This window comes from Cyrtonyx montezumae, unplaced genomic scaffold, assembly GCF_038088225.1.
Source record: "Cyrtonyx montezumae isolate F1298 unplaced genomic scaffold, pur_monq_1.0 scaffold_8, whole genome shotgun sequence".
Classification (NCBI taxonomy): Eukaryota; Metazoa; Chordata; class Aves; order Galliformes; family Odontophoridae; genus Cyrtonyx; species Cyrtonyx montezumae.
The window spans coordinates 70,202,866-70,274,954 of record NW_027072089.1 but is presented as its reverse complement, the minus strand read 5'-3'; the positions used below and the strand labels follow the sequence as shown (position 1 = coordinate 70,274,954).

General features: G+C 40.9%; 1 protein-coding gene across 1 annotated transcript; it reads right to left on the bottom strand.

Annotated features, from left to right (window-relative positions):
• Positions 1 to 22,893: 22,893 nt before the first annotated feature.
• BASP1 (brain abundant membrane attached signal protein 1) lies at positions 22,894 to 71,110 on the bottom strand. The gene is made up of 2 exons (XM_065753611.1): positions 71,088 to 71,110; positions 22,894 to 24,514 (listed from the first exon to the last, which is right to left on the bottom strand). Exon 2 carries the CDS (start codon positions 24,503 to 24,505, stop codon positions 23,771 to 23,773), a length of 735 nt encoding a protein of 244 aa, XP_065609683.1. The 5' UTR covers positions 24,506 to 24,514; positions 71,088 to 71,110; the 3' UTR covers positions 22,894 to 23,770.
• Between the last annotated feature and the right edge of the window lie 979 nt (positions 71,111 to 72,089).

Below are 72,089 nucleotides of genomic sequence, written 5' to 3'. Positions count from 1 at the left end.
ACTGAATCAAGAATATTATTGCTTTTGTCTTTATTTCCATAGCCCCACTGAAATACCTTGAATAATTCAGTAGGCTGCTCTGTCAATTCTTATTTTGATGTTCAGTGTCCCTTTAAAATATTTGTTTTCTTTCCCTCCCTCTGCTGTAAACACAAGTAGAAAAACAAGTGCCTCTGGACTATCAGAAACAACTACTTTGACCTTTGGTGTGCCACTAAGACTTCTCAGTTGCAGGAGCTTGGCAGTGAGCTCTCTCTTCTGAGTCTTATGGTGGAAGGGCAGCAAGACTGCTGCTGTCCTACACATCCCAATGGAGGTTGCTGTGGGCTCATTGGCAGCAGGAGGAACACCTGCCAGAAGTTCTGACACTTGGAAGTGCTTTGGCCAGCAATAATATGGAAGTGGGGGAGACAGGAGGCGTATTTAATTTAAACCAAATTTATCACAGAACAGTATGTTTACCATGGCAGAGCATTGTACATAACAATAAGTGAACTTTTCTGGCTCAGGCTGAGATCACATCAGCCCCTTGAATGCACTGAGAAGTTTGTGAAGTGAGTATCAACCCAAAGAGAGTTCTCACAAAGCTTGGGTAACTTCAAAAGTGAGGCCTACTTTGAATTCACCAGCAACTATTTAATCAGAGAAAGTCTAGAAATGAAATTGCAAGAGAAGAGCACCAAAAAAAAAGACAACTAAACTTGTCCTGTTTGTTAATATGCTGTAGGAAAACAGCAAAATGAAACTCGTAAGAACTGGTAAAGAAAAAGAATAATAATCTGGATACTTCAAGTGTTTCTTTTCTTTGTCCAAAGCAACAATGTAAGCACTTCTGGGGCTGAGAAGGTATTGTAGTTTTCTTAGCTTTATTTTCCTGTCAGAGTGAAAATATTGATGAGAACATTTAAAACATGGACTATCCTAATGCTCTGATGTCCAATTAGAGCTAAAACATTAGCTAACTTCAAAGAGTCTACAACGGATGCCAGTGCTTTGGAAATTGCTTCATGTTAGAATGCTTAACTGCTAGCAGAGAATGACACTCTTGCGTATTGTATTTGACTTTAATCTGTTCTGAGAGATACATTTACTTCATTTAAAAAGATTCCTCTGTCTGTAGACACAGTTAATACAAATGAGTTTCTTTTCCAGAAGATTATTTAATGCAGGACACTATATAAATTATACCTTGCTACAGCAATTACTTCAAGTACCTTTGTACATTTATATGTGTACATCTGCACAGATCTCCTTATTTTTTACACTAAATATGTGTTTGCATACATTACATATCTGATGTGGAGGTTCTCACCTTCTGATTTCTCAGTGTACAATAAATACTAAAAGAAAACAAAACAAAAAAAAAGCAACAAGCAGAAATGGTGGAAACCTGAAACATCCCAGCATTGGATTTTGTCCTGACAAATGCCCACTCAGCTCAAATCAGATTACAAGTTTCGTACTAATTCAGTCTGTATCTGTCCCACAGTTTGATAGCAAAGCACTTAGAAAATTCCATCTGCCCTGCTCAAGTTTCCCCAGAGCCTTGAGGATGAACAGGACTTTCCCTGGAACTGCATCTGCTGTGAGATGGTACCCATTGCACAGTGGCTCAGCAGCTTCTCCAATTAGATCCTGGCAACAGAGAGATGGAGAAAGAAGTGCTTGGGAGCAAGTAACAGGAGCAGAAACTGAGAGGCAAAATCAGTACAGATTCTGGAGGTGTGGGGCACTGTGTTTAGAAAAAACATCATAGAGTTGTGGAGCTAAGAGATAAAACCTACAGGTTTTACAGGAATTTAGGTGACTAACAACCAGAACATTTTGCTCAAACTGAGTGTCTAAATATCCTTTCTTCATGGCTTTCTTTTTTTTTTTTTTTTCCTGAAAAATCTGAAGTTTCATTTCCATCTGGAAAATGCAGTAACAATTTCCCATAAATTAATTAAGTTGTCATGAACATCCCAAAGAATAGTTCCAAATTATCAATTCCTTTACCACAGGCAGTCTATCACAAGGGAACAGCACCAAAGTATGGGGATACACACTGTACAGTGGGGACAAAATTAAAACAGCTCCTTCACGGCAGTGAACCTCCTTATGCTCTGATTGAGGAATGAACCTGAAGAAAAAAGGCTGGACTAAGAGTCATGTTACAAAGCAAGTTAACACATGCAAGCTAAAGTCTGGATTTTCCTAATTACTTGCCACATTTCACCTAAACGTTTCACTATTTGCAAGTATTCTTTTAGGCATGCTGCAATAAGCTGCAGTGAGCTCAGTATGGACCAGACTTTACTTTAGACTGTTCTCCAGGACTGCCTTATGTCTTTGCTTCATCTTTTCTACAGATCTTGCTACTATAATTTGCAACAAGCTCTTAGAAAATGAGAAACAACAACCGGAAAGGAGTGAGGAAGATTTTGATCATGCAAGACTTTCTGAATTGACTGCAGGATCCTTTGAACACATTGTATAAGCTGCCACCCTGAAAGTCCTTAGCTTTATCTTGCTGTTGGAATGTGTTGTTTTGCTATTTCACAGCATGGGGGAATCTCTTTATGAAATACATCAGCTATTTTTCTTTGAGAAATGTATGCTCTGATCATGTTAACATTTTACTCATTTTTATAACAATTTTCTATTTCATATCTTTTGCAATCTGATGTGGTGGAATATGTTAGAAGAAAAATATTCCTTCTCAACTTGTCAGCTTTGTTATAATACTTCAGGAGAGAAAAAAAAGAGGGGAACATTGCTCTGACTTGGCACTTCTGAAGATCTCTCTATGTGTATTAAAAAAAATCACCTAAGGCTTTATCTTGCACCAACAAATTCACAGGAAACTTTCCTTTTAACTTTATCAGATAGCAAAATAGGCCATGGAAGAAAGGAAATGTGAAGATCTAGTTATGTACATAATAATCACTTTATCAGTTAAGACTGTAATCCTGGAGATGGGAAGAGGGAAAGAATAAGTCCCTGGATATCCATGAACAGTTGGTAGCTATAGGCTACAGAAATTAAACAGGCAGCTCTTACTTCCACCATAGTACCCTTGCCCAGAAGCTAAACCATCAATGTGAGCCGTCTTTGTCCCACATCAGTCTTATTCTCCGAGTCCTAGGAGCCAGTTACTTGGCTGCAAACACCAGTTTAGAGAAACAGATCTGCAGGCAAGTAGCCAACAAACAAATTAAGAACCAAGAACTGATTAGCAAGAAAATTTTGTTAGCTGCATTTGTTGGGTTTTTTTTCTTCCAATGTATATAATAAAGATGGTCTAATTACGTCACTGCAGTCAGAAAAAGTAAATCTAATCTCAGGAAGCGCTATAGCAAAAACTCTTAGGGCTTTCTCAACCTTTTTCTGAAAAAGCACCATTCAATCTATCAAGGTATTATTATCACCACATAAGGTAAAAGCCCTCCAAATTTTTCTGTTGGTAAGAAAAATATATTGGAGCTTCATTATCAGGAGACTAACAAGCAGCATGTGAGTCAAAGAAGGAAGTTGCTAGCTGAGACCAGTACAATGATTACAGGGGGCTTTACTGAATATCACCCTTTGAGTGACAGTGTGAGATAACTGGAGATTCTGAGCCTGATTTTACCACATAACGTCTTTACACTTCACTACAGCTATTTCTAATTTAAATCTGGATAGACTCATACTCCTTAACTTTTATGTTATCCTAACACATCTGCTTCTAGCAACATGTTTATCATCACTGTAATGGAAATATCCATATTCCTGCTTCTTAGGAAGGCCAAGATATTCCTATTCCCAGATGTCTATTCTCAGACATAGAAAGATTCTTCTGATATACGTTAATCATTCAGGAAAAAGAAGCCAGAGACTCAAAGCTGTCAAATATTACATATTTGCCACATTATGATGTGTCTCTTTTTCATATGACCATCCTCAGAGTTAAAGAAATTTGTTTAAAATACGTTATGTTACACAGAAATTCCTCGGTATTCCCAAATAGTGTATGTTTGAAAAACAGTAGCTTCAGATTCACTTTCATTTTTTTTCCATGATTATTATTATAATGAAGTTGATACATTCCCCTATGCTTTCCAGCCTGAGAGGTTAGTGTGCATTATTAGAAGACTTAATTGATTTTCAGATACATAGCTAATTTTTCTTCAGGCTCACAGTAGCACAGCAGAATTGCATTTAACCAGAAAATACACAGGCATTTAAAGGGGCAGCAAAGAGCTTACTGGTGAAATTCAGCTTTCAGTTGATATAAATGGAGAGTAACTGAATTGATTTCTGTTAATGTATTCTAGAGTTGCACGCATACATTTGTGAGCCACATTTGGGCCAAGGACAGTAAGGACTGCAGTCACAAAACACTTAACAGAGAAGAAGCATTTCAATTCAGAGGATTAGGGGTGGGAAATAAATAGGCCATAGCAACAGTGGGCTGGATAACTTACCTGACAAAAAAAAATCAACTACAGCAAATCCACAGTTGGGTTACAGACAACTTGCTCCCAGCTGTCACTTGTTGAGCATTAACTTCGCAAAAATCACTGCTTAAGCAGCCACCTACTGCTGTTAACATTCGCTCAAGCTAATTCCAAATACTCCTTTACTAAAGCTCCACTTCTAGAAGATAGCTTAGCACTTCCCCATAGTGTCATTTACAAGGCAGCATGAAAACAACAGCCTCCAGGTGCTATGAATTTCAAGCTGTTCCTTGTGAGATAAGTACCATCAAGCCATCTTAATTTAGTTTCAGCAATCCCATATTTAACAGTGTTGTTAAGTATGCTAAAAGGAAAGTCTAAAATGGTTTTCTCAGTTTTCATGAAAGTGTTGCTATAAAGATTGCAAGATAATTTATAATTTTCTTGAAATTATGTCCATTCTTTGGTCTCTCTTCTTGAATGCTGGTGTTTCCTAGTATGTGTTATGATCTCAGCTGGGAGTAGGGAAGTGGCTTTTAACTTTAAAAGGCATGCACCCAATCTTTAAAAGTTCTGTGACTGAGATATCCTAAAGGCAACACGAGGATTTTGAAAGCACTTCGAGTACTGTGTTCAGTTTTGGGCCCCTCACTACAAGAAGGACATTGAGGCCCTGGAGCGTGTTCAGAGAAGGGCAACAAAACTGGTGAGGGGTCTGGAGCACAAGTCTTCTGAGGAGCGGCTGAGGGAGCTGGGATTGTTTAGTCTGGAGAAGAGGAGGCTCAGAGGAGACCTTATTGCACTCTACCACTTCCTGAAGGGGGGTTGTGGTGAGGAGGGGGTGGGCCTCTTCTCCCTGATAAATAATGACAGGACGAGAGGGAATGGCCACAAGTTGCACCGGGGAAGATTTAGATTAGACCTGAGGAAGCATTTCTTTTCTGAAAGAGTGGTCAGGCACTGGAATGGCCTGCCTAGGGAGGTGGTTGAGGCACCATCCCTAGTGCTGTTCAAGAAGCGTTTAGATGAGGTGCTAAGGGATTTGATTTAGTAGTTGGGTAAGGATAGTGATAGGAAGATGGTTGGACTAGATGATCTTGTAGGTCCTTTCCAACCTTATGAACAGCAAATGGATAACATCTGTAGTGAGGAAAGATAATTGTGTGCTTTGAAAATATTTTTAAATGTCATTGTATAGAAACAGATTTACTGTGAAAAAGCACCTTCTAAACTTACCTTCAGCTCTTAAGATTGCATCTTGCTCTGGTTTCTTGCTGGACTGAAACAATGCAACAAAAGTGAGCCATGCAGAATTGCCATAAGCAGTGCCAAGAAGGCCCTAACACTAAAAAACAATCTAACGCCTAGTCACTTCAGCCTTCCCTAGTGGTGGTCAGCCCTTAAATGGTGTCTGGGAGAGGTGGAGCCAGACTCCACCCCTTCTGGTCACACAGTGCATTGCCTTCACCTGTGCTCCTGTGGCTGACTCAGTGCTCACCTCAGGTGATCAATCAGTGGTTCAGGCCATGATTCAACAGTTCCCATACAGCATGATAAATGAAAACGTCTTGATTGCAAAAAGTTTGCTTCTAATAGACAGGAAGCTTTCCCGTAGGTCATGAAACTGGTAAATCCCATTAAAATCCTTCTTCAGAAGATTGTCAGTGAGTCAGTGAGAGCTTCCTTATTCTTTCTTTCAACGCTGTGCCCAGTTGAAACATCATTTCCAAAAAGTGCACCAATTAGGAGGTTTGGTAAAGTTTCCAAGTCACATTTCTGTGGGATGAGGAGGCTCAACGTAATGATTGTCGGACAGACAACACATCAATTGAGCTATGAATGCTCTTTCCTCTTGTACTTTTCTTTGACTGTTATTCATTATAGAAAGTACCAGTAACTGCTGTGCTTTCAAAATTTGCTAATCCACAGTCCCAGAGATTAAAATCCCCTCTCTACTTTCACACAAGGTAAGCCTGCATCACTTTCTTGAAAGCCCAGCTACAGCTGAGAGGTGTCCTCAGCCCCTGTGCCATGAGATGGCAGCTGCCCAGCTCTCCCTTTTGCAAAGCACAGAGAAGCTACTGCTCTAATTAATCTGTAAGCACTCTGTGTCACCAACAGATTTCTGCAAATTGATTTCTTCTTGATACAAAAGTCCACTTACCGCTTGCCCTTAATCTGGTGCTGTGTCTACTGACTGTATGTGGATTTCTGTGTGTGACCTAAGGAAAGGAAAAGATCCTGGTTATTTTTTATTACTCTTAAGTTTTCTCCCAGAGGAACTATTGATATCCTTAATTTTATTCAGCTTCTCTAAATAAATATGACAAAAGGCTTCTGAGAGTCAAGCTGTGACAATTCATCTGGAACATTGTGGCTTCCCAGAAAAGAAGCAGGAGGGGGGATTGTACATCCCAAGCTTCCCCAGCCTAGTACTGTATACACAACTTCCTCAGCAGTTCAAACAAAAGCTGTGGTTGAAAGTGGTAAAGTCACCATCTAACACACCATCAGTTATGATACCCTTCCTACCACAAGCAGATGACAAAACAGAGAGCAGAGAGAAAGCATGGATAGACTAAGTTATTATAGTTAAATTCAGGAGTTCGAAGTAGAATCCAGCATCCTTCCTAAATGAAAATTGAGATAATCAATTTGATTAACGTTCCTTTTTTTGGAATCCTTGATGTGAATATGTTGGCTCATGCTTTAGAGCTAAACCTTTCAACATGAACATTCAAATTTAGGAAACGGTTTGAGATAAGAGCAAACAAGGCAGAAACTGAGCTTAGGAGAATATTTCCATCCCCACAGCACTCTGGCATGTTGTTTCCTGAGGATTAAAGAGCTGCATGTCAGCTTTGTGAACTGCAAGGAGAGAATTTAGCAACTTTCATAGAAGGTTTTAGTCTTAAAGTAGGGTTGCTTTAAATGAGTGGTATCCCGCAGAGCAGAGAGCCTATATGCTCATTTCTATTCCTAAGACTTCTCTGCTGCCTGTCACTGTGAGATCTGTATGAACATGATCACTAAAGGCTGCAATTTAAAACTCAGAACAATGTGTTCATAAATCTGATGACTAACACAATGAGCGCAAACCATACTTGAGAGCAGCAGCAAATGCTGGAAAGCTGCTGTGGCTACAAAAATGTTGTCTCATGCCTGATGCAGATTGTTTTTCCATTAGTCACCTGACCTCGGAGTGAGTCTGGGTTTTTGGTTACGCTGTCAGGGGCTTATTGTTTCTCGGGTTTCACACTGCAGGACTGCCATTCCAGAAAATGACTGTTCTCTGATGGGAGCATCCCCTGGGTGAGACCAGTGCCTCATACTGATTGCTGTGGCAGAACTGTAGCTTACTCAGTAAACAGGCAGGATACTCATGTGGTGACTACACCTCATGTTGAGCACGTCTGCATCAGAACAGTAAGTCAGGTCCACATGACTGAATTGTTGATCAATGGCTAACATCAAAAAGAAATGCATTATACCAACTGCGGGGGCCAAATTTATTCAGAGACCCGGAAGGATCACCATTGCTACAAGCTAATGAAAAACATCCTGTTAGAATATCTCTTTTAGCGCTAAGTGTAATTCCAAACTTACCCAAACGCTGTGTCCTCAGACCTCAGATTTCAGACTGTACAAGGTTTGATTTCTGAAGCCAGGTGTGGGATTTTAACCTATCTGGATTTTCCACTTTTAATTTTCTTTACTCTGTCTCCATCAAGAATATCTTTACTGTAATGTAGCAAGGGAAGCTTTCTTTGAAAAAAAGGTTTGTATTATTCCTCTAGCTTGTAGCTGCTAGAATCTGCAAGGCTGAATTTTACACTGCATTTCCATTTCCATATGTACCTAAGCTGTTCTTCTATTTGAAAAATTAAAAAACAGAAGCTATTTCTCACTTACAAAGAAGTCTACTGTAGGTGAAACGAGGGCTTGGGGGAGTGACTTGATCCAGAAATCAACCTTTTATTAAGTGCTTTTTCACATTTCTTTTCCCTTCCAGGGCAGGGGCACTCTGAACCAAACCTTTAATCTGAGTAATTGGTATGTTAATTTATACCACCTTTGGCTTTGATCTTTCAGTCCTACCACAGTGCAAATTTTGCCTCATATTTAAAATTTGGAAAATCCCCTGGTTATAACATCTGTTCTTTCTCACTTCCCATTCTGCTAGAACAATTTTTTTTCTGAAATAGTAATCTTTTTTGTGGTTCCTTTGAGAAGTGTAGCCCAGCATTTCCTATTGAATCATTTTGCTGTGTATTGAGACAACTAAACACCACTTGCTCAAGATTTTTCCTCTTATTATACTGCAACGAGTCATGATGTAGCTCTTAATAAGTTCAAAAAATTCAAGTGTGTATTCAAAAAAAAGCATGTGTGCATGACTTTTAAGTACCTGCTGAAGTCTCATTAAGCTCGTGCCTGAAGTAAAATCCACCTAAGTATTTCGCTGAGCAGAGTCCCTCTGGGTCTGTTCCAATGCACACTAAAGCCAGACAAAAATTCCCTTGACTTCAGTGGGCTCTTGGACAATTCCTGTGAGGTTTCTTGCTCTGACATGTGTTCTTTAGTTCTTTACACTGTCTCCTCCCTGAAGAGGAATATAAAACCTCTAAGTCATCCCTAAGAAGCCAGAAGAGCTTTTCACCACTGTATTCAATGCACTCTTGTCAAACTATTTCGAAACCATTTATTTTCTTCTATGAGAAACATCAAAGCGAATAATTTGAGGTCTAATATCTAACTGTAAGGATTATTATATGTATGTCATTGCATCTTTATCTTTTGGGGGGTCGTGTTTCTGTATTTATACAAATACTCAAAGCACTCATTACAAGTCCTGCATATACATGTGGAAACACAACTGCAAACATGCACTGTTTTATATATTTATAAACTAAGTCTAACGGTTTCAATAGCTAACAAAACATATTTTCCTTTTCAACATTACAGCTTTCTGAAGCATGGCTAAAGTGGTAAATTTTACATTAGAAAAATTTTCAATTCAGAGTAAAACCAAGCTTCTAAATGTTCAATTTTCACAAAATAAAGTTTTCTGTCAGCATCTTCTAGAACATTTCATATGACGTAGCTTTTTACTCTGTAAATACAAAGACACAAAGCACTTTCACCCTAGCTTGCTTATTTAGCAACTTAGAATCCCAACTAAATTCCTCTTCCAATAACCTTGCAGTAAAAAAATGATATTTCCAGGACTTAGTATACAATGTGGCAAGCTAAGCTAAATTCTGCAGAAGAAGGCTTTGGTTTCTGGGTATTGTGTTTATTTAGTGGCAGCTTCATTACATTCAGAAATTGAGAGTCAGATCTTCAGAAGGTTTACTGGCAAAGCTCTGAAGTCTAATGAACAATAGTGGTTCAATGCAGCTGGAGATGTATTCAGTTGAATAAAAATTGGATAATAGGAACTGAACAAGAAGTAGCCTCTGTTTTATTAATATGAATTATTCAGTTCACTTTGTGCAATCCCTGAATTTTCAGGAAGCTTATTTATTTTCCTCATGTTTTCTCATTGAAGCTGTTACAAAGATGGGTGGGATTTATATGGTGGAGCTGGGGAGCCAGCAACCAAGTAGATGTCAGAGGAAGTTTGAGCTTGTCCAGCACCTATACCTGCTACATTGATCAGGACAAGATTTAAACACAGTTTAAATTAATCACTTAGAGACTTTACAAGTACTAGGCCATCAGAGTACACAGGGCATGTCATGTCTTTCACATCCAGGCACAGATATACCAAAGGGTCTACTGGATCTGTTGACCACATCTGCAGAAGTCATCAAGGAAAAATGAAGTAAGGAAGCACTGAAGCAGCTTCCTGTTAGCTGCCATAGCTCCGCTGTTCCTGAGGCTGTACCAGAAAGCTATGTGGCTGAGTGCAAGGGCATTGATCCTGCTGGATCCATGCCTATAGCAGCCAGTATCAGCAACTAAAATAGTTCTGGTGTGGTATGAAGCTTGGCATCCAAATACCACTTCCTCTGAAATACCTTGGCTCTCCACTGCACCCTATTCTTACCCTATCAAGAGAGAGACTCAGATATTTCTTACTGGTTATTTGTACAAAATAACCTCTCCTCTTGTGTTTACAAGTGCAGATGAGAAGGGGTGCTTATTTCAAGTGGCCACTGAGCTATGAAATATTTGCTACACTGGAAATATTACATAAAGCCAGGGGAGGGGAGGGGAGGGGAGGGGAGGGGAGGGGAGGGGAGGGGAGGGGAGGGGAGGGGAGGAGAGGAGAGGAGAGGAGAGGAGAGGAGAGGAGAGGAGAGGAGAGGAACAAAAATCATTGCTAAAGATTTTGAAGATGATTATCTTCAAAACACTTTTCATTCTCCATCTTCTCTGCCTGCCTTTTTGTTCACAACATTGGCTCTTTCTGAATCAAAAAGGAAATGGTTATTTGAAAAATCCTCTGTTGGTACTGCTTTGGACTTGTTCTCTTCCAGATTAAAGTCAATGGTGATGTAATTAATTCCTCCAGTCCGATGCACAATCTGATCCCTGTTTTTCAAGGACCTGATTCTGAGTGTATCTGATAGATATTCTGAAAGCATTGCCAGTCAGGATAACTACAGAGGAAAGTGACGGGATGTTAGACTTATGTCAGCAGTGTTCACTAGCAGAGGGCTGTAGAAAAATTACAGAGGGAGAAACACCAACAACTTCTGAATCTAAAAGGGGGAAACACAACAGGAGAAGGCCAAGAAAGCCTCCATATTTTGTGATTCCCTGATCTCTTGAGTTTGGCTGGTGCTTTTAAATCTTCCCACTGACTGTTTCCCTGATACTTCTTTGTCAGCCAGCCCCCCTCCCCACAGTAAACTAATTAAACCAATAGGTAGTACTGTAATTCGTCTGATCCCTCTTTATCATTCCAGGATAATCCCAAACATTTTCTCTCTTTGTGGAGCGTTAGCTTACATTGTACAGATATCTACATAAGGGCAGCTTATCAAAACACCCAGTTGGAAGAGCATTGTACATGCAGGTGCAATAAATCCCCATATTTTCAGATAACAGTGTTAGTACTATTACAAATACATGAAAGCATAAGCTTTTAAGCTTTGCCTCTCAACAGCATTATTTCTCTCCCTGTTCTCTCCAGAGCTCTTCTAATGGTTAGAGTGACTTTGTCATGTTTTTCTTCCTCAGATGACACTACCTGGCAAGGCTGTGATGCTTGGCTGCATACCAAGAATCTTAAAGGGAGGGAAGGTGGGGGAAGAGTATGCTGTGTGGGTAAGGAGCACGTGCCTGATTGCAGAACAGTTGTTAATAATGAACAGTGAAATCTTGTCTAGGACAAGGCTGTGTTGTTTTCATTCTGGCTCTCCAACGTCAAACTGGATTAGTCTGTCACTCTGTAATAGACACTGCTTCTTTACCTGCTATGTTTCTGTTCATGTACTTAAAGATCAGAGTGGGTGCAAGTGCTACAGATTAATGTGAAGCTTCATTTTAGATTGACAGCATTTTTAAAACTTCTATGTCACTTTACATTAAGAGCAGGCCATTCATTTCAGACCATCAACAGAAGTTGACTAAAAAAAATTTAAAAATAAAGTTAATCTCCTGAAAATAAAATGTTAGCAAAAAACTGCCAGGTATTGCATACTATGAAATTAATATGAAATAAAAGTGTTTTCTTCCATCAGAACAGTTCTGAATTTCCACTTAGGCAACTGCTTTAATTCTAAGTACATCACAGAATCACAGAATGTCTTGGGTTGGACTAGTTCTTAATCATCTAGTTCCAACCCCCTGCTGTGCATAGGGTTGCCACCCCCTAGATCAGGTACTAGGTCAGGTTACCAGGGTAGTCATTTATTTAAAAAGTACTTTGCCTTTCTCACAAGGAGTTGGAAAATATCTCATTAAATGTATTCACGAACAGAGTTGTGATATCTGTCATTGTCTGTGTTATCGGCTATAGCAGGAGTGGTTCACTTATCTTATGGCACAACTGAGTTCCAGTTGCCACAAACTTTACAAAATGACAGGGCTCATTGTAGCAGCTATATGTAGTGGGAGTATATATACTGTTATTTATCCTCCACTGAAGTGAACTAATCAAATACAGTAATATTCATTCCATGGATGAAGTTGCCAAAGTACACATTAAATAGTTCCATTTAATGATTTAATCCACTTAATGATTCAAAATGATATCAGTTATGCAAAATGAAAAATTGTGAGTATTATGGACAGTTGAAATAGTTATGCCAAGTACTTCATATACAGAAGAAATTTAGAATATTTCCTTAAAAGCAAATTATGAGAACTGAAAAAATTGTAAATTTTCAAATGGAAAAATAAGTTTAAACCATACTGCCGTTTCAATTCTCTAAAATTTTTATTACCTGAATCAAAGAAGAGAGAATGAGCTATTTTTTATTACTGTATTTAAGTTTAATACAATGGCTCAAGGAGCTCCTTAGTTATTCAGTAACTTCTCCTGACTGGCCCAATTGCACACTCTGTTAGAAATTAATGTTTCTTATTTGAAAAAGATAAAGCTGTTCAATAAAGATTAGGGATATTGTGGGACTATTGTAAGTACTGACAGGCAGGCACTAAAATACTTGCCTGTATCTGCACTGTGATAAAACAGTGGAGAAATTCTACCCATTAACAGGGTGAGATGCCAGCTGGTTTCAGATACCAGATACTTTGGGCACTATTCATGCACAAACTGTCCAGATTTTGTGGAAGGACACAGCAAATTCCTCAGTTCTAGTTTTAATGACAGAAAAGAACCTCAAGCATCTTGCCTGGATGCAGTTGCTCCAGATGAACAAATATATTATTTTATTTATTTATTTATTTTAATAGTGATAATGATTATTTGAACATTTGATACTCTGGCTAAAATCATGGCAAGCCATACAGGCAGTCTGGTCCTTCAGTTCACTGAGTTTTGGATTAACATAGCCAAACTAAAACTGGAGGGGTATAAGGAGGTAGAAACAATGTTGATTTCCAAGACTATAGACATAAAGCCCAGCAGTTTTGCAGACAGTTTACGCTGAGTTTTAGGTATTAACAGATGCCAGGAGCCAAGAAAAAGTAAGGTGAACACAGAGTTTTCAACTGGAAAGGCTTTGAAAGTATCCTCAGAATTGTCAGTTCCTGAGTTTCAAATGGATCTAATTACTCTTGTGCATATGTCTGAGTCACTTCTAAGCAGTTTCTGGTGTTTACTGTAGCTGTGTGGAAATGTACATGGACTCAAGTAAGTCTGATTGAGCTTCAAGTCTCTAACCTCGTCATTCTTTCCCTGTGCCAAAAGTGTTAGAAAATAATTCTCTTTTAGGGAGGAAAAAGGAGCTTAAAACTTTGTGGTTTCTCCGACGCCTACTCCGACTTTAAATTAACCCAGTACTGGCATAGTTATGCACAGCCAACACAAAGGAAAAAGCACAGAACAGCAATGATTGCTCAGCAGTCAGCACTGTACGTGGGGCAGGGATTTTCCAGGTCATTTTTATCCAGTTGATCACTACAATTTGCTGGTCCAATTCTGCCACATCAGCAGATGTACTTCTTAAAAGAAAGCCTCATCCAGTTTTGCACAGGCAGCACTCTGAGAGTTTGCAGGGTTACTAGCACTTTTCATCAGAGATCTGTTGTGAATTGCACTTTTAACTAAAGCCCACAAAGATTAGAAAATTCTCACCACTGCTGGATATCTACATATCCCCAAGACCATTTATAACAGCTGATGATGTTGCCTAGTTGAAATAACATTATATTACCTGCCTATCGCAGGCTGAGACATGAACTGAAGCTCTACAAATATATATATATCCAGGAGAGGACTGTGACCCAAACACTTGATATTGTTTCTCATTTGTACTTTGATTGATGCATTCAGGAAAAATTAAACAGCTTTGCCTACTAATGGTCTGAAAGACAAAAGAATGGCTAAATCAAATCATATCAGGGGGAGAAACATTTCATTCTGGGCACTGAGACAACACTTCAAAAAATATTTTAAAAGGGAATACTCAGTATCACAGAGTAACAGTATGCAGCTGTTGAAATACAGCACCAGGGGATTTATTTGAGACTGAACTGTACCTTGTACTGTCCTTAGACCTGCTGGAGGCAATCTAGAGTGAATTACTATTCCATGAAAGCAAACAGTCTAACTCTTACTCACCTGAAGGAAGACAGTTCTCAGTGGGACAATCTGAAGTCATCATGGAACCATAGAAAACTAAGTACTTGTCAAGGCATCCCATTCACCTACAGGGAGCTACACCTACATCCACATAGCTCCTGACTGATGCTTCTTCTCAGATCCTTAGACTCCCTGTAGCAGTTCCGTGGCCTACCCAGGTGAGAGGCAGCCCTGAAGCCCACTGCAGTAGGGCTGACAAGGCCAAGGCATGTGGCTGCCCTCACCCACACAGTCTGCCCAGGCCTGGCAGCACATGTGGCAGCCAGAAGTTGCTTATAATTGATCTCTTTGGGTAAACAGGGCCGTTGCTCTTCCATGCCCTCAGTTACTACAGGATACTTCAATGGAGAAGGTTGAATGTGGTGCCTATCCGGAAGTACAGGAACTCTCTGGAAAGCATTTGGTATGTGTCACATGTTCCTCTTCAAATGAATATTTTGGCCACTTCAGGAAAATGTTACCTCAAATGCCTAAAGCATAACTCGGGGAAGAAAAGAAGGTAATTCTTGAGAGTACAGTAAGAGCAGCAGAAACAAATGTCAAGGTGAGAGACCTGGAATGAAAGGGAAAAGACTGCAACTTTCCCCATACTTTCAGATGCAGGCAAAAATCCTATTCTTTCTGCATGACCTAACTGGCCTACAACCCCTGCTGCCTGGTCCAGACACTCAGATGGGACCTCATCTCCATACCCACACAAAATAGTGCTGCAAAAGTCACCATCATGGTCTTACACACTGACTGAAATCTTCTGACAGTGCCATTTTAACTGTGACTAATTTTTCTCTCACATCCTCACATCTTTATTGGAAATATCATGTATTACATTACAGGGCAGTAGCTATGGACTTGTACTTCTCTGACACCATAATTTATTTTATCTTACATTTTTACATAACTCTGGGTTACTACTTTTCTAGTCTGTCTCAAAATTCCACTGAGTACACCAAAATATTTGTTCACATGTTTGTAATCTAAATTTGCTTGGATTAAGTCTCAGAAACATAAGCATTACAGAAAAAAAGAAACCTGTCAATAGCTTTCAAATATAGATCCTTTCTTTATAAGTGATTGCAGCATGGACATGTCTTTCTGCTAGACCTGGATGTCAGAGAATCACAGAATCACAAAATTGCAGGCATTGGAGAGGACCTCAAGGGACCTTCCAGTCATCATAAATTTTGCTTTTAGAGAAAAGCTGTATTTGTCCTCATGTCCATTTTGTACTCTGCCTCCCCTTCTGCAATACCGTATGTGGTTTTATTATTTATTTATTGAAAGTAAATTTGTATATTTATTATTGTATATTTATTTTTGTATACTTATTATTTATTTTATTTTTATATTTAATTACCGTATTTGTAAAATTCAGCTCTCCTCAGGATGCAGCCTGTATCATTGTTACCTTAATTCTACCATGAGGTTAAACATCACTTATTCTTATATCTTACTTTCAAATACTTGTTCTCCCTTTACTTCTTATCTTTATTGATGAACTATATATCTTCATCTTTGTTTTAGTTACATCTTAATTTTCAGCCTTTCAAATGACCCAGAGGAGAACTCTCAAGCTCAGCATGTATCAGCTGCCCCTACTTTTTCAACATGATGGAGATGAGGGCAATATGAGACATCCAATGTCCATTAAAACCCAATGTCAGATTTTTCATAGCCCCTGTCACCAGTATGAACACACCAAAGCCAGAGCTAACTTTCTCAAATGCAACAGAGCTCAAGTTGAATGGTAAAGGCCCATTTGAGGGACTGGATCATCACCTGTCCCAAGCCTCACTGTTTCTTACAGATTGAGCCAGAGAAGCAAGTACAGATATAGCTGCATGGGCAGTGGTAGTGTAGTGAAAACAGAGCATGACACTGCTAAACTAGGACATCAAAACTTGGAGTAAGGCAAAATTCACATCTACTATATTTAAGAGCAGCTTGATGCACTAGCTTAAATTTAAAACCTATTAAAAAGTATATAGCTCTCCTCCCTGATACCATTATATTTTTTCTCCATTCCTTCTTCAAGTGCATGTACAGAAATTTGCTGATCCTCACATTATTCCTCTTGCCTCACCTAAGCACTGTGACACATTCGTAAAAACTGACTACCTAAAGTCTTTGATAAATATTTCAAATCTACTGTTTTGAAGTTACATTACATTCCTAATTAGTATTCACACACTGCCTCAATTCGAATCCAAATCTGTCTGTTATCAGTTGATCACTAAGGCTGACAGCTAATTGTCTCACATCCAATCATGCAATGCTACCTGTTACAGTGTGATATTCTATTGCCACTAAGCATTTTTTTTTAAGATCTATATGAAATAATTAAAAAACAAAAAAAGTTTCATTCAGTTCGGTGGAGATTTGTTGATTTTGCCAGCTGATGGAATAGCCACCCCTGTTCCAGATTTTCCTTCCTTTTTAGGCTGAGGTGTGTGGTCACACTAAACTAGACTGACCACTTAGCTTATCTGCAAAAATGAAACTACAAAGATTCGCTTTCATGAATATCTTTGAAAAACTGCCTATTAGGGAAAATTTATTTAATAAATTGTTGGAAAAGATTCCTAAGTCATGTCAGAACCTCTTGTACTGGGAAAGGTTATTCAGTGTTTAATAGGACTGAAATTTTCCTTTACAATATTGCCATTATCAGCTACTGTTGTTTGCTTCCTTTTATTTAAGAATAAACAAAATGAAGTGCAGCTGACAAAGTTCAGATAATTGGACAGAGCAGCAGAGCTTAAACCAACAATTCATTTAGCACACAGACATGTTACCATTTGAAATGTCCATAAGGTCTTTCAGCTTAGAGTGAGCCATTTCAGAATGTGGAACTTTTGCAGAATAAAGAGTTTGCTCTTTTAGGCTTGCACCAATTTCTAGCAATATAATTACTTTTTCCAGATTCTCCTTTCCACCATGTCGGTTCATATTCTTCTTGGGAAACATAAAGTTTTACATACTCAGTATGAGTATTCTGACAGTAATGCCAGAACTCCACCAAAAAAAAAAAAAGGCAGAAAAATGTTATTAATGGAGCATCAGTACGGTCTGCCACTACAGCACACTATTCTCATTAATACATAATAAACCAAATTCTAATAAAAAGCCAACAAATAGGGGTAAGGGAAAAGGAGCGCTAAAAATGACAGCCACTGGAACAGACAGACCACAAGCCCAGCAGCTGGCTTCCTGCCACAAAGGATATCTCCAGTAGCCTAGTTTCTCAGGGGAGCTATGAAGTCTGTGATTAAAACATCAACCAGGTTTAGGTTTTCAAGTACTAATGGCTAAGTTTTAAAGACTTTCTCTGGTTTGTGGATAGTACGACTTAGCCTGGTAGCTATGAGCTTTGCCATGCCTATCCCATTCCCAAACTGAAAAGAACATCCAAGGAATGACTCCTGTGCCACACTGTTTTTCTGAACTCGCTGGAACTGAGTGGAGAAAAAAATAGTTGAATTCTACCAACTCTCCCCATCCTAATGTGAACAGCTCTATTCTGTCCTTGTGAGCCCAGTATGATGTGTTTACTTTTCACATGAGACTCAGTGTTGAATTTTCCCAACTGTTAATTTAACATTACTGGCCAGTGGAACCGCCAGTGATGTTTGGCAAGTCATTCATTTTGCAGTGACCTGATGACATCCCAAATAACAGACTAGTAGGCCTGTGTGATCCTGTGAGAAGATCTCATCTTATGTGTTTCACCATAAATATCATGTAAAGCCTTTCTTAGTAAATAGAACAAAGTTGTAACGCAATCAGATCTGTACCTCACTTGACTGAGCGATCTTAAAGTCATCTTGATCAAGCCAAGTCTGTGATGTGCTAAAGTCATCAAGAAGCTCAGTCAGCTTCCTGATGCACCAAGAGATACTCAGAGATAGACCCACACTGTGGAGGAAAGAACAGCTGAAGATGGAGGGAATACATGTAGATAGCCATGAGAGGAAGTGCTGGAAATAATACTGCCAACACAAGTGTGCTAGAAGAGAAACAAGTATGCCAGCAACAAGAAGTTGAGGGAAACTAGGTAACCTTACAATGACCAGTTAAGATTAAATAATGCAGTCTCTGGAAACAAGAAGATTATGTCACAAGCCATGTGTCCCAGTTCCTGTGCCCATATTTCAAAATACCTCCTATGTTCTCCCCCTTCAACAACAAAAATCTAAGGTACTTCTTGACAGCTTCTGAAGAAAGACTGAGGGCTTGATTCCTCCACTTCTTCAAGCTCAGTTCAATACTTTGGAATGAAGAGGAATTCAAGGTGATCTGGAGAAAGCAACTGCTATGTGAAACAGAGAACTAATGCACTTTCCAGATAGGACAGGCATGTCCAACACATGGCCCTTGGTCTGCATGTGGCCCAGCACAGCTGGAACTGTGGTCTGGCTGCTGCCTCTGCTCCCTGCAGCCACTGCAGCTCTGTCCCAGCAAGCAACCCATCCCAGCACTGGGAGAGCACACACCACTCAGCAACAGCTGAACATCAGTGCACTATTAACACTGTCTAAGCTGCAACCAGGGCACAGGGAGGGTGCAGTGTGTTCCAGATCAAGTTATAGCAAGTAATTGCATGCATTTTGATTCACTGGCTAAACACAGTCTTGCGAACAGTGCTTTCTGTTTTGATAAAGGAATTTCAGTACTGGTTTCAAGATAGCAAAAAAAAAAAATCAAAAAAATTTTTTTTGTATATTTGCAACTCCATTTTCAGTCAAGATAAATACATTACCTGAGAATTTTCAAATGGACTGTACAGAGTTGCAATCAGATATTCAACTCAAAAATCTGACTGTATCTTTCTACTTTTATAAGCCCTCACTTACTAATTAAAAACATTCCTCATTTCACAATCATGTCTTACTCATGCCATCATTTTTTTGGCAGTATGTGCATTTGTGAACAACTATTGTCAAGGAAGAAGCACAGAAAGAGTAAAATTTCATCAAAAATCTCCAATGAACACCTTGAGACCTCACTAAGAATTGCAGACACTGACATCAAACATTTTTTTTTCACAAAACCAAGGTCACATATCCCACTAGTTCTGTATTTTTTGCTCTTTTTTTGTTTAATAAAAATATAAAAGATTAAAATAAGTTTTGTAAAATAAAAATGAGATATATTTTATATTTTATGAGGGCTGTTCCGAAATTAATGCTTCCTATTTTATGATATTGGCCTATGATATTAGCAGAGGAGGTTGGTGGTATGGCAGAAAGGTTGAACCTTCCTGACAATATTCCATTACATTTTATTGTTGTGGAACAGATGGCAGTAGAGGGGCACTTGTGTAATCTCATACCTAGAAGTGCTGTCACATAAGACATCAGTGCATCCTTCAGTGTTTTATTTTAAACTGGCTTTGCATTGGTGTCTATCCTTAGTACACATACACCTTAGTACATGGATGTGGACATGGACACCTTAGTATATGTACAGAAAACCAGATGCAGGGAAGTGGCAAGTGTGTCTCTGAGGTTACTTTTTCATTATGAGTATTTTATCATAATTTTAGTTGCTTTTCCATCTTAAAATGCCATTATTAAAATGCCATAATGCATATTTCATATACACTAATAAAAATAATTAAAGATTAAGTTTAGTAGCAGCTGCTGAGAAAGTGAGTGAAACCAGTGGCACTGACCTTCCTGTTGTTGGAGGGACAGAAACAAATTCTTGATGATCTCCAAGGAAAAACAAGGCAGACTTAGCAAACATCTCTCTGTGGGGGCTTTAAACAATAGCAAAGGTTCTTTCCCAAGGTTGAGCTTCTGTATTGCTTTGACATACTTTCGTGAAAGGGCTGGATCTTTGAGGTTATCTGCAGTGTACTTAAACTCAAACCATTAACATGCCTGTTGGCTCAGTACCCTTTACATACTTTTCCTGTTATTGAAGAATGATTATAGCCCAGAAAAGGAGGAGCTTGTAGATGAACTACTGGACTGTGGCGAAAAACTGTACTCTAGTCCCTTTAAGTGCCACTTCAGGAAAGGAGTATGCATTACATTTCTATTATCCCCATCATACATACTTAATTCATGAGCTCTCTGAGCAGAGGTGGTATCTTTCCTTCTGTATCTAGGTGCAGCAACAAAATGGAGTAATGGTCTAAGCAAGAATGCTTCTGCAACTACCAGTTGCATGCTTTTAAATGTTTGATAGGACTATGAATAAAAGAGTTAAAAAATATTGTACAGAAACTTTTTAAGTTTTTTAGATGATTGAGCGCTGAATTGTGTTAATTTTTGGTAGAACTCTCAGCTTCCTGATGACACATGCCTACTTCTATGCCTGTAGGTTAGTGATTTCCTGTCACATGGAATGACATTCCCTTGCACTTCTGACAGGATCAGGAAGAGGCTTCCTTCAACAAGCAGGTTGTGAGAATTGATGCATGTAAAGAGTTTTTTATCAACAGCTGCAAAAACTGCTTGGTTTGGACACAGCTGTGGAGTACAGAGGTATTTTTAATAGCCTCAGAAATTAAAGTAAGACTACTTTCAAGACCTCTTCACCAGGTCTAAGCATGTCAACTGAAGACATTTCAGGAGAAAACAAGGCACTGACAAGTAGACTGTCATCTATTTTAATAACAGAGATTAAGTGCTACTTCGAAAATGTTACTGAAAGTGTTATCAGATGAGGTGTGTTATTGTCAGCAGGCATGTTAGCAGCCATCCCAGTAAACAATTTACATACCTGTTCTCCACTGGCAGTTCCAGCCTGAAAGCAGAGCATCAGCTTAGTCCCACCAGCACCACATTGGCTCTGTAATGTGTTGCTGTGAAGTACTGCAGGATCTCTGCACGCCACCTCTTCCTCCTGGACCTCTCATGAATTTCATGGAGGAGTCCTGGGCAGAAGTTTCCCCTCTCCAAGACACGTCTACACTGGTGAACAATGGCAAAAGGCTCTTACAAGTTTGCTAGAAAGCTGCAGACTTGACCTCACAAGAATGCTGTAGATCATGACAGCTGTATAAGCACACCATGAAGGTGTTAATCTGCGTAACTCATACAGTGCTTCGGCTCTTTCATCTGAGAACTCTGCCCTCTTTTTAAGCCAGAGTACTAATCTTTGTGCAAAAGTATCCAATTTATTATACACTATGCAGGAAATTGACTCCTTTACACAAAGGATGCAAAAACTTGATGGTGGTGCCAGAATCATGCAAGTATTTGGCCTGATATGAAAACAAAATGAGTGCTGCTATCTGTTCCAGAAAGCTTATAAAGGGTGCACCAAGGCACATCACTATCCCCAGCACCAAATAAGAGCCCCAAATTTCTGAACAAAATAAAGGATGAGAATTGTGAAAGTCTGTAAAGAGAATTATCCTCATTGTGTGGAGAGAGAATATGTGAAATAAAGTATATAATTTCAAAGCACTATCTGCCTTCTTTACTAAATACAAGTCCATGTATCCCTTTGGAATGAATATAAGCTGTGTCTCTGTTTTCCACTGACCACTTCTCTTGGAACCTGTGCTCAGTCCAAGAGCTTGCTTGTCCACAGGCTGAACATGCTGCTTTAAGCAGTACTGTGAATTCTGGGCTCTGCACCTTGTCTGTGTACTGCAAGGACACCACTCAGAAGAAACTCAGCTTATCAGTTATCAGATGAGTAAAAATGGGGCAAAAAGCAAAAACTACTGAAGAATGTTGTTTCTGCTAGGCTAAACTCTGATACACAAGGTTAACTGTATTTGAAATCAACAGATTCAGCCTCTTTTGACAGCTGCATTTCATCTCCTCCACAACAGCAATGGGAAGAAGAACAAAGTGTATCAGCACTAGGAATATTTTAATTGGACTAGGATTAAATGTAATTGCCTTGTCTTAAGAGATCAGTTTATCACATCTACTGTCTTGCTCGCAGTTAAAACCCAGCCAGCATGCCTCTGGCCCTTTGAAACAGCAAGAATGTTTTCTGGGTGTTAAGGAAGGCATGAAGTATTTTGACTGTGCCTGGAATGAAAGACGTATGAGAGCTACTATCCATTTGCCACTTCCAGCCTCACCTGTGAACGCTGGTCACTGCTGAAGCAGGAGTTTATGGCAGCATGATTCTAGGATTGTGACGCTGAGGTTATTTTATTTACCTCTATTTTGCAAAAAAGGGAGAGTGAGCAGCCCCAGATCTAACACTTCTGATCTGGGTGTAAGGATTTCCTTTGCCAAATTCCTAAGGTGAAAGTGGAGATTTAATCAGTCTTTACGCTTTTATATTTTTTAAATTATTTAACTTTTATTACTGTTGCACCATTTATACAATTACATATAATTTCAATGCATCCATTGTACATTTTGTTTTTTCATTTGTTTTCCAATGAGTGTGTGTTGGTGTCTGTGACACAAAATGGAAGAGAAACTGGAACTGCAATGAACGCAGACTTTTCATTTCCACTGACCAATAAACAGAACTACAGGTGCACCCAACCACGGACATGCATTAACTCGTCATGAGAAATCTAGGAAGGCTAAGTAGGATGAGAATGCTTTTTACTCCCAAAAAATATTTGGAGAGGAAGAATTGGAGGATTGGCATTGAGAAATATGTGGACAGCTAAGTGGGTTTTGTCTGAAAGTTGGCATTCATCCACTGCATAAAAAAAATATCAAAATAAGAAAGGCTGTAAATAAAAAAACCACAGAAAATACTGCTTTCATAAAGATCTGATTGCCTTGGCACAAACCCAGTGGGCAGAATCAAACGCATCACTCCCAAACCCCATTACAGAACAAAAAGAAGATTTTGATACATTGGTGGAGTGCATTTACAGCAGTTCAGATACAAAAGATGTGCTGTACTTTCAGACATCCATCTATTTTGCTTTTTTTTTTTTTTAATCCAGGACTTGTGTCAAGTTGGCAGAAAGTATATTAGATATTTCCCCACAAAAATACTATTTGGATTTCCCCCCTCCCTCCCTCCCAACTTGATGGGACATCCTTTTCATTTTTTTCCTTTTTTTTTTTCCTTCTCTTTCTGGGCAATACTTTTTTGTTATTTCAGATCTGAAACGAGTTAGTATAGCTGAAAAAAATAAAAAAAGACACAGGTTGTTTTAAGTGGTTGTTTCAACAGGCTGTCCAATTTAATCTTGCACTGCTATGGTTTGATCCGAATTAGTCGCTGGGGCTTCAGAAGGTTTAGCTTCCTCTGGTGGGGCTGATGGGTCCGAGGCCTTGGCAGTGGAACTAGGTGCTGCTGTGGCTGCTACGGTCTCCTTGGAAGAAGGTGCAGCCTCGCTGCTGCTAGGTTTTGAGTCTGAAGCTGGGGCCACTTCACTTTTAGTTTCTTGGGCTGCAGGCGTTGCGGGAGCCTCAGTCTTTTTGGCTTCCCCTTCCTCTTTGCTCTTGTCATCTGCTTTGCTGGGAGCTGTGGCTTCTGAAGGCTGGGAAGCTTTTGCATCACTGCTAGGCTCAGAGGTTTTGGGTGCTTCACTACTGGCAGCAGGAGCAGAGGCTGCAGCTGGCTCCTCTTGCTTGGGTGCCTGTTCATTGTTCTTCTGTGGCTCTACTTTCGCATCGACAACAGCCTCTGACTTCTCTGGTTCTGCTTTCTGCGCTTCTTCTTGGGTCACTGTTTTCTCTTTCTCCCCTTCTTTTTCTTCTGTCTTATTGGCAGCAACCTGAGCATCCTTCTCAACCTTCTCCTCTTTGTTGTTCTCCTTCACTTCTGTGGTCTCTGTGGTTTGCTGGGCATCCTCAGCCTCCTTCGGAGTCTCCTCTTCCTCAGTTGCTGCTCCTTCAGCCTTCTTGTCTTTGTCTTTAGCTTTTTCATCATTGACACTGTACCCCTTCTTCTTCTTGCTCAGTTTGCCTCCCATGTTGGAGCTCTGTAACAGAAAAGAAGAAAGATGTGGTTACTCAAAGTGTTTATCACCAAGAGAATCAAAAGCAGATCAAATGAGGCACAGGAAAAACAATTCAGTCTCCTGAAACAGGGACTACAATCATTGGGTTGGCTGCTAGCAGCCAAGCACACCAAATGTGATGAGCACCACTGCTGTCAGGCTGCAATCCCACTCAGCTCCACAGCACTGCAGTTCCAGGATTACTGCCACATCCCTTACGGACAGTCCTGTTCCAAGACCCTCAAGAGAGGGGCATCACACACACCAAGGACCCCATCCACATCCCGCCTCATGGTCACACACAGCAGAATGGATCAGACCAGAAATGCTGAGCCTGAACTACAGCAAGACTGCTGCTCCTCAGCAGGGCAGCTCAAGTAATACGGCTGCTTCTGAATGATGTGCACTACACAATATCATGCAATAAAAAGTAGAGACGAAAAAGAGGGGTGCATGCTCCGATCCATGTTTTCAAGTACCAGAAGTGACCAGGTATGTAGTTCAGCTGCTTAGAAGAGCTGATACAGTTACAATTGTTGAGCACGTGTAACTATATCGGTATTTATATACCCTGTGTGTGGGAGTCTTTGCTAAGAATATTTAAAATTTTCCACAGTTCCTGGAAGCAAATTTAATCTATTAAAACAGGAAATGCTTACAGATACATTGCTTTCCTCATGGGCTTGAAAATCCCTATGACTGCCTGAAAGAGAGTCTCTTCATACTAAAACAAATGTATTGTTCATCTTCAGCAAAAGGTTAAGAAAACCATAATTTCCTTGTTTCATGCTATTTGAAAACAATTGAAAAGGAAATTTTTTCACATTCCTGCTAAACAAATATTTAAGAGCTTCTCCTGGTGGAGATGAATCATTCTCATTTTCTGTTTTTAAAAAGTATTTTAAAAGTAGACAGTCCCCTAGGCCTTATCTTTTTCGCACACTTTCCAAAACTGTGAACACAGTCACAATCTTATACAATGCTATATAGTAAATTATTTTAAATATCACCGAGAACCAGCCACCTCTCAATAGTTTTCCAGCAGAGACCTTTCTCAAGAAGAAGAATTAGCCAGTATTGTTGAAGGGTTAGCACACAGCCCTGTAAAGTGGTAATCTAATGTTGCTAAAACACTACTTTATTGTCTGAGGTTTTATGGGTAACACCACTAAAAGGATTAACTTCCACAGAGCTGCAGTTGAGCAACCTAATCTCTACCTTCAAGGCAGAGATACCAGATTTCAGTTATTTAGGGGAAGAAAATGGATGTAGCCTTTCTGGACTTCTTGATACTCCATAAATATTATTCCAGCTTACTGTGCGTGTATAGTTAAATCTGAAATATTTGAAAGGGCTTCTGCAAGTCAGTAGATCAGAGATTTATACTGAATTCGTGTCTGTATCCCAATTTGCAATCCCTAATTAAGCCTGTATTTATTTCCCAGCTAAGCCTAATTTCATTTGTTGCATCTTCTGTATTTTTCCAGATTTTGCTATTCTGTGTATAGTAACTCACCATAATTTATTTTTTCCTATACAAAAAAAATACCATCTTATCTGCAGATAAAATGCCAAAGGACCTTTAATAAGCAGAGAAGCAGTCATATGAGAAAAGTGCTCCCAACATATGAACAGAAACATGCTCTGTCTTTGCTCGGAGGTAAGATGCGAAATCGCTGAGTCTCAATTTGCATCACAGCCAGCTGGCTTGAGAGAGTGGAGAAGATGGAGACTATCATTATGCTCTATTAGTAAATATTTACAGTTACAAATGGACTGCCGTAACAGAACATAATGGACTTTAAAGCAGAAGAGATTCATTCCTTGTGACGCCAAATCCTGAATCTCCACATTACCTTCTCCAGTCAGTATCCCACGCACTCCACTATCACAGACAGATGTTGCTCTGGTCCCTGTCCCAACTCATCCCTGCCTGAAGGACAGCTCTGCATTGTCCAGATTCTTTCTTTGGGTACAGCAGGTGGAAAGCAGACCTTAGAAAGCATTCAGAAAACCAGCTGTACCTGGAATGAGCCTAGTACATAGACCAAGACACTGCAGGGATAATACTACCTGGTGCCATACGGAGGCTGAATGCCAGCGCCCTTCTTGAAACCATTCACAAGGAATTATTGTCCTGTCTTAATTGTACACTAGTTTTAATCTCTTCATCCAAGTTGCTCAGCTTTGCTGCCAAACAGGTCACTTTGTTGTCTAAGCAGGGGTGGGTTTATGAAACCAAGCATCCAAAGTAAAAGAAGCAGAGAGAGAGAAAAAAGGAGGAAGGGAGAAAGAAATCTGCCACAGTGACATTTATTCAAATAAAACCCCTTGAGAAAATATCTCAGTGAAATGTCTCACAAGTGAAATGGCAAACTGCATTAAATCATTAAGGCCTCTATGCATATGGTGTTAAACCCACCCTGCATTACTACATACACACTAACACTAGCAAGAGTGAGGACTTCTTTGCTTTACCTGCCAAGGAGATAAACTCTAACAAAAAGGAGAATAACAATATTTAAATAAATGTGAATGACAGGCTCTGAAGAAAACTCATCTACAACTACTTACCTGTACAAGCTATAGCCTGGTATGCCTTTGGTTACTTGCACTGCCACTGTCCTGTAGTAGTTCTTAGCTCCAACATCTACCAGCTAAGCACTTTGTAATAAGTACATTCAAAAGGAGGGTTCTCAAAAATGTTGGTGCTGAGAGCACCACTCCTGCAAAATGGAACAGGGTTTGGCAGCTGTGTCTCTTCACTGTTTGCCAGAAAAATGTGTAGATACAATCTAGAAGCTTTAATACAAGAAGTAGCAATATATCCCTTATTTTCAAGGACCTGTGATGAACCATCTGGCAGATCAGCGCCTCTGAAAATCGAGGCTAAATATCACACATCAAAGCTATAAAAGATTTCATATGCTTTTCAGTGTGCTTTGTATGCTTTATCCGCAGTACTCTTCTCAAGGAGGAAGAAAGAGACCCAGTGAGCACAACAGAGAATGTCTACAGAGGAACAAGATTTCTCAAGTTCCTAAGAGCTGATGGTCATTTTGTTTCTCTTGAAGTTTCCATTCTACTCTAGAAAGTATGAAGAGAATGAAGAGCTGGCACAGTTATTTCTCTCACTGTAAAGAAGAAATAATCTGGCAGTATTTGCATTACAAAACACCACCTCTACAGCTCACCTAGAGCATGTTAAGTACTTTGAAAATTGAATGTTCATGATAATCAGGATTTCCTGGGATAAAAAGGTCAAAAAAAGACTTGATGTCCATAAGACCATAATATAGCAGTAAGAAGAATTCACACAAGACTGTTTGAAGACTGAGGTGATAGAATAGCAATGGGACCTTGGAACAGAGGAAGCATGTACATGGTTTAGGAAAGGAAATAGTATTTACAAGTTCTATATTTCAGTTGTTCTTCTGTAATGGACAAGTTCCTATAATTAACTCATTTCCCTCTCTTTCTCTCCTGTCAGTAATGGTTTGTCTGGCCAATTAGTTTTCTTAAGTGTATATAACTTTCTAAAAAATTTATTTAGCTAGCGCTTTCACATCCTAAGAAAGGGTTTGGTTCTCATAAGAATGGACAAGTGAGGACTTGCAGTCACCCCCATCCTCAGTACAGAAAACAGTGCATCGGGAGAGGACGAAAATTACAGATGAGAACCTTTAAATGAGCATCACCTGACTGCCAAAGCTAAACTTCAAAAGCTACTATTCAATTTCATGAGGAGTGTGAGGAGCTCAGTCCACCTCCAAAAACAGAGTTCAGGAAGGCAACAGATACCCTCTGAAATCCAGCTGCCCAAAGTGCAATGCAGACCCCTGTGAGAGGTTGGTGTGAAGCAGCCCAGTAGCAAGCCACTTCCCAGGCATGACTTATCTCTCATCACCTGCAGACAGGAGCAGTAAAATGCACATTCCTCCTAAAGTAGAATTTCAACATCCCAAGTCAAAGGAAATGCCAATCCCAGAAGCTGCCTCAGCCCCAGTTGCTCAAAATAAATAAAAAATTTAAGAAACCTTTGCATCTCTACACTTCATTGATTATCTTTACATCTCTGTTTTGAAAAATGTGTGGAAATTTTCACAAAAGTGTGTACATAGGAACTTAGGGGAAAAAAAGGGATTTCCAAACATAATTTTCAAAAGATTTTTTGAAATTTTTGTGAGAGAAAAAGAACTCACTACTTCTTAAGATATGCAGTACAATTTCATGCTTCCCCTTACACACACACAGACACTCCTATCTCACCAACCCCAGCAGTTTACCAGGTTAATTTAGAAGATATCTATAGCAACCTCCCATATATCATTTGGTTCTAACTCAGTCTTTCAGCCACGAAGACCTGCTTTTCTGTTCTCTCTCAATTATCCTCACACATCTTCCTTTTCCTCTGCTATCACATGGAATTAACTGAGCAGAAATGCTAAGTCTCAGTGAGGTTCAAGACTCGGTCGCACTTCAGTAGCAGTGACTTTTTCCTCCCCTCCCCTCCCCTCCCTTCCTCTTCCCTCTGAACATAGCAAGATGTTGCTTCATGCACACAATAAGACATCCTCCAGTCTTTTAATTTTTGGTTGTTTCAAGCTGAATCCTTAAAAATAAACAATTCAGTGTGTTTATTGCTGGCCAATGCCAGTTTTATTATTGTCCCATTATCTTTAATATGCAGCCAGTAGAATCCCTGAATCACAGAATTCTAGGGGTTGGAAGGGACCTCCAGAAATCACCGAGTCCAACCCCCCTGCCAAAGCAAGCTTCCTACAGCAGGCTAGATTTTCTGGTCTGTAAAGGGCACATTGCTGGCTCGTGTCCAGCAGTAGAAGACCCCTAAGAAGTTGTATTACTAGTCTTAAGGTTTTAATTTGATGAATATATTTTTTTCCTTCTTAATTTAAAAATGAACTTTTATTTTCAGGTTATTTTAAAATTCTTGGGGATACATACTACACAAAAATGGGAAGGACACTGTACTTTTTTCGTATAAGCCATTTGTCATTAACACATGTAAATGATGACAATTTATAATAGATTGCAATTATGAGGGTTATAATAATTTAAACACATTGCAGGCAGACATGAAATTGTGTCTGGCTATCTAACAGTTCATACATGAGTAACTGGTTCATTTGAGAAGTATAAAATGAGTTATCATAAAAGTTAATGAACACGTGATAATTATTTTGAAATAAAATTAAAAATTTATACCTGAGAATGACTAAGATCCAAGTGAAATACTTAATCTCTGAGATATGTATTAATTCATCGGTAAGGAACCTATCAGCAGGTTCATCACAGGCGAAGTCTTTGCCAAAAATATTGACTCATATTAGCATCAACCTGAAACCACAAGTACTTCACACGAAGAATTCATCTTTGCTAGTTAGCTAGGCAGAATTCCTTAATAAAAACAAAATGTGTCCATTATTTCATCATGAAGCAATGAAGATTTTTTGGGCTGCATTGATAGCTTCAGACTTTTCTCACTTGGAGGACTGTTCAGCTGCGACCAGAGGTACAGAGCCGTTGAAGATTCACCACTCAGTGTGGTTGGTCAGACACAAGGACTGCTTTAGCTTTAGGAGCTTCTGCAGAAATACATGCATCAAAGTGCTGTATTAGGCAATCTTTATGCATGTTATTCTCTACTAAAGCCACACTTGTGCAGTGCTGAACTGTGCACTGTATAATGACATGCTGCAGAGCTGCTCCATAGGAGCAGCCTCCTGAATGCATTAAATACACTTCATTTCCTCAGGCTGTTACATCCTTAGCTTCTCTGTGTGCAAAGCCATCTAAAACACATGAGCAGAACATGGACCAATGTGCTGTGCCTTGTCTATTCCACAAACAGCATGGAAATGATGTTCTCCCATGTACAAACTCCTGTTCACCCCAGGCAGAGCTGTGCTTTGTAGACATCACATCCTCTATCAGACCAGCTAATACAGACAGAAATAGCATTACTCCAATTCATCTTAGGCCACTGTCTCTACCTGATTAGTTTTAGAGCTAGCATTATTTGATACTTGTCTATTGCAGATTTCAAATCAGAACCGCACTGATTTTGCTACATCTCTTTTTCCTGTGAGCCAACACCACACTGCCTTGCCCAGTAGCATAGATGGAATTGACAATGCCTCTGGTCTCATTTCTGGCAGCTCTTCTAAGGCTGTTTTGTACTGTTTGTACAAAAGTAAAAGTCATATTAAAAACTGACCAGCACAGAGAAAGTGTAAAGAGTGATATATGTGTTTCACAGTCTTGCATTCAGTTTGTTCAGTGTTCTGACTGCTGAAATTAAAAATGCTTCCATCCACTTTAATTTCCTTCATCTCCCTCATTCAGTCTACCAGCCTTCCTACAGGCTGGAGTCCTAGCTCATGTTCAAAGCATTTCTCTTCTATTCAGATTACCTGCACATACTCTTTCTGTCAAGCAATAAAAGCAGCAGAAGGACATGCTCATGCAGATTCAAACATGCTGCATGTCAGCCTGCCCCGGATCAAGATCCTAATCACAGTATTGTTAGGCACACAGTTGGAAGGGGGAACTCTGTGGCAAACACCTGTTTCACAGAGACTGGGATTAATTTTACAAGAAAACCTTCTGTAGAAGTAGTTTGCAGTCTTCAAAGTTAACATGACATAATAAGCCAAAAATATAAGTCTGTGCCTTCTTATTATTTATTTTTGAGTTGTAACATCATCTTGGTTTTTTTGTGTATGACTCCCTAAAAAGCATTTAAAAACGAATGCTTTACATTAGCCAAAGCTTCCTAATCTGCATCCTAGAACTAAGCTCCAAAATCTGAAATTATGCAAATTTCAGAGGTGCTCTCTACCCACATCTTTCAAATCTTCAGTTCCCAAGAGTACTCACGGCAGAGGGAGAGGTGAGATTCCTTACATATCATTCCAACTATGGTGAGACACTTTCTGTCTCCTTCAAATAATTTTAGACATCACCACCACATCTAACTACAAAAGCATGCAAGGTGATAAAACCTTAGGTAACAGAACGATTTCCTTCGAATTTACATTTTACTCTGATTTTGTCCTTTGATCTTCACAGTACAAATGTATTGCTGTGTTTAGCTTGCAGACCCCTGAGCCATTTTGAGTGCTTCCAAAAGAGTTACTCCAAAATTGCAACAGTCAGATGCTAGTAAGCAATGAAAATATCCTCCTCCTCTGCACTACAATTGGTGAAGAAGTATGTACACATTCATCATGGATGGACTGTACAGTGGGAAAAGGATTTTTTTTCAAGTATAACATCTATCATCTATATTTCTCTAGCTTCATCCTGAAAAAGGAACACACGGTCTTATACTAAAGATACTTTATGAGGCTCTGCATTTACATTATATCTGTTTAAGATTCCCTACTTTTACAAACTTTATTACTTTAATGCCAATTTAAGCAGTCCAACTAGTTTCAGTCAAACTTGAGACAATCCTTAGAACACAAATTGCAGTATACTTACAAAAAATATATACATTAATTTTCAAATCTTGGAACTACCGTTTTTACATTGAAAATGGATTCTCCAAAGTGACTGCCAAGTTTTTTGGAATTTTTCTTTCCCATCTCTAGTCTGGTCATTGAAAACAGTGCTGGATATATGCCCCAGCTGTAAGGAAACATTCCATAGCTGGAATTAGGATTCTTAACAGATACAGCAGACCAGTGATGGATCACAACAAACCTCAGGCCATATATTTTCCTTCTTATGTTTGCAAAAAATCCTTACTACAGGGAGTGGGTAAAAACACATTTATAATCAGGAACCAAATCTTACTGATTCTGAGGCAGCAGCGTGCCCTGGAAGCCCAAAGGGACAAGCGTGGCCTGGGATGCACCAGGCCCAGCACTGCCAGCAGGGCTGTCCCCTCTGCACTGTGTGGTCTCACCTCCAGAATGTGTGCAGCTTGGGTGCCACATTATAGGAAGCACACAGAACAAAAGAAACAATTGCAGATCCACATGATACTCCAGCAGATACCACAGCTTTAGGCACTGGAAGAAGTTGCTTGATTTAATAAAAGCACCCACAGTTCTCTTCTCCCACATGTGAGTCACAGAACATGTGGCTGCTTCAGGTGGTGGCAGCACTCCTGCCTTCCTGATATCCTTGGCCTTGAACACCACAATGGCCTTCCTCAGAAATGAAGGTTTACGGAACAATCACGGACTTCATCCCATTTCATCCTCCAGTTATTACACATCTGCTAATGACAGTTAAATTAGTCTCTGGAACATTGTTCTGAATGAACCTGCAAGTTTAACATTGCACTAGAAAGCTGAGGACGCTTGTGGCTGTGGAATAGAGCTATGCAGCAGGCCTCTGCTAGAAACTAATCATTGGGAGGTGGTCAGCACAACACCTGCTGTCACCCTCAGCCTCACTTAAGAGGGGATGTTACACTGACTTCCCGAAGATCTGCTGCCTTTCTCCCTGTAGTAACAATTTTTGCCTTTTCATCCTGCATACAAAATTTCATTTTAAATGAAAACTTCAGCACTGAAATCAATGTGCACAAGTCCAGTCATGTTTCACAAAACATTAAAACTACCTGTAATTAAACTCTGCAAGACTTTGGGCTGAATTTCAAGCATTCTTCATGCTGTTAAGAAAAACCTCCCCCATATGAGCACAGTATCAATGTCAGCACCATATCAGCTCTCAAGTTTCTCACAGTGCTGTTGTAACAATGAAGATGTGCTCAAAAGAAAGGGTGGAAATGCGAGCTAGTGTGCTTAGTATTCTGGAAAATCTTCTGCACTGACATAACTGGACACTCTTTTGTGCCATTTACATTTTCTACTTTGCTGTCGCTTTCTCTATTACACAAAGTTTGTCACTTCAGTCCTTCTCATTTCCTGGTTCTCACACTTGTACTACATATATATATATATATTTTCTCAACAGCATACATGTAACACAAAAGAAAACCTTCTGTTCCAAACTTTATTTTGATTATATTTTGAATGCATGTTATGCTGGATTTTAACTTTTTTTATTTTTTATTTTTTTAAACAAAGCATTGCATTCAAACTACCAAACTTACTAGTTTCACTTTAGTCACAAAGGGAAGATTATCAAAATAATGTGGAACGTGCACACAACAATAACTGGCAAGCGGAGAGTATCAAGCATCTGATTTCTGTTTTTTTCTTGCAAATGTCTCTCTCCATCACTTTCATCACTACTCATTCGCATTACCCTAATGGCTGTTTCAAGATAACAGGATGCCTTAAGTGATCTTTTTATTAAGACTAGCAATGTTCTCCAAACCTTCAGAAATTGGAGTCCTATTTCTTGAACCAGATGAAGAACCATGGGTTCAAGCAAATATCAGCAAACACTGTCCTGTGGAGCCTATTACACCCCTCAGATAACACATTTTGCTTGTAAGTTATATATGTTTAGAGAGTTCCAACAGATGTCTATGAGGAAAGGGGCAGAGTTTGCATTTGTTTCAGTGGCACAAGCTGATGCAGGACACTGCAGAATCAAAACACTATTAAAAGAGATTTGTCTTGTGTCTCAACATGACAACTGTTTGCTTTGAGAAATCCACTCTGAAAACATAAAGTGTTTCTTAGAATCCCATCTAAGAGCTATGCCAGGAAATAAGCCATACCATGTCATGTGTTCTGCTGTTAGACACATCAGCTCGGATTTGAGACTCTAGAAATAGGTTGACTGCCTAGGTTTCTTTCTGACCACTGACTGTATTTTTCTTCTTTTCTTTGGCTTAGTTTTGGTTCAGTTTATACTGGGGTGGCAGATCAGCTCTGCAAGAGGGAAGGCTGCATAAGACTGAAGGCTAGCAAGTTTCTCTGGCAAGATTTAAAGTCAGTAGCTAGTTCAATCCCTGACTTGAACTAAGGGATTTATTTTCAAACCAAGCAAGACAGAAACCCAATTTCATAATTACTCAACCAGAATCTTCTTAAGCTAGTGGCTATAGAAAAAAAAAAAAAGAAGAAAATGCTTTGCAGAATCAAAGGAAAACCAGAAATCAGAAAAGTGATCAGGTATATATTTCCTTTAAGTACAACAGCTCATTTTTATTTTGCATTTAAATATCAGTAGGAAATCTGACCATCTTAGAGATATCAGATTTAAACTTACAAAAATGAAAGCAAAACAAAAATAGCTTTGTAGGGATAGTTGTGGAGTTGGATGTAGTCCATTTTTCTCCATGTAATCTGAACAGTGACTTGCATTTTGTGACTACAGATGTAATTAATAAATTAACGTGGCCACATTTCAATGTTTCCAGTTCAGAATTGCTTTAGATTATATTACTTCTGAAGTAGGCCATCTCTCCTTCAATGTATGAACGCCAATTTACAGCTTTGGTCAGCTCAGACCATGTAACAGGAAAGAGCTTACCTTTGAAGGCTCAAATGCTGTACAGAAAACCGTAGAGTGCTCTGAGAGTCATTCCTTCACTTTAAGGAGATTTCTGTTCATGGCTATTTGAAAATTATCTGTTCTAACCAAAGAAGGCAAGCAAACAGTAGAAAACATAACTAAGCTATTTCATGATAAAAATGAGAAAAATCTTTCAGTGCAACAAAGACGTGAGAAGCATGAAATATTGGTTTACATTTTTCAACACAGACCTATAGATACCATTAGAACATTTCTATTAGCACTTTCATCACTAAAACATTTCATCATTTAAATCAGCACCAGGTTTTATTTTGCTGCCCCCCAAACTAGCACATATGTGGAATCCACCTGTGCCCCAAAACATCCAGGTTTTAAACAGTGTGATGGGATAACAAATCATTTTAATGTCATGAGCAACATACAGTTGCCAAAACTCCCAATAACTGGCTTTTCTAAAGATTTTTTTTTCAGTTCTCCTGGCTGGCAATGTGTCAGTAGTCACTGAGCAGCTCATCAGTTTGTTCCTATGAGTCCCACTACAAAATCTCAATGAGGAACCAGAACACACTGAGTCCCTCTGCCATGCTACCTCAGCTCTGACTACCAGGGATTTTGCAATTCATTTGCTAAGGGTGGGGTGGTAAAAGAGAGCTGTGTTTCACGAACTTTATGATGTTGGCTGTTACAAGACAAGAAACATTCAGCTCTGCAGAAACTACGCAGTTTGCACACTGCAGTTTTCTGGGTAATCCCCTCGCGTGCACAAGGCAAGCATTAAATTCCCATGTCCCAGGCCAGGAGGATGATTCAAGTGCATAAAAGTCTCACATCCATGCTTAGAAATATTAACATAATTGGTCTTGTACTACTTCAGAAAATGCTAAGTGAGGTAAAAGCAATAAACACATATCAAGAAACATGTGACTGGTTTTAACAGTACTTGTACCCAAAATCTTCACTTCAGTCTGTTCAGGTGTCACAACCTTTGACTGTGGTATTTCTTCTGTTTCTCAATCATGAGTAACTGGTAAACAATACCACAATACAGTTTATTCTGATATTTATTCTTAAACAGAACATAGATTTTATTTTTTTTCCATAAAGGACCAATTTCACTGCCCACTTTCAGTTCAGCATTTCGTCACTAACAAGGGACAAGGCTTCAACTTAATTACTCATTAGCTTTAGGAAAGGAAAGATTAAAAATTACTTTTTTTCAAAGTCTTGGCTAATATCCCCTCAAATTTCTAATTGAATAAAATAAAAATAGGGTAAAAATAGGGGTTCTTTTATTCTGGTTGCTAGTAAGTGCAAATATCTGTCATGTCACACACTCTTCTTGAAAAATCTGACATGAGACACTTTACTCAAATACAGAAATCAAATAGTGACAGAATTATTCTCTTTATTTATAGCAACTTAGAAAAATTATGCAAAACTACCATCATACTACTAAATTTTGTCATAGCCTGCCATTCACAGTTACTTTTTATGTGAAGCCCATCACAGCTCTGCCTCTTTCTTCAAGTCTAAAGAACCAACCTCACCTTCCATTCATCCCTAAAATCACACCACATTCCTGTGGGATAGGATTCATCTTTTTAAGATGAAGTGTGCCATCCTTGAAGAGTGAGACAAAATCCCTTGGAGCAAGCTCCTGGCTGCTATCATAGTACAAAGATCAACATGGGAAAAATGGCAGATGAGCTCTTACCTTCCACAAATGAAATGTAGACAAGCATCACTGCAATAAAACTGTAATGCAGTACAAAATCATAAGAATATATCCTTCTCATTGTTTTCAGGGGTTCAGAGCAACCTGGAAAGGGGGGGTAAGAGCTCAGAACCTACTCCATCTCCTCCAGCTGCCATTGGAAATCCAGCTCATCTGAATCTAACTTTCTCTTTTGGAAAACTGGTAACATTACTTTTCTTCCTCAGGAAAGCTCTGACTGCTCTTAATAGGTGCTGTTAAGTGCTAAAAAAAAATTCCTTGTTTTAAAACATAAACTCTTCTTCACCTCAAATCTCTTCATTAAAGAAGGCTGTTCTACATACTGGCATTGTACTAAATTACTATCTCTGAAACATATTAGAATATTGTAATGAACAAGTCACTCATCCAAATTTTACGATGGTGTGTTAATATAGAATGGAGATGTAAAGCATCTCTGAACATTTGCAAGTATAACTGAAAGCTCCTCCTGGAATCAAGCTCCTTTGCAATTATGCCTCTAGGCTGAGAACATCTGTACACGGACATTTTGATTTATAGTTCCAAATGCACACATTTCAGTCAGTTTTGGTTCACGTGATGAGAAGGATTTTTGCTCAAGCTAAGAAAGCTCAGGTGTATCCAGCTGGATAAAGATGAAGCTTCTGCTTGGCAGCCATCTTAGCACTTTATTAAAGACAGATGTAAGAAAATAAAGTAATTTTGCTTAAATAGAACATTTTGAATGCCTGAAGAGCTACAGCAAATCCCTTTGAACCTGCTTGTACTATGTTTTCAGGCACTGGGCTGAAATATCATAGGTACTGGTGCATTTATGCTATGTTTATTAATTAAATGCATGTCTTTGTTAAAAGGGCCTTCTTTTTTGGGACAATCATTCAAATATGAACAGATGTAAGAGGAAGCTCTAAACTGGTTCACTAACTTTCCAAGACTTTTTTAAAGACTATGAACATTTGAAAATTTTTAGTTTTATTTGTTCCACATTGCTGAAGCTGCCTTTCCTATATATAGATCTGTGTTTAGCATCTGTATCATTATGACAATGGAAAGTCGTGAAAATTAAAAATATCTTCCTTTAAGTTGTGATTAAATATCAAACACATATTGTAACACAGAGCTGCTGGAGATGGTGCTGAATAGGGCTGAAAATAGAAGCCTCTTCTGCAGGGACTGGCAGGATTTGGGAATTTGAAGGATGACAAATTTGTATAAATTGGCTACAACACCTTTAAGAGTCTACGGAAGCCAGCCTGTATTCAGGAGTTTCAGAAATCTTGTAATATAAAGACAAGAGCACAAATTTGGCCAAGTAAATAAATAATACCAGTAGGAATGAAGAATGCTCCTGGAGGTCTACACTTCTTAGAATGTGTACCAAGGGGCAAACAACTACAAAGGACCACTGTGGGTCCTTTGATTTGAGAGATCTTATTAACTGAAGGAAGACTGCTTTCATATCACTTTCGTCAGAAGTAGGTTAGTTAGAAAAAAAGTATCAGGTGTGCAAAAAATCCTGGAGGTCCCTGGCTGAGCAAGAAGTGAGATCAAAGAACTTAAATCAAACAAGATCAATACTATATGATGCTCAATTTCAAGTGAACTCATTTTCTATGAATTCTCATTTTTATAAGTTGTGAACTCACAATGTAATCATAAACTTGAAATGTTTGGATTTATTTAAAGCACCAGTGCTAGAATTCATTAGAAAAATAATCTATCCTTCCATTTTTGAATCCTTGTTGTGGCGAGAGAAGACCAGGAAGAGTCCTAAAACAATATATGAGTTTTTGTCTCCTGGCTTCTTAAGACATCATTGATTTTAGATGCTTAAGGCTAGGAGCACAGAATGCTTGCCAGGAGTAAAAAGTATCTGAAACATTTGTTAAAAACTGAATGCCAATTTATTTTATGCATTGTCCTAGCATTCAGGATAAGGAGTGTTCTTTAAATTTATTTTAGTATTTGTTCAAATGTTTCTTCATGCCCCGAGAGAAATTTAGTTTAAATAAGAAAGATCTTCGAAAATTCTTTATGGATTTTATTTTTAATGTTGAGAAGGTTGCCCACAAGCTTGCCACAGTGCATCACGACAAGATCATCTGTGCTATTAGCTCTTCATCTTCTGAGCTTCTGGAGTGTTTTCCCATAAACTCTTTTTCTCATTTGCAATTAACTGATATTTTGTGTGCTCTGTGAGTGATTTTCCAGCTGGAGCACTATAACAATCAATTGATTTTATTTACGATATTTATAGCGTAGTACAAATCCACAAATGAAAAGCTCAGAATTTGAAATTGACTGCCCGTTAGACTATTTCTACTGTTTGCCTGGATATTTGTTTCAATCTTGTTCCTCTTTTTAGTGATTAGCAAACAACTATTTCCTATCAAGCTTGATTAGAATGAAAGTAGTTATAAAATTTGTTCAGAATAATTTGGTGATATTACCTGTTGCACCAAGCAATACAGATATAAATGAGTGTCTAATTGGAGCATTACTGAAAAGACAGGAGTTTCCTCACCTCTATTTAAGTTCCAAATTTTATTTTCACATGTGACACTTTCAAAATTCATATACCATTTTTCTGTCTGAATTTTCCTTTAAAGATGATGACAAAAAACAGTGCAAAGCCAGAACTCAGTCTTTACAGAACACCAACAGCACCAAGCATAATTTTGCAGTTTCACTCTCAGAATTAAACATTAATGCTTACAAATGCTCAACAAAAGTTAATCTTTAGCATCCGCGTCCAATCCTATATTTGCAAATGAGTATTAGGTACTACATTTTATACTTAGAACAGTGAAGTTTAGCTGAGATTTTCAACCACATCTCTAGCATTTGCCAATAAAATTTCCTTTCAATAAACCAAGAAAAATAGAGTTTGCCAGCATTATAAATGAGGTTAGCAGTTGGATCAAAGAATGCTGAACCAGGGTTTGTTGAACCTCCTAATTAACATTTTTTTTCTTGAAAAAATCATGTGTTTCATAGGCAGCCCAACTATACGACATCTCCAGTTATTCCATTATGATCTTCAGTTACCAGAAATATGCTCATTCTGCCAAGCAGCAGATAGAATACATTAATGTCAGTGGTAGACCTGGATGCATATCAACATCTAATGGCCAGAGGAAAGAAGCTGTACAGTTGTAAATGGCCACCTGCCTATACAGACTGAGAGCAATTAACTCCACTTAGCTGAGCATCACCCTCCTCAGACTGCTTTAACAACCTTTAAATATTGCTTAGGAGGTTATTGAAAGCCTATTCTTTATACTAACAAGGCAAAATAGCGCTGCCCCTCTGTAAATCTCTGAGGTTTACAGCCTCCCCTTAACTAGCATCTCAGCATGATGCTATGGAGCAGAATGCACCACTGGGCTCACAAAGATTCAGTGCATGTGATTAAGCATATGGAATAAAAGTCTTACTACTCAGCCACAAAACGTGCAACAATTATTTAAATATTTGATTACAGCAGGATAAAATTACAACTTGACTTTAAATCAGCACTTTGTAAATCATCCTCAGACTAATGCCTAAGAAAATATCAAGCACTGTCTTTCCTCATGTGCCGTTATCAAACAGTTGACTGTTCTGATGATAAATAGGCAGGACAAGGGAACAAGAGGAGAGTGACTTTGGGCACATAAACTTTCTTGTGCTAAAAAGACAGATGTTAGACCAGGAAACAAAGTCTGAGTCTGTTGAGAGGTCATGAGATCACAAGAAAAGGGTGCTCTTTGTATTTCTTAATTACTACTGGAATGGCGCACACACGCACACACACACACACACAAAAGAAAGAGAAAATATCATTCTCTTGAGAAGCTACAGGAGTTTGCATCTCAGCTGTAAACAGTTATTCTGAATCACTGTTTCAAGGTGTATATCTAACACAGGAATCTGAATAATATCTATTTCCACTGACATTGTTGAAAAGGGGGCATAAAATTTCTTATTTTCACTCTAGGCTACACTTTTTTTCTGTAACGTTTTGTATCTCAGTTAGATTAAAGGGACAAAGCTGAGCACTATAAGCAGAGCTGCCAAGAAAGGCACATTTAGAATTGGAGGGTTGAAGTTACTGATAAAAGCTAAACACAGATTTAAAGTATTCTAAACACCTAAGTGTGGGAATTACAGTAATTCAGAAAATGAGGTGCCACTGTCCATACCAAGCAGAGTGCAACAGCAAAAGTGTAACTAGGAATGCCAGGAAAAGGTTACTAAATTGGTCCTTATGCTTTTCTGATTATTTAAATGTTGTGTAAGCATCTGACAAATGGTAGCTCCCCTTGCAGCCTCCAAAAATAGCAGTTATTTTAAGATGCCACTGATGATTTTTGAAGACAATCTGTAAATGTTAAAAAATGAAACTACATCTATGTCCACCAGTGTTTGCAAGAGAAGGGGAAAGGACAAAAGCATAACTCTTTCCCTTCAGAGCATTTCTGAACAAAGGATGTCCCTCATCTGCTCCTGCTGTATGGCAGGTCATTCCCACCCGTTTGGCCTCCACTGTGTTTTACTGTGTTCATTATGGAAGGAACACCCTCACTGAGATTATTTCAGAGAGCAGGGTAGTGTGGACCATTACAATCAGAAGGTAAGTTATCCTCTCTTCCAATACAGGGTCAGTATGGTCCATATTGCTGCTTAGCTGTCTATCACCATGACAGCAGCTCAGCTCCTAGCTGTCCTGTACAAGCTGAGTGTGCAAATTGCCCTTTCCTTTTTCTAGCAACAGTTAGCATCATTTTCCTTTTTCCCTTGAAGCAAACAAAAGTCTGTACAAAAGAATCTAGAGTTTCTAGATGAAAACACACATAAGGAGGAGGTTTACTTTTACACTTTGATGGAGGGGAAGAGATGGCAGAAAATGTAATAGGAGGATATATATAAAATCTGTCCTTCTCTTTGTTCAAAACAAGTAAGAATATATTGTCATCAGACCAGACTTGATCTCATTCATAGGGCCCCTGCAGGCAACAAGTCCTCCCCACCCACTGCTGTAAGCCAGGTAAAGTCCCATGATGCTAGGTGTTGCTCACAGATGTAAGATATTCTCCTGGCCCTGATAAGAAATGTGCAGTGTCAGCAAAACACTGACCAAGCTGCAAAGCAGCAAATAAACAACAGAAGTGATCCTTCTCTCTCAGGCCAGTGCTGGCTTGCTCCAAGGGCCCAGCATCACTGCAGTCAGGCAGTTTGAATGAGTGAGATGAGGCCTAAGCAAAGCATCTGATTAAATTTAACAGGAAAGTGTACAAAAAGGGTAATATACTTAACTCATGCTTTGTAAATAGCCATTCAGGGTCACTGGGTCAAGATGTGTGGCTGACCTAGCAGTCTGAACAACCTACATCAGCCACTACATTCAGTAAAAAAGGGGCAGAAAACTATTAAAGAGCTCTAAAAAATTCACACCTGCAGTTTTATCTAGAGCAGTGAGAAAATAGGAATGTTAGTTACTCAGCAACAGAAAACACAATTTTATTTATTTTTTTACTTCTACAGATATCTGAAATTAGAGTGATAATCTATGCCTCTGTAGCTACTTTTATAACTGTTTATATTGCTGGTACTGCATAAACTGCATTTGTATGCTGGAACTGATTTCTGGGCATGTTTCCTGTGAGATCTGATACTGGACAAACAAGTATAATAAAGCACGCAGTCTTCTGTTCTTCACTGTCACATTTTGCTGTGTGTGCCATTTTGGCTCATACATTACCTTTTATGTATGAGCTGTACTTTCAGTGCCCCTTCACTTTTATGAAACACAGCTGTCAAGGACTCCAGTAACAAAGAAATTCCAAAATACTCACAGGCTTAGGCACTTTCCTGTCTATTACACTGCTTGCAACATTAGTGTGACATTGTATGAAATAAGGCTGCCTTAAGAGTATAGCTGCCACCATCCATTGACACAGAATGTTTTAAAACAAGAAAGTAGTAAGAGCCAGAGTTCAAGCATCACGCGTCCAGTCCAGCTGGATAACATACAAACATCTTACAACTCAGCCTCATTAAAAGAGTTCAGGGAAAGGGCATTGCTGAAAATGAAGAACAAATGTCTTGATTTACAGATCTATGCAGCATTTGCTGCAGTATGTAAAACAGTACCAGAAGTCATTTTTAATCCAGTCTTCTTCATGTAGAAGCTCATAATGATACCCCATCTGTGCTGCAAAGGAGAAACCCAGAAGGGACACACACAGCATCAACCATTTGTGTTACCTTCTACTGGAAGCTCACACCAGTGAAAAGTAGTGGCAGTGGTACATGCCTGTACAGAATGCATCTCTGTTTACTTAAGTGAAGACTCTCTGTTCTCATTCTGATCACTGAGTATCTACAGGCAATAAGCAGCCAAGGAGATACACTCAACAACATCTGAGGCACTCAAAAATATTGAATGCCACTGTATGGCAACTGCTGATTTAGCACCTAGAGAAATGATCTGGGCAGCCCGAGGAGCGCAGGTGAAGGCAACTCACCTGGGCAACCGGAAGGGGTGGAGCCAGGCTCCACTCCTCTTAGACCTCATTTAAGGGCTGACTGCACCTGAGGAAGGCTCTCTTGTTGAAGCTCCCCCCTTTGTGGAGTTTCTCCTGTGAGCCTAGATCTGTGGAGATGGATGAGCATTCTATTTTCTTCTCCCTTGTAACACCTTCTCATTGCATTGGTCCTGTTGCCATTACCGCCACCAAGTTTCAGAGAGCAAGTCCATGCTTGGAAGTGGTTGAAAAGCTAAGACTTTGTTCATACTGTCACTGCAAGGGCATGCTGATACAAATCAGAGCACTGATTTGACCACTTTACCTGTAAAAACAAGCTGGTCTACAGCAATCACGCTAATTATTGAGTGAAGACTTCTGCTGAGGTATGCACAAGCCTCAGTGAAAATGCCCTGCACCATGGCAATTTCTTCTGAACTGTTTCTCCACCTTTTCTAAAGACAGCTAAGCAACTTCTCACATTGGGCTTTTTTCCCTCTACTGTTCCAAAATGCCCCAAGCACTGCAGATGGGGAGAAAGCAACCTGCTGCCCCACTATCTGCCACAGGGGGATTGGGTCAAAACAGTTGTGCTTGATTTAAAAGTGATCTTTTATGGTTTGACTTTTGGATGGTCCTGTATCAAGCTGGGAGCTGATCTCAATGATTCTTCTGTGTTCCCTCCAAGTCAGGATATTCCATGGCTCTTTGCCGTGGAACTTAGGGAGAGAAGCAGCAGTTACTGCCACAGTCACTGCTGCAGGGACTGAGAAAGCAGCGCTACGTGAGATGTGAGGTTTGGTTTCAAGTCTCTTCCTTGCCCAGCTCAGGGAGAAGAATACAAGAACCCTATCTGAATGAACACTTGGAACTTTGGATTTCCTGCAGCCTAATCTGTGTTTCAGCAAGCATGAACAACACGTGCAAGACAGTCTTTCTCTTCCCACAGCCGTAGGGTCCCCTGGACAACATGTTGATCCAGATGGAAAACTCAGTAAAAACAGATATTTTTTCCACAGAGAGACAGCGCAATTAAACTTAATTTGAAGCAGAACAGCCAGCTCTGCTCAGCACTCTGAGGGGAGGAAGGATAGGAGGAAATCTGCAAAACTGTACAGCAATTTCATAGCTCTCATGAGAGACCCCCCAGTCTTCCAAGTATAAAATCCAATGGCACCAGTCCAAATATCTTACTCTACCTTGATGCCAACTTGTTATCCAGTCTGGCAAAGCACTTGAGATCTCATAAGCACACTTTTCCTCTCCTGATGCTTTGAAGATATTAATCTCATTTTTACTTCCATAACAATTTCTCCAAGTTTGGGCACCGTATTAGTTAACATTCTTCAGCTAAGCGGACAATCAGAATAAGACTCACGGGATTATAAGGATCATGTATCCATGGTAATTTTTAGTAAGAAGTCTTATTTGCAGTAGAATAGATAGGAGCAAGAAACAGAATCAGGCTTCATGGGTGATTTATTTTAATTCATCTCCTAGGAACTACAATGTTACTGGCTTGACTTCTAGCCAAAAATGGTAAGCCTGGATCAAATTCTTGAGGTTCAAACTCAGCTATATTCTACTCTCAGAGAGCAGAATATAAAAAACAAATTTTGCCAATCCTCCAGTGAGAAAAGGACAGGAATTTTGAAGCACATGTCAGGATGTCAAGCAGAAAGGAGAACTAAACAGTTACAGTTTTATCTGTACTAAGTGTACATTATTTTTAAGTATTTGTATATATACATATAAACATTTTTACATGTATATATGCATATAAAAGTTCTACTGAGTATGAATATCCCTTGTCACAAAGCACCTTCTTAGACTTATTTAATGTCCTCTATGTCTTGCAGCTAACTGCAGTGTTTTCTGACTGTAGCAGCACAAGAGGCTCCATTGTTTCTGCTCCTTTTACTAAGCGATTTAATTAAGCTTTTTTAAAACTGCTTTCCATCACTGTATCACCTAAGATCTATGTTAAACAAAGCACTCATGCTAGCATCGCCCATAGGATTCTGCAACTAAGCTGCCCCACCAGTGGTGTGTCCTGAATGGTGAAGCTATCTATCTGTGATGCTACAGAAGCTTCACCACGTTCCATTTCATTTCCTTTGTTTCCTACAGTAGTCTTTTACTCAGTGTCCTTGCTTGGTCAAGGAGGAAGAAAACCGAAGAAAACTGTTATGCACAGAGCTATGACAACAAAGCAGAATTTGATAGAAAAATTTCAGGAATATGGAGAAAAGAAACCTGTTTGTCTTGAGATTGAGATCTCTGTAGGAGGGAAATGCCATAGTTAGAGCCTTGAGAGAGCTAAGACCAGAAAGGAAATTATGTTAAGACTTCTGAGCAAAGGACTCTGACAAATGGCAAGTCAGGGGTGAAAGGTTTGCATTCCTTCTGCAATGTCGAATAGCTCTGTTCCCATAGCTACTGTATGTTGAGACGGATGATGTAGCTACAGCAACAGAGAGCCAACGTTCGTGTTCAATGTAAAATTCCTAAGTTATTACTTATTCCTTCTGTTACCTCCTTCCAAACTTCTAAAAGAGGAAAAAAATCAGGCTTGTTCTTTGAATGAATTAAAACGATGCTAAAAGAATTAAAATGTACAGATAACTGAACAGATGACTGCAGCTAGAGCTTGCTTCCCCTGGCACAGACATATTGCCCCATCCTATGTCTTCCTTGTCCAGACTGACTGGGAGCCATTGCTGTTTTGCTAAAAAGCAAACTGTCGCTGCGCTGCTCGATGCATGATGTTTGGCAGACTGCAGCTCCTCCAGGTCATGCTGGATTCAAGTGCAGTGCCCGTTCATGTGTAAGCCAATTCTCCCATCTGTTATACGTGGCTGTTTCTTACCTCTCACCTTCGTCCACGTCTACCTCACTGCTATTTTGAAATAATGCCTCTGCATCTGCAAAATTTCATGACAGTTATTTGCCACTGCTTAGCGGTGTGCTAGTTCCCTACATAATTAAAAGGGAAATACTGCATCAAGCATAGAAAATGCTGTCTAGATCACAGAGCATTTTAATCTTCAGCATGTTGTTTGCAATGTAATTGCCAGCTGGATAATGTTTGGCAACCCAAGGGCATGTTTTGTTACATGTATATGCTACTAAACAGAAAAATGTTTAAAGTTTAACCCACTATAATGATTTTTGTTTTAATGCGCCAATTCATGTCTCACCAAAAAACAAAAGAAGTCTCTCTCAGAGATTTATGCTGGCCCTTAGAAGGAACAGTCAGCACAAGCCTCGATTTCCTGAGGGCCCAGCACAGAACTATGCCCTGCTGTTGCAGAACCCGAACATGGAGATACCAAGCAGAAGTCAGCACTCTGAGCTCTACTTCCATTTTTTTCTCACTGTTCTACTTAAAACTGCTCATTCTCAGAGCTACATGGGTTGCTCAAATGGTCAGTCTTCACTTAACTATAAAATGATTAAACAACACTTAAGCCCTGATACAGCATAAATTAATCTGTAACCGTTGATAAGAAAACCAGTGGATCACAGTTCTATGTCTATAAAAAGCCAACCCTAGAATATTCTCAATTAAAACAAAAGAAACAAAAAAAAAACAACAAAAACCAATCAACCCTAGTGCTCAGAAATATTCTCAGAGTCCAGAAGGCAGATGAATCTCAGCGTAAATATTTAAAGTTTTAATAACAAGATGTTTATGCGAGCTCATAAATCTGTGTGTGGCATAACTACCCAACATTTATACTGACATTGCTAAGTTTGGCTTGTGTGGACAGAATGAAGGCTCAAGTAAATACTGCAAAGGATTGTTTTTCCAGACCCTGTCTCCCTCTGTATGTTCAGCATTTCTAAGGCTTGCAGAGATATTCAGTCAATAGCGGTATTTTTTTCTTCCTGTCCAGGAGAGGTATACCACAGGTAGCATGTATGCAGAGGCACTTCTGCAGCAAGTGTCATTAGTCACCAGTTTTCCATTAAAAATAAGTGAGGAGAAAACAAGCACTGTCCGGGTTCCACTTTTTCTTCAGAGAATGTGACCACTCGTATAATAAAAAATGATCATTTCGAGAGAGCAGTTTGTTTCTTTTCTTCTCCCCTTCTGTCACTGAAACATGTCTTTCCCACTCCCCAGCACATAGCTTTTGCAAGAGGAAAGTTTCACAACACAGCACTGGGCAGAGCATGTGCACACACCACACACCAGTCAGGGACAGCAGAAATGGTGCAGGAAATGAAACTACTGTAACTTCTCAAGTTTTCACATGCGTAGCTGAATATAGACACAAGCTAGCTGAAAAGTGGAAGCAAACTAGAGTTGATGTAGTTCATGCAATGGAGGGAGAGTGAGAAAAGCTCAGGTTGATATTTCATACGTATTAAAATAACTAAGGCAAATCTGAAAATAACCTTTTTTTTTTCATCTTAATGCCTGCCTCAATTCTGGGCCATCTAACAAAATAACATTCTCATAAGTCATCATTCACCTTGGTGTTGCTCTGCATCTAAAGTACTGCAGCTGAACATAGTAGATCTGAGGCAGTATATCAGGTTGCACTGCCAGAGTCCTCCATATCCATACAAGAATGGTGAGGTACTGGAACAGGCTGCCCTGGGATTGGTGGAGTCACCAACCCTGACTTTCAAAGAAAAGGTGGATGTGGCACTGAGGACCACGGTTTTGTGGGCATAGTAGTGGAGGTGAGTTGATGGCTGGACTTGATCTTACAGATCTTCTCCGACCTTAGTGATTCTATGATTCTGTCATCTACACATTTCAGGTGACTGCAGGCTCTGAATGACTGAAGAGCAAAAGTAGCAGACAGTCTGCCCTAAACAAGCTTTGCTGTCAAATGCATTCACGGGCACTGGCTATAAAGACTACCCAGAAATGTTTGCCATAGCCCTACCAGTAACAGTTCCAAGGCCAGAAGTGAAAAGAGTACAAGATCATCAGAACTGTACCATTAAACACGTGAGATTCCACCTGCATACCAGGACCACATTAAACAAGTTTGGTACAAGCCTAAGCAAGGAAAAAAGTGAATTTGGAGGGAATGCTTCTAGCACCAAGCACAAATTGGTTCTCACATAGATTTTTGCATCAGCTCTGATAGGAATGAATTAACTGGGAGAGCAGGCATAGCTCTTCTTCAAGCTTTGCCTATTTGATGAGACTGGTCACAAAGCATTACGAGGAACTAACACTCTAACTCATTAAAGCATTAAGCTTCCCCTGCTGAACTGAAAAAGACTTTGAAATTACTAGTCCCCATATGGCAGAAAAACGGACACTGAAAACAAGCCATCGCTCCAGAGAAACACAGGCTTCCTCCTTGCATGCTGGCCACCGCAGCCAGATAAAGACAGGGCCCAAATGTGTCCAACTATTTCAGTTGTATTGAGGAACTCTGTGAAAATGAAGTACAAAGCTGGAAAATGATTTGATGTGGGATTGCCCCAGGCATGTTAAGAGAAAGGAGTGTCATTATTATTTCTTCCTGAAAGAGAGATGGAAATCAGCTTGCGAATTGGATTCCAGAGCCAGGAAGATAGGCTGAAGACTAACAGTGGGGGGAATCAATCATAAGCAATGAGAGTCCTCAAAACTCAGCATTTCACTAGTTTTGTGAAATACAAACTATATTTTAAAAAACGATCTCTTCTAAATTCAAGAAACCTAAAATAAACTGTCACTATTATATGGGCACCAGTTCTGTGCATAATAAAAACAGCAGATCCAAGATTACGTTCCCTCCACTCTTCATTAAACCTACCCCTTAAATTTTATTCTGTGATCCCTGCCACAACTTGACAAAGGCCTCCTCCCACCCACCCGAATGTTGTCTTCTGTTGCATTCAGTGCAAGCCATTCTTCCTCACCGTGACACTATGGATGCTCATTTCAGTGACATCAACTTAGTGCAGCGATCTGAGAGGGAGCAAGCAACATCCTCAGACAGATCCAACCTCATCATTTCTATCCTGCATTTATTGCAAGAAATGTATCAACTTGTTCTAGCATCCCAAAGCTAGGGGAAAGAGAGCTTATTACTTTCAATGACATCAGTGCCATGGCATTATGGGAGGAACCTTTCCAGAGCTTCTCAAGTGAGTGATTGTGATCTTCTGACAACTGTGTCAAAAATGACAGCTGATAGCAAAGATTAAGGTATAAAGAGCAAGTGATCTGCACCCATCCATTAAATTAGCACTCAGCAAGAGAACAGACTGGTATTTTGGTAAGGAACCTGCAGACAAAAGGTGCAGCGTGGAAGATAGTGACGGCAATATTAATCCCAGTAGGTGCTCAGTCAGAAATTTCCGATTTTAAATAATTCAGCTTTTCTCTGCGTTCATTAAAGAAAAATAAAGTAAAAAATTACAACAGTGATGTGGACAATACTTAATATTATTTTGGAGGAATCAGCCATATCATTGGGACCAAAAAGACTTTTTTGGCCCTTTTTTTTAAATTCCTTTGAGTACACCAACAGAATATAAAGTCCTTAAAGAGTCAAATGGATCCAACTTGGAGCTGTTTACAGCAAGGGTTCTTAAGTAACAATGGAGAAACTTGTTATTACTCAGCACTGACAGTGGTGAGCTGATTAGGAATGGGAAGGAAAACAGGAGTTCCTGATGTGGGTGACATCATTCATTTCTAAAGATGTATTCTGAATGACAAGATGCCAAGATGATAATTAAAAATGACCATTTAGGAGTGAGAAATATCCTAAGAAATGACAGTGGGAGAAGTTTACAGCAGATTTGCACATGGCCAGGAAGTGACACTTCCAATGTTTTCATTTGTATTTTGAAGGTAAAAGCCTAGAAGTTTCATGCAGCCAAGCAGGATCATGTAAATTCAAGTCTCCCCACAGGCCTGTGAAACTTCAGTAATGGACATGCCTTCTATTTTACACACCTAAAATACTCACTGCTTCCAAAGTATGAAAGTAGAGGAAATTTTCTAAGGATTTAAATGCAAGTATTTGCAAGTTAAAATGTTGATGTTAAATGATGCCTCCACCGAACAAGGTACGGTAATCTAGAGAACTGAGATTTCTGCTTTGGGGCATCCACTTGCAGGGGACCTGAGTGTCTGGTTGGGGGTGGGGATGAACTGTCTCAAAGAATTACTTAACCTGTAAGAGAATTTCATCTAAATGCAACTGAAGAAGTGGCTAACGGTCAGTGAACAAAAGGAGCTGCACACTCAAGGATGTTTCAGCACTCAGTGTGTGCCTGCTGGGTTCCATTCATTCCTGCATCTCTTGATGGAAAAACTGATGCAATAAAATTTAGGCTATGTAAGCAACAATTTAAAATAAACCCAAAGCAAGGAAAGACCAGTATATTTGGAGATACTACAAGCACACAGAAGTACTGCAGCCAGCTGGCAGACTGTGGGGCAGATAGCATGCCAGAACAAACTATCCTCTGCCCTGGCAGAAGGCTCTGGCATAATTTGCTGTGTCTGTTGGAGCTATATTTCCATGAGGGCTGGCAGCACCAGCAGGGTCTCACCTGAACTGTGCTCAGCCAGGAGTGAACTCAGGGAGAGAGAAGGACAGAAAAAAGAAGGTGAAGGTGATAGGGAGCATGTGGTGAGGCAGGGAATGGGACTACCTGCAGCACAGGGCAGCACAAGAAGTAGAACTGGAATGGAAAAGAGCTTCAAGAAAACTCCTGTATCCCAAAGACAAGAATTGAAGGGAAAAGTGAGGAAACTGCCCAAGGGAGGTGACTGATGGCAGAAGTGTCTGTGTCAATTATGAACTAGAAAGAGCTCTGTATGTCTTAGTTGGAGCCTAATACTGCAATAAGTGGAAGGACAGTGAGTGCAAAACTATGAGGAAAACGTTTTCCCAGCAGTAACACAGAAGAGCATTGCCAGGCAGGGAGATATCATCAGCCTGGAGGGGACTGGGAGAGATGATGTGCTGGGCTGAGAGCCCCTGGCTGGAAACGACCTCTGCTACTTGATTTTAGATTGGAATTTAGGGACTAAGGGGATGGGAGGAGAAAGATAAAAGGAGATTGTTCAGGGCAGCACCACTGAATTCATACAGAGAGATTTCAGTCCTTGTTTCAGTCGCCATAATGAATTAGATTAAGTGTCTGCACGGCATGCTGCCTCCCAGGGGGCTGAAAAGGCTGGGTCAGGATTCAGGAGGGCTCAGGGGCAGCGAGATTGGTTCTGACACTGAACTCTGTTCAGCAGTTAAGGAGTTCTCCAGTTTAAAAACAAGCAAATGACAACAAACAATACACATAAAAAATCCATGATATTCTCTCTACTAAACCTACCTTATCAGTGTTTTTCCTACTTGAGCACTCTGTAATCAGAGCTGACATATAACTGTCCATTACGTTGGTTCAGCCCTGAAGCAGATGCCCAAGAGGAGTAGAGGAGAACCAGTCCCCAACAATACAAAAAAATAGCACACACTGGAAGAGAGGAATGGATTAAATGCAGGAACAGGCTTCATCTGCTTTTCTATTCACTCCTGTATTTAACTCTATTACAGTTATTTTAAAGATGGAGATCTCAGTCACTGCTGCAGCTGGATATTTTTTGAAGTCATTCCAGAGCATTTTACTGTGCCTTTCTTTTTACCCACTCTAATGGGAAAGCCTAACAAACATACACACACACACACACACACACACACACAAAGCCTACATTTTAAGAAAACATGTCAATTATTTTATGTTCTCAAGGTCTCAGAAACAGGCAGCTTTGGCAAGAAGTACCATGGCCAGGCAGCAGCTTTTGAGTTTACGGACACGAAGGCCAGTGACACAAAGCACATGCACTCTGTATCACAGCTGCATGCTACTGAATTTCCACAGTGGGTCAGTGACTCAATTACATAAACACTGAGAGTAAGAGATCAAATTGTCCCCAACATAGGGGATCTATTAATAACATAAACTCATGCTGGGTAAGAAAAAACAAGAATTGGCTAAAGATGAGCTAAGAATATTCCCTGGCTAGAAGACAAATCTGAGTTTGAAGTTACTGGCTCTGGTAAATGTGGCTTAAATCAGTCTTCAATATCTACTGCCTTTTGAAATATCATGTGCTGTTCCACTGAGCACATGATATATTTGAATTCCTGTTATACAAGGAGGGAAGGCAATACCTTATACACAGTCTTTTTCTAATTCACACTTCTCATTTTACTTGGCTTCAAAGAAATCCTCAGATTGTTTTAATCTCTGTGGCATCTGAGGTATGATAACCATGCCCAAGTATGGTCAGGTAATTATCTTCAGAGGGTAATTACAAACACTGAGGAGTTGGGCTTTCTCTGTCACCAGAAGATGTCAAGGTTTTTAAATGAGGCTTTTCACATAGTTTCTTAAGCTATTCAGTGAGAACAGTAACACCAAATGCTATATTTTTTATAAAATATACAGAACTAAGCAAAATCTTCTTTTACATTATGACATGTTTTAGAGCACTGCTAACTCCTCAGCATAAGGACTTTCCTTCATAATGAGTTAGGCTTCAAAATGCCATATAATCCAGGCAGAGAATTGCTGCTGAATGCAGGTAGTTACCTACCACAGTTAAGTTACAATTTCTTATTCAGACTCACATCACACTGAAGGGATAAGAAGTAGCAAGAGAGGAGGAGTCAGAGCATTCTCTGTAAAAGTAGGCTGAATATCTCAGTTTGCTGTTTTGTAAGGATTTATTGCTTGTCTGAGCAATTTCTTTCATGAGTCAGTGTTTCATTTGTTTTCTAAGAAATAAAATTTCACTTGCCAATATCTAACTGTCTTAAAATGTAATATGATACAGTTTTCCTGGAAGGGCAGTCAAGGAATTTCAAATTGCTACCACACGTTATCAGAGTAAGTCTTTAATATTACCTGCAAGACATTCTCTAAAGTCTTGAAGTGTTCCATGATTTTTAAACTGACAGATTGAAAAACAAAACATGCACTGATCTTTGCTTTGTTGTTGATCTGCATTTTGGTATTTCATGTTGTTCTATGCAAACAATTGCACTATCTGCCTGGAAATACAAATGGTCTAGAAAGTGAGAACATGGCCTAATTTTAAGTTTTCTTTTAAAATGCCATGAGGAAATTATTTCTGAAGTAGCACAAGTTCCACGTACAATTAAAATGGAAACTAGAAACATTGCTCCAAGAGAAAAAGGAAACAGTCCCAAAATACTTAATGAATTCTCCACGCATTGCTCCATCTGAAGAGGTGCATTGCTTTTGCTATACAAGCTGCGTTACAATTTCTCACCTCCTCAAACTGTACAGATTTTAGGCATGAAGAAATTAAATCCAAGTAGAAGTGAAAAAATGTAAGCCCCTGAAAACAGGTGTTTAAAGAGTCTTCTCCATCAGGCTTGTAGCATTGCTAGGTTTGGAGAAGACCTTTATCAGCATACAGATACCAATGACTGATTTGACTTTCTTATTAGTATTTGTGTTTGTTTGTTTGATAGTTTGTTTGGTTTTGTTTTGTTTTTTCTCATTTTATTGTTTATGCTTCCGAGGAGAAATGTATGTACAAAATTTGTACTTGTGAGCTAGGACAATGCACACAAGCCAGTTGTTGAGTCCAACAATACCCATGAAGCAATGCTTTAGTACTGTGGAAATTACAGAGCAACTCAAATGAACCCAAAATTTCAAGGGACTGTTCTTTACATCCCTCTAATTGGGTGGACACATCAATCCTTGTTAGAGCACCTCAGTGATCCATTTGTTGTTTAGTGAGGCATGTGCTGGAAAAGTCCACTGGCATGCCTTCAAGGGTCACAGAGAAGACTCTCCCATTGAGATTAAAAATTTAGTTGTCTTTAGCAGCTTTTTAATAAACAGAATTTCCATTTGACCCACATTAGAAGCTTGCTTTGTTGAGATGTAGAAAGAAATGTTTGTCCTTGCAAAACTGCACAGGGGACTGTTAACATTCAGATTGGATTACTGTAGTGATTAGATATCATTAGCATTTGAGTTTCAGATCAAAGTTTCTTCCTCATCTCAAGATGTTCTTCTCAAAGAGTCACCTTTCTTCTCAGAGGCAGCAACCTTCATGGACACTTGAGCCCTTTGAGCCCCTTTAACAAAGGGGTTTTCAATCAAACCTGCATTGAGCGAGAAGCTGGCGTGCTCCTACACCTCACTGGATATTAGCTCTTTCACCAAGGGGCGTGTGGTACAGCCCTGGGTCTCAAAGCTTTGTAAGCCCCCAGCTTTGCTCCAGAATGCTGCTTACAAACATGTTCTTCTGCCAGCCTGTTCTCCTGATGCCTTTTGGCATTTGTACCAGGGTTGATATGCTGAGCCTTGTACTTGACATCTAAGTTACATCACATTTTTTACAAGCTTAAGTTCCTTTGTTCAATGCGAGTTCATTTTACGGATGTAAAACTAGTAGAAAACAGGGGTTAGTGCCCTGTTCCCTCTAACAGAGGAAATGCTGTTTTGCTATAAGCAGTTTATAGTGCCTGTTGGTGCTGAGGGGCTGACACCAGGCCCATTCACATCACTGTATGATAGATTCAGTCCCTATAATGTTACTCATTGTGGAAGTGTGTAAAGGTAAAGTAGAGGGCTCTCTGTGGTTGTTGTCATCTCTCATTTTGTTGTGTTGCCATTGTATCTATTCAATTACCTACAGCCAAATTTAAGAGGAACTGTTGTTTCCACAAGCATTTCTGAAGAGTTGTATGCACAAAATGTACGCTTTATAATGAAACTCATATATTTAGTACTGTTTTCTTAAATGTTCTCTTTATTAGATTTAATTCAATTTAAAAGAACGGAACAAGGATACTAAATGCTCCACGGAGTGCAACATTGAAACTGGTACTGAAATAGCTAGTTGCAAGGCACTTCACTGGGCACAAAGCAGGCCAGTACATCGGTGCCCACATTAGAGGAAGTAAAACACACGTGAAATTCTACAAGGGGCTGCTACACATTCTCAGAAGGACAAAATTAGCTTGCACAGAGCTTCCACGTGAACACAGCTGTGGTTCTGCCAGGAACGGAGCTAACTGTGGCACTTGTAAAGCTACCAAACATACTACATGCATATCCCCACTTTCACGGCTGCTGCATAAGCCAACAGAAATGGGCTGGTCCAGCGCTGTAGATCTGTTGGATTAGGACAGGCCCAACAGTTTTTCATTTCATTATAAAACTGATAAAGAAATACACCTGCAGTTAGCTCCTCAAAAATCCCATCAATAATCCTGTACTACTATACTGCCTCAGGACATGGTGGAAAATAATTCTTAAGAGAGTTTAGCAGGCAGGAATTACCTGATAGATTACTGTACAAAAAGTTAATATAGTAGCTAGGCTCTCCTCATAAAACAGAGCTTTACACAAGAGCAGCACACTTCCCTCACTGCCCTGACAAATAGCCTCGTGTTTGTCCAACAGAGCTGACTCGCCTCCATCTAGCAAGTATTACAGCTCTCCTGCAGCCAAATGGCTGACATGGCAGACATCACTCCAAAAATCTGCGCAAACCGAAGCTCAGTTTTATGGCCATCATCAAAATGAGCTAAGTGAGAAAACTACATGCATTCATAAATTACGCTGAGCAAGCTATCTCTGGGATAAGACATTTCGTAAACAGTGCTAAGTTCCCATTTACAGTGTCAAAGATTTCCTCCCCCAGCACCAGTGTAGCAATTTGGTTTGTGCAGCACAGTTCCATTGCTGCCTTGCTGCTCTAATTCTATCAAGGAGTATAATCTGTAGTCTCAATGACTTCGTTTGCAGTGAGCATCAGAAATTACAGTTGAAACAGTTGAACTAAATAATCCTTTATCTTGTGAGCAAGCTATAAGTGGCTCTCCTTTGAAGGGATTATAAATATGTATTAAGTATTAATTTTTTATTCCACTTGATTAAACCGATGGAAATCCCCCCAACTCCCCCGAGCCAGCTTTAAATGAACATTAAGAAACACCTGAAAGTATGAACCCAAGTTGTCAGCCTGATGTGATGGTTTTATCATTACAGCCTACTCACTACTTTTAATATGTGAATCAAAAGACAACATTAAAGCAAGAATTTAGTGAGCTTTCTGTAGCTCTCCTGCGGCGCCAGGATTGCAGTATCCCTTCAGAGGTTTGGCTCCTGCCCAAGGCCAGAAGTGTCAGGTGCTCTCAGGCATTTCTTTCCTCACCACTACCACACTGCTCACACCTGAGTTTTACACATGAGTTTCAATTCAAATGTAAACAAAAGAGTTACTCTATAATCCATAAGGGTTAGTGCTTGCTTTACTTGAATCAAAACAACTTTAAAAGGATAAAAAGATAAATAAATAAAATAAAATAACATAACATAAAATAAATGAAGTTTAAGACTTGAGTTGGTCCTACTTCATACAAAATATAAACTGACACGTAAGATGCAGATGGTCACTGCAGACCAGAGTTCACTCACTTCTGAACTGCGCTGTCCGCTTGGACATGCAGTGATCACTAGGCAGATTGAGACCTCTGGAAATGCAGAAATTCACTCCTTAGAATTTAAACCAAAGGGCATTTTACTGGAAAATTTCACAATTGCTTTTAATTTGCACAAGTTTATGCAATTTTTAATACCCATTATGTGATGTTTCCATGTTCTATTCATAAGAGGGATACGCTTAAAAATGTGGGTTTAGATGAGAAACATGCTTAGTGGAACATCATTAAAAATGACTGAAACCTTGGGATGAATGTACAGTTAAGGTGATATGACCAAGCCAAATCAAACAGCTCGCTGTTTCCAGTGGGATGGGCTGGCTGCCCACTCCCTTCTCTCGCAGCTGGCGTGGCTCTTGGCTGAGCCCTGGCCGAGGTGATCCCACTCAGCCAGCTGGGAGCGAAGGAACCCAGCCAGAAACAGCAAATAGCAAGCAGAGGAGCACTCAGCATGACACCCAAAGGAGCTGCTGGAAGCATCTAATGGCACAGATGGAATTAGATCTCCTTCAAGTGAAAAATCTCGCAGCTTGCAATGTAAATTTCAAATTTCCACCCCAGGAGTTTTGCCCCAGTGTAAAGTAGTGGGACCAGCTCCTTGGATAAGACGAGTGCCAGGCACTCAATTGGCACCTGGAGACTTGCACATCTTCTTGGAAACTCCTACAAATCAAAGACTGCAAAATAACTGAAGGGCTGCACTCATGAATTCAAGCAAAGACACTGGTTTTGTGCTACATCTACATAGCAAAAAGCAAGCCAGTCTCCCAAAAGATCAGTATTTGAGGCATTTTTTTGAGTTTTCGCAGTTGGACAGTCAAAAAAATAGTCACAGGTTTAAGCCCTCTGCTTAGAGAAACACTTCATCTGTAAGAGTAGATATTTCAGCTCTCTTCTCTGTCCGGTTCAGACTGAACCTAAGCATTCAGCACCTCATATCACAGACGTTCTCCTGCCAGTCGGTAGTTAAGAGCATGGAGCAGTAAGTTTCATCAACAAGCCCAGACTGACCCAACCAAGACTGGACAACAGACTGCTGAGTATGCTGCATGAACACAAGTCTAAACAACCAGCTGGAATCAGTAACAAAAATTTGAACCTTGGCTGTCTACATGGGTTACATATATGTTAAATGATTAACTAGCCCGAAGTGGGTAAATCTGACCTTTATATCACCTAGAAATCAAAACCCATATGATTATTCTTAAATAAGCTGAGATGTAAGAATTCGAACATTTTCCAGCAGAAAAAAAAATTCACTGGTACAATCCCAGCCAGCTCCATTATCCTGTTCATATCTCAGATTTTTTTATTAAAATCTCTTAAAAAAAAAGTAAAAACCATTATTCATTTGACTAGGAAGTGCTGATAGGATTTAATTTAAACCTTCTTCCTATCAGTACTACACTTCTCATTTAGTAAAAAACAAATGCATAGGATGTGGCACTTCCCAAGAATCTATAAAATCTACTAAAATATATCCAAATTTCAGGCAGTTCACACAAAACTTTTTTCTGCAACAAGTTTTCTTACTGTGGCCCATCCTCAAGGTGTGTTACCAACAGGCATGAGATACATGCCTTTCTTTAATTAACACTCATTTATCCATAGGCTTCTGATGCTATTGCAAACTTTAGGTCATAAACTGCAAACCTCTATGAACTGTGGGTAGCTATGTTATGGAAGAAAATACTACTGTGGTAGACACTAGTCTCAAAAGTAAACTCCAATCCTGGAATACAAATGTGAGTGTTGATTTTTAAGTTCATGTTTGTTTTCATTGGCCTGTCTCTTAAGTAGAAGAGGCTTTTGTAGAAGTGCAGTAATTATGCCAGCTATATCTGGTTTATACATGTCAGATATTCTCTATAACAAACCAGTCCAGCTCTGGAGTTTAAACACTGGCATATGCATAATACTTGAAAAGCATATTCCCTGAATTAGGTTCCAGTACAGTCATTTTTAGCACTTCATCTTGCTTACTGACTGCTTGTACTGAAGAGCAGTTTTACTCACAACAGACTCAACCCTGAACTACAGCAAACTCCAATGGAGGATGTTGCCTCCAACCCAGCTGGAGCAGCAGAACCCCACTGTTCTCCTCCAGCAGCTCCTGCACAGATCTCTGCCAGAGAGGCAAGAGAGCACTGACCACTATACACCAGAATGTACTCCTCTACCTACCCTGCACCAAACCCGGATATAGCAGGATAGCCTGGTACATCTAGTCCACACTCCCTTCCCTCACGCTGCCTTCACTAGGCTGATTTCTCATGCAGAGAAAAAAAAATGGTCTGCTCAACCCTTTGTGCCAATTTATATGAGCTTATTAAATTAGTGAGACCTAATACCAGCAATTTTGTCTTTGACTAAAGGAATCTTAACCTAAGGGTGGTTTTTTTTTCCTTTTCTGAGCTATCTACTCAACATGAAAATTGTACTTCTGCACATTAGAAAGACATACTCTTCAGGAGTATGAAACATGCCTTCAACATCAATACCATTCTTAAGGGAACTGAGGAAGAAGGGAAACAGATGACAGAATGCTTAGACTTAATATTTTGGGAAATACTTGTGTATTGTGATTGCAAGCACAACCAGTGCAGCCCACTCAAACCATCCCAATTAACCTGCAATTCCAGCAGCTCATAGCTCTGAATTTATTAGCAAAATTCAATTACATCCAAAAGAGGGGCTCCATTGTCAACAAGTTAAGTGCAAGTGCAATCAAGCCCATAGCTCCAGCTCTGCTCCCAGACGCGCCTCTCTCTGTGAAAGATTCACTTCAGAGATGCCAACACACTGTTGTGTGCGGCTCGAAATCCATACCGATCTAAGCAACCTGGCAATTAGCAGCTGAACAAAGGTGAGCATTTCCTCATCTCTAGTAACACCAAGATATGGGCAACAAGCCAAGAGTCTGATTCACCAGACAGAAGCACATACGCAAATCCTGCAAGTGCTTCTACAGAGCACACCACTATTGTCAGTAAGCACACAGGGGAACTACACAAATCTCAGGTTGCCCTCAGGTACAAAAGGCAGACTCATTTCAAACTCAGTCCCAAATAGCTGCAGAATGGGCAGCCCCAGTATTGATCCAGGAACTTCAACTGCAGCTGCCCACTTGCACAAAAAACAGAATGCAGAGGTGTTTGTTCAGCTACATGTTAGGTCTATTCAAAACCATTTATGAATACACTCCAAGGATTTCTTTAGAAATGAGCTTAATTTATATCAGGCTTAACCTTCAAAGCTATTGTTATTATGCCATTAAGTTTGAGCAGCCATGTGTTGAAAGTGTGTGTATAGCCTTTGTTACACAGCTAGATTCTCCACTCATCTGTGGAACAACCCCACAAACGTTTCTGCAGCCTATAGATTAAGTAACAAAGGATGTACTAGTGTCATACTAGTCAGCATTACAGCCGTTCTCAGCTGCAGTTACAACATTTCATTCTAGGCTTACACAGCAGAAGTTTCAAGTGTACTCACGTGACTACGTATCATTGTCTTGAAATAAAATTTAGGAACTGAAAAGCCTTGGTAATTTTTGTAAGCTTAACTCCCATTCTTTTACATCAGCCCCAATTTGAAGAGTGGTCTCAAACATACAGCACACTTCAGGCATTCTGACAGAAGTACTCATAAGAGGTCTATCTAACAGCCTGTGCTGTCCAGAATCAATAAATTCTCTTTGTATCAGCTTTAGAAAAGCTTTATTTGTGCATTACATATTAGCAATTTATCTTTTAATCTCTATTTTAAGTGAGCTCAGACACATTGCTAATAAAATGGTACATTCAGGAATGACTTTCTTTCAATGGAACTAATTTCCCTGTACACCAGAACAAGCTCACTCCAAAGGTCCCTGGTGTGCCTCATCCCACAGAATGTAGGGCTGGCAGGGACCTCAAATGCAGGGTGAACAATTCCCCTTCTTACTCCAAGGCACAGTGACTTACACTGAAATGATGTCTCGCTGGTGATACTTACCTGGTCTTAAAATAATTATCCTCTTCTTTACATTGTTCAAAACCAACCTTCATTTTTTTTTCTTTCACATATTCCATTCATCACTCACATTGTTTACATGGGTGTCCCACTTTTATGTTGCACATGACCCATCCAAGTAATATGTTTAAATGTCCAGTGCATAGTTCATGAAAGGAAATGCTTAACTGTCCACTTTAGGATAGGGACAAATCAATTTATCCTTACTTTGGTTGCAAACATCTAGCACAACATGAAGTATTCTTGCCCATCACTGGTCAACAAAACCTTCTTTATGATTGTTCTGACCACGTGGCTACAGACTAGTCTTTCTTAGAAATGTTTCCATAGAAAATTATTTTAAAATGATTTATTAATTTCAAATTATTCTTATCACTTTAATCTAGGTTACTCATCATCTTCCATCTGTTATAGAGTGAAGGACAAATATTTTCCACAGAGCATGAAGTCATGTTTATCTGCTTGAACACTGGTAACCCCATTTCCTACATACAGCACAATCACTTCCCAGTCCTTTGTGGTAGAACAGAGAGATGCCTCCTTGTCTTCATGAGAGATCTGAAGGTGACTGGAAGTTACAAGGTGTACTGCTAAAATAACAATTTATTCCCCCATCTTAATTAAGATGAGCTCCCTCTATTTTTTATTTCAGATGAAGGGCGACTGGGAGGTATCCCCAGCTGTGGGAACATTCTCTTAGGAACTGTGGGCAGATCTAACCATGAAAAACTAAATATTCAAGAGACATGAAGTTATATTTAACTGTCTCCCTAGCTAATTAGATCAGGGAAGCAGAATCATATCACTAGATTAATTAAGATGAAACAGGGCATTTATAATAATTAAGTTTGGTCTCCTTTCCATTGTAGAGAGACAATGATCATTGTGAGCCCAGCAGCCAATGGCCTGTACTTCAAATCACGTGTGCTCCGAAGACACAGACCCACCAAAGCCACTGCGGATGCAAGACAGCACAGAAAACTCTAACCTAAAGTCTCACTTCATGTGTTTGCTTTAAGAAAGCAACTCTATTGGCCAGAGGTCTTTCTTCCCTGGGGGAATCCCTGAGACTACTCACAGGAGAGGTTTCTGGACAAGCAGGGTGGGACAAGCAAGAGATGCTGCAGTTCAGGAGCAGAACCACCCTAATGCCATGAGGGGCCTGCCATGGGCCTGCAGCCAGACCCCTGAGCCATTGGAATGGCACTTCAGGACCATCAAATATTGCAGAAATTTGCTGAGTCAAAAAAAAAAAAAAAAAAAAAAAGAGACTAAACCAACCCAAAAAAGAATAAAGTTTCCTTGAAACCACCTTAGAAAAAAAGTTGTGCATATATGTATTTGCCATCATTAACTCATTTGGCCTGAACCTGGTACTCATCTTGATGGCATTCATAATGAATTTGCACAGCAATTGTGTTGCTGTCTCTGTTATTTATAGATGTGACACTTTATCTAGGCACAATGAAAATTTCCAGCAATAACAAGTGGATCCAAAGAAAGGTTTATCTGTGGAAGAAACTCAGGCCAGCTACTGGCCTTCGTGCAATATGTAGCCCAGCAAAGCCACAGCTTAACAGATGAGCTCTGTCTATTATAATAGCAAATATTTCCCCTGAATATGTTTTGCAAGGTTTTGCAACTCATTAATGTAGTTTAATTGTGATCCTGCAACAATTTTTTAATGTCCTACAGAAATCAAACAAGTCTAGTTCCTCTGGAAAACAAGACTGGCAAGGCAAGCAAACAGATTTTTTTTTTTCATTTAGTCTGGAGCCCATTTTGCTTAAAAAATAAAGTATCAAGTAAAAAGGAAAAAAAATCTAATTCCCTTCCAGTCAGAAGAAGGAGAAACCACATGAATATGTTTTTCAAGTGATAAAAAGTTAAGAGGGCTGAATTCTTTGGGCTGGAAGAGCTCCAAGATGACTATATTCCTTAAGATTTGCATAAAACATTAAGATCAAGTTCTCATGTTGATATGATCTCATTCTAGTGGAAATCTAGACTTAGGAGCCATATCCATGGGGTCTGGCAACATTATGAGTTTAAGAGCTTAAAATTAAAGTTTTGCAATAAGTCATTCTGTACACATATTCCTGTTTATGACAGGGAATGAGACTATACTTAATCTTATGGCATAGATCTTTCTGCACTCTGTACACCTGCTAATGTCATGCTAGCATATGATTAACAAGATGTTCTGTGAAACACATCATGTTAGCTCACAGCTGAAAATACAGATTTCTAGAGAGGACAGTCAAACGAAATAACAATATAACCAGTGTGATAATTAACTGAAATAAATAAATAAATAAATACCCCATTATCTACCCCAAGAATACAAGGAAGGACAGCGACAAGGTTTGCTTAAAAATATATGAATGAGAAGTACTAGCTTGAAGACATTTTTTTATTTTTTTACTGCAACACCTTTAGAAAGATGTGGTATGCACAGAGATACATAAGGGAAAATGCGATGTTTCTGTAAGAAAATATGTGCAGCAGCTTCTTTAACCAGAAGCAAGTGTGCAAAAGAGCTTCATATTTAAAGCAGGAAGGAAATAAAGGCTGCTGAGATAAATACTTCTGTTCTCAGACTATACATTTGCTGCCACTGTGTCAAAGCAAATTCTGGATAAGTTTTTTTCTGAACAACAGATCTGTGAGTACAGGACCAGTAATGTTCCACTTCTTCCTATACCCCTTTTACCACTGTGTTTTAGATTGTGAGGGGCTCATGTAGACAATGGCCTGTGAGAGGGCACATAAAGCCACTTCACTTCCTTCAATATCATCCTCCACGTACCAACTCCATAACAGAATGGAGGTGGCAAGTACATAATGTCACAATGTTTAGCCTATTTTGAGCAAGGGGGATCCATTATATTTGTCACTGTTGACTCGATATGTTTGCTTTTCTCCATAACACCTTGGTAACAGCATTGTTTCAAGAGATGTTTACAAGAACAAATACCTGTAGGTGATTTGCAGTGTAGTTTGAACCCTTAGTAACAGAAGCTACCTCAGAACTGAAGACACTTGCAAGACATTATGGCTTTGTGGGTTGCCAATACACTGCACTGTTTGGTCAGGAATGAGAGACCATGAGGAGTGCCACACTTTAGCTGCCATCACTGTCGATAATTTGTTTATGAATCCACCCTTAGCTTGCTTGTCCAGAGAACAGGATGAGAGTTGAACTTCCAGCGATTTACTAACTATTCTTGTATTCCCAGAAAAACTACTATAATGTTAATTTTCTTGAGCACTGTTGTAGATTTTAATACTACACACACCAGAAAAGGTATATAAAGGTGAGCTATTGTATTTCAATGCATAGTGCAGCAATTAGTTTGGCCTTGAAAGTACCATTCACAATGGCAACATCATTTAACACTGTTAAATATCACCTAGGGAGGTGGGCACAGAGGATAACACTAAAATGGTTATTTTAGGAACAATAATACTGATGGAATACCAAGTATCTACAGGCAGCTTAAAATTGTTCTGCTGGTACATCTGGGACAGTTTTCTTAAAGATGAATACCCCTGAGGACAGGAAAGGAGAAAGGCACAGTACAGGAACAGAAAACAAGAAGGTCCTTCTTACAAAAATCTGTATCCGTGAATGGTGTCAGAGCCAACAGAAAATACTGTCTGCATGGGCAACTCCTTCACACTCTCCTTGACCTCTTACATCCTATAGATTCCAGGATGCTCTTGGCTACAAATGGTGGAGTTGTGCAAAGTATATACCAGCTGCATCAGGTAAGGGAAAAGTCACCACATTTGCTTTTGTCCACTAATTTATGCGCTTAAGTAGAGGCTCAGAGATTATCTCAAGTAATCAGGTACACTGTGGAGGCCTCACTGACTATAAGTGCTCTTAGTGAAAGCTCCAAGTGAAACAAAGCTATGAACCCCACTGTTTTCTACTCCCACTCAAGCAAAGGATGGAATGGAAGAAGCTGGGAATTATGGCCAGATTTTCATTTTTACTCTTCAAGAGTGTGGGCTGCACACTCAGTGGTGCACAGCATGCACAGCAGGCTGAATGGTGCTCCACTCCCTTGGCCTGTCTGCTGAAGAAACCTGTTGTTTAGAGCAGCTAGCACATCTTCCCTATTTCTCTTTGCTGTGAAGGCAAGAAACACAGAAGAGCTCTTTCGCCATCTCAGAGCTCACTGAATTTGCTTCCTCCCAACAGCTTAGCACAAACAGTAACAGCAGTCAGTCATGCATGTACCAGTGCTGGCCTAAGTACGAGCATCAGGGAACTGCATACTGGTAGGGAATGCCACCACCACCAAAGCACCACGTCTAGCAGTGACAGGTCTCACCCTCTCCATCTGCAGACTCCTAGTTTTGTACTACCTTCAGCCTGCTTTTTCACTTGTTTTGGTATTCTCCCAGGATGACGTGCTTAACTGATTTGAGTAATTGTGATTACAGGAAGCTGATGTAGCATTTCTCAGGCTCTACCAAAGTGTTTGCCACGACTTTACTCTCCCATGTTCATTTGTATTTGTGAGTTTTCTCTAGTTTCCACATGATGATTTGCTCTTGTTTTGTGTGTGCTTCCCTAAGGTAGTAAGATAGCAAGACACATATCATTTCTATTATTACTGATGTGTTCTTTGTTTTGTCTAACACTGCTTCATTTCTCCTCCACAGTTCAGCAACCATTTTAAAATGTCTGACAGATGCATTTGTACAGCATTCTGCTATGTGACCATCAGCTTTATCCTAAAACAGTTAACAAAGGCAAGCTGTAATTTTGAATGTAAGCCCCTCCTTCAGCAGCTAATCCCATAAGGAAAACAGTAAGAGCAGAAAATAATCTGACAAAATAAGCTTTCACATTTGCATCCCATTGAGCATTTAAGGACTGCTGGAACAGAAGATGGCCAGCACCTGATTTTACTACTTGAACAGGAGCAGCTTCCATTTGTCATAGAAAGTCATGACAGCAGGCAGACACTTCTGCCACCAAAAGTAATCCTATGGGAAGCTTTGCCACTGCAGTTGTTGGGTTTGGTTTTTGCCTGGAGTAAAATGTTATGCTTCAGTTCACAACCTCTTGAGGGCACTGAGTAGGTACTACAACCAGCACCACAACCTCATGAGCAAGCCTCCATCAGCAATGGTAGCAGGTTAAGACCCAATCTTATTGCACATTCACTAAGCCATTAATCAAAGCAAAGCTCGTACCACCAGCCCAACAAATTGCATTAAGTGCCAAGTGGATGCCACTCTGAAGAGCAGTTAGGGAATTGCTCATAAAATTACACCTTTTGAAAATACATTCAAATTCCTACAGGGTAAAAATAAAATAAAATAAAATAAAATAAAATAAAATAAAATAAAATAAAATAAAATAAAATAAAATAAAATAAAATAAAATAAAATAAAATAAAATAAAATAAAATAAAATAAAATAAAATAAAAATAAAATAAAATATCACTGTGGCATTATGCCCAGACTGAACCTAAAACTATGCAACACGTGACCCCAAAGCATGTGTCTTTCCCAGCAATACCGCATTGTACTTGGCAGCCAACACCCCACAAGCCAGGTCAGCGATGCAGGCTGCTTCAGTTCTGCTCTGCAGAACACAACACCAAACACATCAAAAGAGATTTGCCTTCGATTTATATCCAAAGACAGAAGGGTTTTATTAATAAAACTGTTTCCTCAGACTTAAATTCCATTAACCGTATTTAAGAGGGAGTTACTACACATCTTGCCCCCAGGCGAAACATGTCCATTCCACATGTGTTAAAAATCAGTATCTCTTTACATTTCTTGGTGTGTTGAAAAAAAGTCAAAGGATTTATTTTTCGGACTACAGCAAGCTGGGAATCTTTCATGTCTGAGGAGTCATGTCGCTATCAACCGGTTTCTATTTTGAACTTATGAATTTTCATATCACATAACCAAGGGTTACGTTTTTATAATAACCACATCTCTCCATCTTGAAGTAAGAAGCTTAGCTGGCATCATGCTTTAAGGACAGCTGTGGGATATGAGATGCTGCAGAGAAGACTTTGAAGCTCTCTCCATTCTGCACGAGGTGCTTCCCCCCTCCTTCCCCCTGCACTTTTGTTAATCTTGAAAGCATTTCCTACTAATGCATGAAACCTCTATTGTGCCACATATGGTTTCTATTTTCAAGTCTCTAATGATTTCAGGAATTCTTTGATTTCTCGAGTTGTTACCTCATTCTTGTCATTCCTGATTGACACAGAAGAAACAAACCCAGCCCCTCCTAAGCTTTATTTCTGTACTTATGAAGCTTCCTGATGGATGTCGAAGTTCAAAATGGCTTTTGTAGGAAGGAAGGTGGGGCCTCAACTGTGGGTTGATGAATCTGTGTTACATTTGAATAGCATCCATTTTTCTTACTTGGAGAACTGAGGTGTAAACCATCAAATTTGTAGCGTGCCCAAAGAGACTACCATCACATCTACAGACCTAAGTCAGCACTGGGGGTTTTCATACAGATCTGTACCTGCAAATAAAATACAGCATTCCCAGAAAGAAATACTCCACAATTTTTGATTTCATCGAGTTTCCAAAGCATTAGCAGCTGAATGGTAGCCAGACCCTTGCAATTGCAGCCACACAAGAGTTCTCCCACGATGCCATGGTGATGCCTGGTTCTGCCCTGCAGCCCCTTTGCTGTGCCAGCTCTGTGTGCCCTGTCCACGTGTGGATGCCAGCACAAGGCAATGACTGAGTCTCACTGAGCTTCAAGATGCCCTTTTGTGGTTTGTGGTTCACTGCATTGGGCAAAGCTCTCACTGGAACACAGCACGCATACAAGAGGATTCGCTCGGAAAATACAATTTATTGCAGAGACTTCATGTTGAAGGATCAAAACAGACAAATGCTTGAGGACAGTTCTGGAGGCAGCTTCGTAATTATGGAGAGATTCTGTAATCTCATGGAGGCACATGCTGCAAAGGTGTGCCTGCTACGAGACAAACCTATCTCTTACTACCATGTTCCTATTAGCAGCAGCTACTGTACTTCAAAATGCAAATAAGGATGAAAAGAGAGGAGGGGAAAAAAAAAAAGAAGTCCACACCAAATCATCGCTTCATGTAACAACAGCACTGGTAGATGAACCAGTTCTAATGCTGATTCCATTTAACTGGATGTGATACTCTCAGAGATTCCTATCAGCAGAAGAAAGGGCTGCGTGATTGCTTCTTGGCAGCAGCGTGTAACAAATCCCCCGAATTACACAACCAGCTGTCTCACGCACGGAGCACACAGGAACAGCCACCAAGAATTTCCCATCTCTTTGGGTCCGTTCCACGGGGAACATCAGTGCTCTCCATAGAAACCCGAGCAGCCCCACTGAAGAAAATATCCACGGTATACAGTCCCACCGGCACAAAGATGACAAAGCAACGCTGCTCACTTGGCGCGGCACTCTGTGAGACAATGAGCAGCAACAGCAGCATGGAACCCTTTGGTCACTGCCTGTCTTTTCCTTTCCCTCCCACCCCATCAAAAGCTGACAATGCCTGACACCCTGGACACAGAGGGGCATTGCCCAGGGACTGCAGCACAGCAGCAGTCGGTGCTGCATCGCTCCCACACGGCATTCCTAACCTGTGTCTGGAGACTGGGTGGCACCCAGCAAGCAGAGGTGTCACTGAGATGTGTGAGGGATCCGGGAGTGATCCCAGCTGGGAACAGGGAGGGATCGTGACCTGAGGCCTTGGGGTGGGTGCTTTCCAGCTAATCACAGAACCGTGGGGGTTGGAAGAGACTTCGGGTGATCAGAGTCCTTGTAAAGAAGGTTCCCTAGGGCAGGTAACCCAGATGTCCACCTGGAAGGCCAAGGGTTGGGCTGGGAGCTGGCAGTTCATTGCTCTGCACTTCAGGCATCTACAGAACCCGATTAGTGCACACGGGGGAAGCAGTCAAACCCACGGCCACCCTCATGAGGAGCCCACTCACACCATTCTTTTGTCATCCCTGCGCTTGACAAAGCACCTCACTTCTCTCGTCGGAAACAGATGAGAAATTCACGGAAAAAATCACCCCTACACAGTGCCCACCACACACAGAAACACGCGTCCCGATTTGGGGCAGGGGTACCCAACTGGAGTGGAGGAAGGACGAGCAGCAGCGCCGGCAGCAAGGCGCAACCATTCGAACAAAAGAGATTCCAAGATGTCGCACTGAGAAAATCTTCCTGCGGAGAACTCCCCCCCCCCCCCCAACCCCGCCCGGTAGCGGGGGATGCTCGGGGGCTGCGGGCACACGGTTGGCTCCCCCTGGCGCGGCCGCATCGCTACGCGGGGTGGAACCTCAGCGCGGATATCACCGCTGACAGGGCCCGAGCGCGGACGACGGGGCTCCGGGGAGGGGGGTCTTCCCCGTTTTCCGTCAGTGCCGAGGGGCCATTTCGTGGGGTCGGGCGGGAGAGAGGGGCGGCGATGCCTTTGGAAATAGTGGGCAGCGGGTGGGGAGCGGGCTTAGGGAGAGAGGTGCGCGGGGGAGCTCCTCCATCTCTCCGGAGAGCGGCGTGGGGCTGGCAGGGGTCCCTCGAGGACCCTCGAAGAGGGTTGGGGGGCGGCTTTGTTCCACCCCGGGCCCGATCCCCGACGGAGCGGGCCCCCGCCCCGCGCATGCGCCGGGCAAAGACAAAGGAGCGGGCGCTGGCAGCCCCCCCCCATCCGCGCGGCAGTGGGTCGGGGCCGGGGGGATGTTGTGCGTGTGCCCGGTGGAGGGGCGAAGACATGCTTGTTCGTGGGGAAAGATGGAGGAGAGAAGGCAGCACGTTGCTGGGGGTGTGCAGCTTCCTGGGGGGGAAGACGGGGGAAGAGGGGTGAAAAACGGTGGGGAGGAATCTGCTGGGAGAAGAAGAAGGCGCTCGATGAATATTCATGGCACAGGAGGATGGGAGCCGGGCGCTGGGGGAGCGCAGCCCACCGCACCGCGGTACCCCGCAGGCACCCACCCACCCACTACCGCACCCCGCACCCGGTGCCGGGAGGTCCCGCCCGGCCGGGAACCGTCTCGCTGCCGCCCCCACAACGATCCTCCTCGCCCCGCTCCTACCGAGGGGTTCGGGGGCTTGCTGAGACCGAGGGTTTTCTCCGCTCATTGTTAAGATCTCGGGCGCAAAACCCGCTCTCTCCCACCACACCCATCGTTTCCCCCCCCCCTCCACCCCACCCTAAGAAAGCGCCGTCGGGCATTTAAACCCCACGGCATCTCCCTCGGTCGGCTTTGTGCCTCCAGCGCGCCGTCCCTCTCTCGAGGAACCTCTCTCCCCACTCTCCCCCTCATCCCCGCACCGGGCTGGGAGAGATAAAGCGGTGTCCCCCGAGCCGCTGCCCATCGCCACGCGCGGGTCTCGCCGCTCCTTACCCCGCGTGCTGCCGCTGCCGCTCGCTGTGCCTGTGCCGCGCTGCCGCCCGCCCCGCGCAGCCCGGAGCCGCTGTGCGCTGCGGCTGCCGCTCGCTCTCCGGGCGCGGAGTGCCTCGCGCTGCTTGCTGGAGCACTGCCGCCGCTACCGCGGCTGCTGCCTCTGCATTTCTCGCTCTCGCTCTCTCTCTCTCCCCCCTCCCTCCCTCTCTCTCTCTCTCTCTCCTCCCTCCCCCCCCACCCCCCTCCCTTCCCTGTGACAGCCTGTGGGCAGTTCAAAAGCCACACGCACTTATTTATTTATTTCCCGGCCCGGCGGGCGGGGGGTAGGGGAGAAAGAGGGGGTGCGCTGCTCAGAGCTCGTGCGTAGGGGGCGCGCGGGGCCGGGATGTGAAACCCCGCGGGGGCCGCACACGCGTCTTGCGGCCTTATATATCCCACCGCCCCCAAAAATAAGGCGATCTCTGGAAGGAGGATGCCGTCGAGGGCGGCGGTGCGGGGCTTTCCGCTGCACCCCCGCCCCTACGGATCTGGGAGCCGCGGCGGGTGGAGAGGCTGCACGCAGAGGTCCCCCCCCACCCACACACACACACACACACACACACTCAGGTCAACAGGAGAAATCACCAGTACAAGAGGTTCTGGGCCGTAGAACAAAAGGCAAGACACGGAGGGAAGCAGCCCGGTTATCGGGGCACGGAGCTTTCCGAGGCCCCGGCCCACAGCATCACTGCACGCGCTCCCCTAGCCCCCCCCTTCCCCCGGCCCGCAGCATTACTGCACGCGCTCCCCTAGCCCCCCCCTTCCCCGGTCCCCGGTCCCCTCCCGCTCGGCGATGCGCGGAGCTGGGGCGCCCCTCCTCGGCGCTGGGGCGGCACCGCCTGCTCTGCTGTTCTCTGCTGTGCTCTGCGGTACGGCACACCCTTTTTATCCCTTTTTTTAATTATTATTTTTGTCGTTTATTTATTTACTGCATCCCCCCTCCCCTCCGCCCCGCAGTTTGCCACACCTGCCCGAGCTCCGCCGAGTGACGTTGGGTAATCGAGGAAAGAAGAAACGAGAGCCGCACACGCACGCAAAAAGAGGCAGCGGAGCTTCGAGGTGTGCCGGCTCCGTGCCATCGCCCCACTGCCGTGTGAGCCGCGTGGAAAAAATGCTGCAGAGGGGAGAAGCGGGAGGTGCTGCTGTGCCTGTGGGGCGCTCCGGCCGTGGACTCGGGGGGGTGGGTGTTCCTCTGGGGACAGCGACACGTGGGGTCAGCGATCTCTGAATGCACGCAGCCCAAACGCAGAAGTTATCCAGCGCTCCCTTGGGTCGCTTTGCTGCATGAGCGTATCTCACGCACCCTTATAAATGCGATCGATTTCATAGAATCAGAGAATCATTTGAGTTGGAAGGGACCCCTAAAGGTCACCTAGTCTGCCCCCCCTGCGATGAACGGGGACATCCACAGGTTGATCAGGTCGCTTCGAGCTCCATCCAGCCTGACCTGGGATTTAGACAGATGCGAGTCCCCAGCTCATAGAATCACCAACGTTGGAAAAGACGTCCAAGATCATCCAGTCCGACCGTCCACCTACCACCAATATTTTCCCACTAAACTACGGGGTCTTAAAGCGGCCTTTGGGTATTCTTTTGTCCTAACCAGAGAGGTCTGGGGTATCCGCAGCTTCTCCTCCCGCGTGCGAGGAAGGACGGAGGAGGTCGCTATCAGGAAGGGGGGGAAAGCACGGAACATCTGACAAAGGATAGAGAGCTATGGCCGCGTAGCTCTGTCCCGGTCCTCCCGTGTGGTACAGCTGCTTGTCCTGAGCCCGTGCTGCCACTATGGCAAACCCCGGCCACTCCCCCATCACCCATCCCCGTCACCTCTCGCCACCTCTCTCCCCCTGCAGCCTTTCATCCCCCTCTGACTCCCAGGCAGTACGGACTGTCACATCTTTGCCACCGGGGACCAAACCCAACCCGGAGCACTCCCCTCGCTCTTCCATCCGGACGCAGCAGGTTCTGA

Excerpts from the sequence above, each read along its gene's own strand:
- BASP1 (XM_065753611.1), bottom strand. The coding sequence starts at position 24,505 with ATGGGAGGCAAACTGAGCAAGAAGAAGAAGGGGTACAGTGTCAATGAT.